The sequence below is a fragment of the Oncorhynchus clarkii genome, chromosome 1 (assembly GCF_045791955.1).
Source record: "Oncorhynchus clarkii lewisi isolate Uvic-CL-2024 chromosome 1, UVic_Ocla_1.0, whole genome shotgun sequence".
Taxonomy (NCBI): Eukaryota; Metazoa; Chordata; class Actinopteri; order Salmoniformes; family Salmonidae; genus Oncorhynchus; species Oncorhynchus clarkii.
Genome location: NC_092147.1, coordinates 64,204,779 through 64,276,867, shown reverse-complemented (window position 1 = coordinate 64,276,867; position 72,089 = coordinate 64,204,779). Strand labels below are relative to the sequence as shown.

At 41.9% G+C, this 72,089-nt stretch overlaps 2 protein-coding genes, 1 long non-coding RNA gene and 1 other non-coding gene across 5 annotated transcripts; 2 read left to right on the top strand and 2 right to left on the bottom strand.

The window, feature by feature from the left end:
• Positions 1 to 12,456: 12,456 nt before the first annotated feature.
• On the bottom strand, positions 12,457 to 15,361 carry LOC139416849 (hydroxycarboxylic acid receptor 2-like). The gene is made up of 2 exons (XM_071165983.1): positions 15,231 to 15,361; positions 12,457 to 14,156 (listed from the first exon to the last, which is right to left on the bottom strand). The coding sequence occupies exon 2, from the start codon at positions 14,050 to 14,052 to the stop codon at positions 13,045 to 13,047; it is 1,008 nt and encodes a 335-aa protein (XP_071022084.1). The 5' UTR covers positions 14,053 to 14,156; positions 15,231 to 15,361; the 3' UTR covers positions 12,457 to 13,044.
• A 4,150-nt stretch (positions 15,362 to 19,511) lies between these two features.
• LOC139410447 (transmembrane protein 229B-like) lies at positions 19,512 to 32,560 on the top strand. 2 transcript variants are annotated; one of them, XR_011634507.1, is made up of 3 exons: positions 19,512 to 19,669; positions 28,912 to 31,123; positions 32,230 to 32,560. XR_011634507.1 is itself a non-coding variant. In XM_071155801.1 (2 exons), exons 1-2 carry the CDS (start codon positions 19,618 to 19,620, stop codon positions 29,394 to 29,396), a joined length of 537 nt encoding a protein of 178 aa, XP_071011902.1. In that variant the 5' UTR covers positions 19,512 to 19,617; the 3' UTR covers positions 29,397 to 32,212. The 2 variants fall into 2 exon arrangements, 1 of the variants encoding a protein (XP_071011902.1); XM_071155801.1 differs by lacking the exon at positions 32,230 to 32,560 and having other exon boundaries at positions 28,912 to 32,212.
• Positions 32,561 to 40,157: 7,597 nt separating this feature from the next.
• trnai-uau (transfer RNA isoleucine (anticodon UAU)) lies at positions 40,158 to 40,251 on the top strand. Its single transcript has 2 exons — positions 40,158 to 40,195; positions 40,216 to 40,251. It is a non-coding gene; the product is annotated as a tRNA-Ile (tRNA).
• Positions 40,252 to 48,276: 8,025 nt separating this feature from the next.
• On the bottom strand, positions 48,277 to 50,653 carry LOC139416848 (uncharacterized). The gene is made up of 3 exons (XR_011635136.1): positions 50,213 to 50,653; positions 49,677 to 49,745; positions 48,277 to 48,291 (listed from the first exon to the last, which is right to left on the bottom strand). It is a non-coding gene; the product is annotated as an uncharacterized lncRNA (long non-coding RNA).
• Positions 50,654 to 72,089: the final 21,436 nt, after the last annotated feature.

The following is a 72,089-nucleotide window of genomic DNA, read 5'->3' as shown; positions in this document are numbered from 1 at the left end:
AACGCATTTCCACTGCTTCAGAGTCCAATGGCGGCGAGCTTTACAACACTCCAGCCGACGCTTGGCATTTCGCATGGTGACCTTAGGCTTTTGTACGGCTGCTTGGCCATGGAAACCAATTTTATGAAGCTCCTGATGAACAGTTCTTGTGCTGACTTTGCTTCCAGAGGCAGTTTGAACTCGGCAGTGAGTGTTGCAACCAAATACAGACTCACGCTGAGCCAATGTCGCTCCTAGACGTTTCCACTTCACAATAACAGCACTTATAGTTGACCAGGGAAGCTGTAGCAGGGCAGACATTTGGCAAACTGAATTGTTGGAAAGGTAGCATTCTATGACGGGGCCACATTGATAGTCACTGAGCTCTTCAATAAGGCCATTCTACTGGCAATGTTTGTCTATGGAGATTGCATGGCTGTGTCCTCAATTTTATACACCTGTCAGCAACAGGTGTGGCTGAAATAGCCGAATCCACAAATTTGAAAGGGGGTCCACATACTTCGTATATCTGGTATCTAGATCTTTGGAACAGTCAACCTCAAAATTCCACAAAATTTGTTACGTTCCCAAGTTGTTCATTCATTCCCAAAGCCTGTGCATAGACAGGGGTGAAGAGGATCAAAGTCAATTAAATAAAATTACGATGTTTAAATCCCGCTATAGATCATAAGGAAATACGTAGGAGTGAAATGATATCAAAATAACTTGTCTTTCATATGTCACACGTTGTCACGCCTTGACCTTAGTTATCTTTGTTTTCTTTATTATTTGTGTTAGGTCAGGGTGTGACAAGGGTGCTTTGTTTAGTTTTTGTATTGTCTAGGGTTTTTTGTATGTCTAGGGGTTTATATGTCTATGGTTGCCTAGATCGGTTCTCAATCAGAGGCAGCTGTTTTTCGTTGTCTCTGATTGGGGACCACATTTAGGTAGGCAATATTCATTGGGTATTTTGTGGGTTATTGTCTATGTATAGTTAGTTGCCTGTGCCAGCACTCATTGTGCATAGCGTCACGTTCGTTTTGTTGTTTTGCATAGTTTGTTTAGTGTTCTTCGTTTATTAAAAGAAGGAATGTATTCTCATCACGCTGCGCCTTGGTCTCCTCCTTACGACGAGCGTGACCCATGTTTGCCAAAGGGGGTTACTGTGGTTTGTATACGACGTGTTAATCTCATGTTATTAACCCACCCCTTGGTGTGTAAGTGAGCCCAAATCATGTTAGGTTGCCTCTGATTACCTGAACGGATGCACATGCTTCGCTGCTCTTATAATGAGAGATGGACGGATTGCAGTCCTCTGACCGAGCGAGTGAAGCGAGACGGTGGGTGGTGGTTGGAAGAGCGTGCCTGTTTGAACTGGAAAAGTGTTGCGGTAGCTTTTGATGAAGAAGAACATCAAGACGAAGCAGCTGCTTTATAAGTGGGATGCACTGTTGAGTGCTACATCCTGATGGGTCCGTGCTGACCATACGGAGATTGTGACAGCCGGTTAAATGGCATCCCTTGAGAAGGCAAGAACAAGATGTATGTCAGGAGAAGTGCAGTATTATCATAAGGGGACATATATTTGGACTATAGAGGAGGAATGGAGGGGGAAAAGAGAGGCAGAGGAGGTCTAAGAGAGAGGGAGGAAGAGGGTGAGCTTAAGTCGGTTAAAAATCGCGGGAAAAGGGGAGAGGAATGGTAGAAAGTGTAAGCTGAGTGAGATGAAGACAGGAGGAGAAATGGAAGTGTATGAGGGCAAAGTATCGGCATGTGTGATGAAGTTCTCGAGCCAGAGGCTTGTACCGAGGGGCAGGATAAAGATGCGTCTGTGACAGTAGGTAGGAGTGATGTTTTTGGAAAAGGTGAACTCTTGCCTTTTGGCTGATCCATTTGTGGTTTCAGGGTGGGTGAAAACAGAGTTGGGTGCAGTGGAATCGGGGAGGGTAACCAGAAGTGGTCTTGTAATAATTGTTTGTGTTTCTGCTGGTCAGAGGGAGAAGGCACTCCGCGTTTAACAAATTGGGGCAAGAAATGTGAATTGTCTTGCTCTCAAGAAAAGGGCGCCATTGAAAGGAGTGATTACTGGGGTCGCGATAAATGTAGAAGTTGAGCAACTGGAGGGGAAGATTCCTGGGATGTGTGATGCTCATTGTTCGGTGCGACGCAGATAGGGTGGCGTGAGTGGTGAAACAAGAGTTGTTGTCTGCTCTTTTGAGTTCTGATGTTTGGGAATGGTGTAAAAGAACCAGTGACAAAACAAACACAGATGAGAAGTAGACTAATAGAAACAGATGGAAAGAAGCAGATTGTGCCACGTTTACTCTACATGTCGCAACACCATACTCACTTGGGGTTTGACAGGGCCCATTGATTCCTGGGCCTCTGGTGAGCTTGTCCAGATCTCGAGTGTTTGCTTAAGTGTGGAAGAGATACGTAATTAATGAAAAAGCCAAGAATTGCTGTGGTAGCCTACCTGTAGCAGGTGGTAGAATTTGTGTGTGCGTGTTCATTGACTAGCGGAGTGAGTGAGCACTGGAGTAAGTGTGGGTTTTAGACATAGTTATTTGTTTATTTGTTGCGCCTTTTGTGGCACCCTTACTGTTTTTGATTTGGTTTAGTCCTTGGGCATATTGTAAAAAATATATTATTTTTTCTGGCGATTTAATAGACTGAATTATTCAGGATTCAGACACTATACTGTTACCAGTTTTCTGTCTTTCATTTCTTATAAGAAGGTTGTGAGTGGCCTTGAAGCGAGCCCTGGAACGATCGCCACACCCATTCCTCAAATGCGCTACTGCTAATCTGTTTTTTGGTTGAAATCTGATTAAATAACTGACCAGTTATCTAAATGCTACTTAATTAATAGAAACACATCTATATAAACATGTGCATAGTGTTTGTGGGCGGTGCACCCATTGCATATAAAACATGTGAACCATTACAACTATTAATATTGGAGTAATGTTCTTTTTCAGCAGGGTTTGCATGATTGAGTTGAGGACACTTGGCAAACAGCTGGCAGAGCTCACCAAAGCAGGGTCAGGGTCTTGTGGCATTTTGTACCCAGTCAACACACTGGGCTCCGGCCTATTCCGTTTGAGACCCTGGGGATTTGGCCTGGACTGTGACTCAGGGTGGGCTTCATGCAGGCCGAGCTCTTCCCAAATCCGGCAGAATCATAATACTATGGGCTCCGGCTAATGGTACTCGGGCCGAGTCCACTTCAGCTTATCCGGGCCGATGAACTTTTTCAGGAGTAGGGACATTTTGAGGTTTTCATTCGGCAGGTGATGAAATGGCAATTTCTTTTAACAAATAAATATGATATATTTCACCTCCAAGTCAATGAATTTGCTAGTTCATTAAAAGCTCAAATTTGTGATAGTCTCTGTGGTCCTATAGCTATCAGATATGGTCCCTAATTTAGAGAATATTCAATGCTATAAATGCTTGTTTTCACTACAGGCTATGGCAGTGTGTTTTTCGTAGTTTTGTCCACCCAATTGAAAAGTGCACATTCATTTTCATAACATTCATTCTAGGCTACCAGCATGTTAGATAAACATGCACAATAATACAGGATACCCTTACAAAATGCAGTAAAACTGCAGTATAATGGTTTAATTAATGATATCTGGATTGCTTGCACTGTTGGCTTCTAATGGCAATCCTTTGTCTGTTAGCGAATTGCAATGCTAATTGTGCTGCAAATTTCCTTCTGTTCCACTAAATACTGTTTTGATGTTATATTATCACTAAATGTATCAAGTAACACAGGTCTGTCATTTATTTCAATATCCTACTACAATCCACCAATTTTATCGCATTTATTTACATAAATAAATAGTACAATTATTGCACCTCAATTTGACCCTGAAAATATGACACTTGTTCCTTAAAGCCTTTAAGCAATTAACATAATGCATGCAGTAATTATATTTACATTTCAGTAGCTAAATAAGGAGGTAGAGTTGTTGCTCTCATTTGTGACTTCTGTAACCGTAAAAGCCTTGGTTTCATGCATGTTAACATTAGAAGCCTACTCCCTAAGCTTGCTTTATTCACTGCTTTAGCACATTCTGCCAACCCGAATGTCTTAGCTGTGTCTGAATCCTGGCTTCTACTTCTAAAAATTCACCTTTCCAGAAACAAGTCTCTCACCGTTGCTGCTTGCTATAGACCAGCCTCTGCCTCCAGCTGTGCTCTGGACACCATATGTGAATTGATAGCCCCCATCTATCATCTGAGCTCGTGCTGCTAGGTGACCTAAACTGGGACATGCTTAACATCCTGGCCATCCTACAATCAAAGCTTGATGCCCTCAATCTCACACAAATTATCAATGAACCTACCAGGTACAACCCCAAAGCCGTAAACACGGGCACCTTCATTGATATCATTCTAACTAACACGCCCTCCAAATACACCTCTGCTGTTTTCAACCAAGATCTCAGCGATCACTGCCTCATTGACTGCATCTGTAATGGGTCTGCGGTCAAACGACCACCCCTCATCACTGTCAAACGCTCCCTAAAACACTTCAGCGAACAGGCCTTTCTAATTGACCTGGCCGGGGTATCCTGGAATGACATTGACATCATCCCGTCAATAGAGGATGCCTGGTAATTCTTTAAAAGTGCCTTCCTCACCATCTTAAATAAGCATGCTCCATTCAAAAAAAATTGAACCAGGAATACAGTGCCTTGCGAAAGTATTCGGCCCCCTTGAACTTTGTGACCTTTTGCCACATTTCAGGCTTCAAACATAAAGATATAAAACTGTATTTTTTTGTGAAGAATCAGCAACAAGTGGGACACAATCATGAAGTGGAACGACATTTATTGGATATTTCAAACTTTTTTAACAAATCAAAAACTGAAAAATTGGGCGTGCAAAATTATTCAGCCCCTTTACTTTCAGTGCAGCAAACTCTCTCCAGAAGTTCAGTGAGGATCTCTGAATGATCCAATGTTGACCTAAATGACTAATGATGATAAATACAATCCACCTGTGTGTAATCAAGTCTCCGTATAAATGCACCTGCACTGTGATAGTCTCAGAGGTCCGTTAAAAGCGCAGAGAGCATCATGAAGAACAAGGTTAGCTGCTATCTGAGCAGCTAACCGATCGCTGCAGCTGTACATAGTCTATTGGTAAATAGCCCACCCATTTTCACCTACCTCATCCCCATACTGTTTTTATTTATTTATTTTTCTGCTCTTTTGCACACCAATATCTCTACCTGTACATAACCATCTGATCATTTATCACTCCAGTGTTAATCTGCATAATTGTAATTATTTGCCTACCTTCTCATGCCTTTTGCACACAATGTATATATAGACTCCCCTTTTTTCCACTGTGTTATTGACTTGTTAATTGTTTACTCCATGTGTAACTCTGTGTTGTCTGTTCACACTGCTATGCCTTATCTTGGCCAGGTCGCAGTTGCAAATGAGAACTTGTTCTCAACTAGCCTACCTGGTTAAATAAAGGTGAAATAAAAAAATAAAAAATAAATAAAAAAGGAACACACCAGGCAGGTCCGAGATACTGTTGTGAAGAAGTTTAAAGCCGGATTTGGATACAAAAAGATTTCCCAAGCTTTAAACATCCCAAGGAGCACTGTGCAAGCGATAATATTGAAATGGAAGGAGTATCAGACCACTGCAAATCTACCAAGACCTGGCCGTCCCTCTAAACTTTCAGCTCATACAAGGAGAAGACTGATCAGAGGTGCAGCCAAGAGGCCCATGATCACTCTGGATGAACTGCAGAGATCTACAGCTGAGGTGGGAGACTCTGTCCATAGGACAACAATCAGTCGTATATTGCACAAATCTGGCCTTTATGGAAGAGTGGCAAGAAGAAAGCCATTTCTTAAAGATATCCATAAAAAGTGTTGTTTAAAGTTTGCCACAAGCCACCTGGGAGACACACCAAACATGTGGAAGAAGGTGCTCTGGTCAGATGAAACCAAAATTGAACTTTTTGGCAACAATGCAAAATGTTATGTTTGGCGTAAAAGCAACACAGCTCATCACCCTGAACACACCCATCCCCACTGTCAAACATGGTGGTGGCAGCATCATGGTTTGGGCCTGCTTTTCTTCAGCAGGGACAGGGAAGATGGTTAAAATTGATGGGAAGATGGATGGAGCCAAATACAGGACCATTCTGGAAGAACCTGATGTAGTCTGCAAAAGACCTGAGACTGGGACGGAGATTTGTCTTCCAACAAGACAATGATCCAAAACATAAAGCAAAATCTACAATGGAATGGTTCAAAAATAAACATATCCAGGTGTTAGAATGGTCAAGTCAAAGTCCAGACCTGAATCCAATCGAGAATCTGTGGAAAGAACTGAAAACTGCTTTTGACAAATGCTCTCCATCCAACCTCACTGAGCTCGAGCTGTTTTGCAAGGAGGAATGGGAAAAAATTTCAGTCTCTCGATGTGCAAAACTGATAGAGACATACCCCAAGCGACTTACAGCTGTAATCGCAGCAAAAGGTGGCGCTACAAAGTATTAACTTAAGGGGGCTGAATAATTTTGCACGCCCAATTTTTCAGTTTTGGATTTGTTAAAAAAGTTTGAAATATCCAATAAATGTCGTTCCACTTCATGATTGTGTCCCACTTGTTGTTGATTCTTCACAAAAAAATACAGTTTTATATCTTTATGTTTGAAGCTTGAAATGTGGCAAAAGGTCGCAAAGTTCAAGGGGGCCGAATACTTTCGCAAGGCACTGTAGATATAGCCCTTGGTTCACTCCAGACCTGTCTGCCCTTGACCAGCACAAAAACATCCTGTGGCGTTCTGCATTAGCATCAAATAGCCCCCGTGATATGCAACTTTTCAGGGAAGTTAGGAACCAATATACACAGGCAGTTAGGAAAGCTAAGGCTAGCTTTTTCAAACAGAAATTTGCATTCTGTAGTACAAACTCCAAAATGTTCTGGGACACTGTAAAGTCCATGGAGAATAAGAGCACCTCCTCCCAGCTGCCCACTGCACTGAGGCTAGGAAACACTGTCACCACCGATAAATAATTGAGAATTTCAAAAAGCATTTTTCTACGGCTGGCCATGCTTTCCACCTGGCTTCCCCTACCCCGGTCAACAGCCCTGCGCTCCCCACAGCAACTCGCCCAAACCTCCCCCACTTCTCCTTCACCCAAATCCAGATAGCTGAAAGAGCTGCAAAATCTGGACCCCTACAAATCAGCCGGGCTAGACAATCTGGACCCTGTCTTTCTAAAATGATCTGCCGAAATTGTTGCAACCCCTATTACTAGCCTGTTCAACCTCTCTTTCATATCGTCTGAGATTCCCATAGATTGGAAAGCTGCCGCGGTCATCCCCCTCTTCAAAGGGGGAGACACTCTAGACCCTAACTGCTACAGACCATTATCTATTCTACCCTGCCTTTCTAAGGTCTTGAAAGCCAAGTTAACAAACAGATTACCGACCATTTCAAATCTCACCATACCTTCTCCGCTATGCAATCTGGTTTCAGAGCTGGTCATGGGTGTATCTCAGCCACACTCAAGGTCCTAAACGATATCATAACCGACATCGATAAGAGACATTACTGTGCAGCCGTTTTCATCGACCTGGCTAAGGATTTCGACTCTGTCAATCACAACATTCTCAATGGCAGACTCAACAGCCTTGGTTTCTCAAATGATTGCCACGCTTGGTTCACCAACTACTTCTCCGATAGAGTTCAGTATGTCAAATCAGAGGGCCTGTTGTCCGGACCTCTGGCAGTCTCTATGGAGGTGCCACAAGGTTCAATTCACGGGCCGAATCTCTTCTCTGCATACATCAATGATGTCGCTCTTGCTGCTGGTGATTCTTTGATCCACCTCTACGCAGTTGACACCATTCTGTATATCTCTGGCCCTTCCTTGGACACTATGTTAAATAACCTCCAGATGAGCTTCAATGCCATACAACTCTCCTTCCGTGGCCTCCAACTGCTCTTAAATGCAAGTAAAACTAAATGCATGCTCTTCAACCGTTCGCTGCCTGCACCTGCCCGCCCGTCCAGCATCACTACTCTGGACGGTTCTGACTTAGAATATGTGGACAACTACAAATACCTAGGTGTCTGGTTAGACTGTAAACTCTCCTTCCAGACTCACATTAAACATCTCGAATCCAAAATTAAATCTAGAATCGGCTTCCGATTTCGCAACAAAGCATCTTTCACTCATGCTGCCAAACATACCCTCGTAAAACTGACCATCCTACCGATCCTCGACTTCGGCGATGTCATTTACAAAATAGCCTCCAACACTTTACTCAACAAATTGGATGCAGTCTATCACAGTGCCATCCATTTTGTCACCAAAGCCCCATATACTACACACCACTGCGACCTGTATGCTCTCGTTGGCTGGCCCTCGATTCATACTCGTCGCCAAACCCACTGGCTCCAGGTCATCTACAAGTCTCTGCTAGGTAAAGCCCCGCCTTATCTCAGCTCACTGGTCACCATAGCAGCATCCACCCGTATCACGCGCTCCAGCAAGTATATCTCACTGGTTACCCCCAAAGCCAATTCTTCCTTTGGCCACCTCTCCTTCCAGTTCTCTGCTGCTAATGACTGGAACAAACTGCAAAAATCTCTGAAGCTGGAGACTCTTACCTCCCTCACTAGCTTTAAGCACCAGCTGTCAGAGCAGCTCACAGATCACTGCACCTGTACATAACTCATCTGTAAATAGCCCATCCAACCTACCTCATCCCCATACTGTATGTATTTTTTCAAATCTTGCTCCTTTGCACCCCAGTGTCTCAACTTGCACACTCATCTTCTGCACACCCTACCATTCCAGTCTTTAAATTGCTATATTGCAATTATTTCGCCACCATTGACAATTTATTGCCTTAACTCTCTTATCCTACCTCATTTGCACATGATGTTTATAGATTTTTCTACTGTATTGTTGATTGTATGTTTGTTTATTCCATGTGTAACTATGTGTTGTTGTATGTGGCGAACTGCTTTGCTTTATCTTGGCCAGGTCGCAGTTGCAAATGAGAACTTGTTCTCAACTAGCCTACCTGGTTAAATAAAGGTGAAATAAAAAAAGGTAGGCATATCAGTTCCAGCTAAAGCGATTAAATATGTTTTGTTTCACTACCCCGTACAGTAGGTGGCGGCAGTAAACCAATAGATGTAGTCTGCCATAAAACCTTACAGAAGAAGAAGTTCCTGCTAAAACTTGAATTGGAATTTGTGCCTCATGCACAGCTATAGATCTCTGCCCTCAGGCAGCCTGCTCAAGAGCATCTGGCAACATTCCATATGAAAGTTGTATGGGATTATAATGACACCCAGCAGTTTCAATTTAGCTAGCTATCTAGCTAATGTTAATGGCAATCATATAAACTATCAATCAGATTGTTAACTAGCAAATACAGTGGGGCAAAAAAGTATTTAGTCAGCCACCAATTGTGCAAGTTCTCCCACTTAAAAAGATGAGAGGCCTGAAATTTTCATCATAGGTACACTTCAACTATGACAGACAAAATGAGAAGAAAAAATCCAGAAAATCACATTGTAGGATTTTTTATGAATTTATTTGCAAATTATGGTGGAAAATAAGTATTTGGTCACCTACAAACAAGCAAGATTTCTGGCTCTCACAGACCTGTAACTTCTTCTTTAAGAGGCTCCTCTGTCCTCCACTCGTTACTTGTATTAATGGCACCTGTTTGAACTTGTAATCAGTATAAAAGACACCTGTCCACAACCTCAAACAGTCACACTCCAAACTCCACTATGGCCAAGACCAAAGAGCTGTCAAAGGACACCAGAAACAAAATTGTAGACCTGCACCAGGCTGGGAAGACTGAATCTGCAATAGGTAAGCAGCTTGGTTTGAAGAAATCAACTGTGGGAGCAATTATTAGGAAATGGAAGACATACAAGACCACTGATAATCTCCCTCGATCTGGGGCACCACGCAAGATCTCACCCCGTGGGGTCAAAATGATCACAAGAACGGTGAGCAGAACCACACGGGGGGACCTAGTGAATGGCCTGCAGAGAGCTGGGACCAAAGTAACAAAGCCTACCATCAGTAACACACTATGCCGCCAGGGACTCAAATCCTGCAGTGCCAGACGTGTCCAGGCCCGTCTGAAGTTTGCTAGAGAGCATTTGGATGATCCAAAAGAAGATTGGGAGAATGTCATATGGTCAGATGAAACCAAAATAGAACTTTTTGGTAAAAACTCAACTCGTCGTGTTTGGAGGACAAAGAATGCTGAGTTGCATCCAAAGAACACCATATCTAATGTGAAGCATGGGGGTGGAAACATCATGCTTTGGGGCTGTTTTTCTGCAAAGGGACCAGGACGACTGATCCGTGTAAAGGAAAGAATGAATGGGGCCATGTATCGTGAGATTTTGAGTGAAAACCTCCTTTAATCAGCAAGGTCATTGAAGATGAAACGTGGCTGGGTCTTTTAGCATGACAATGATCCCAAACACACCGCCCAGGCAACGAAGGAGTGGCTTCGTAAGAAGCATTTCAAGGTCCTGGAGTGGCCTAGGCAGTCTCCAGATCTCAACCACATAGAAAATCTTTACAGGGAGTTGAAAGTCTGTGTTGCCCAGCAACAGCCACAAAACATCACTGTTCTAGAGGAGATCTGCATGGAGGAATGGGCCAAAATACCAGCAACAGTGTGTGAAAACCTTGTGAAGACTTACAGAAAATGTTTGACCTCTGTCATTGCCAACAAAGGGTATATAACAAAGTATTGAGATGTTATTGACCAAATACTTATTTTCCACCATAATTTGCAAATAAATTCATTAAAAATCGTACAATGTGATTTTCTGGATTTTTTTTCTCATTTTGTCTGTGTCACGAACCGGCTCAAAGCCCGTAACAAAAGGGAGACAACGTGGAGATAAGGAGTTACAAAATATATATTTATTAACTAAAGCAACTAAGGAAAATATACAATGGTGTGTGTAATCAGTAGTGTAAGTGAGTGTTTTGCATGCATGAATGTGATAATGCAGGGTTTTGAAAGATGCTAAAGCAAACAACCAAGAAACACAACAAAAAAAAACTATCAAAGTGTCTGCATGGAGAGAGTCTCCTCCATGAATGTGGAAGAGGTCTTTTTATCCTGGGACACACCTGGCCCAGGTGTTTCCCATGTAGCTGACGACCCTCCCAACTCCGCCCACCGGCATCCTAATAAGGAAACAAGAACAAAGACAGAATATGGCAGACAGAGTGGGAGGGTCGTCACATCTGTCACAGTTGAAGTATACCTATGATGGAAATTACAGGCCTCTCTCATCTTTTTAAGTGGGAGAACCAACACAATTGGTGGCTGACTAAATACTTGTTTGTCCCACTGTATATAGCAATCAAAGATAATATTTCAAAAATCTCTCAAATGAATACTAAACAACCATTCAAACTGCGTTAGCTCGGATTTACAATATAAAATATAAATATAAAGACTGGTATTTCACTTACCAGTCTAAAGTAGCTTCCCCTCCTTTAGCTGTTGTCTAAACTATATTCACTGAGTCAGTGACACTTTCCCGGTAGATTTCTGTTAGAATATCATCCAAAATCTGTATACCTGGACTTTGATTTAGCTTTTCCAGAATTAGTAGCCATTTATGTTCAAAACGGGTTTCACACAACGGGTTCCCACCTACTCACGTAAAGCACAGGTCATTGGCTATCTAGCTAGCTTGGTTTCAAAACGATCGTTTGGACAAAGATACAGTCAATCAAGTGAACACCGCCATGTCATTTGGCGCGCAATGACGCATCATATTTTCCTGGCTAAAATGGGCTTTCCAGTGGATATACTAAATGCAGAATGATATAGCAAAGGCTGGTTACTTTTTAGAGTGTCTGAGGAATAAATACAAACGTAATTTGACTGGTTGAAACACCGTTTAGCATTCGATTTGCACAGATTTTTCTTTGCAAGTTCAACTTGTGGAAATACAAAATTCGTACATACTAAATGGACGTTTTTAGGATATGAAAAAGGATTTTTATCAAACCACACTACATTTTTATCTCTGGGTCCCTTAGGATGACAAATCAGAGCAAGATTTCAGAATGTAATTAAATGATTTACCTTCAGACGTGTATGTATCAAACCTGTCACTGTGATACAAGTGTTTTGTTGTGCACTCAAACAATAGCATGTTATTTTTGCGATGTACTAGCTACTGTAAATTGGACAATGCAATTACATTAACCAGAATTGAAGCATTATGCCCATATAAGACACTTCTATGTACCAAATTTGTGTTTTTGTTTAAAACAATATTTTAGTCACATTATGCATATTGAGCAACAACTGTCCAGTTGAGGGGACACCGATCCATAGCAACATTATTATACATCTGAACTTATTTAGGCTTGCCACAACAAAGGGGTTGAATACTTATTGACTCAAGACATTTCAGCGTTGCGTTTTTTTATTCATTTGTACAAAAAGAATAACAAAAATAAAACAATCCCAGTGACATAAAAAATGTAAATTGCTTTAACACAAAATGTGGAAAAAGTCAAGTGGTGGGAAGGCATTGTATAGCATAATAAGCAACTAATTCTAAAACACTGATAAATATTAAAATGTAATCAATTAAAAATTGCATGACCCTCCCCTGGACTTGATTTAGAAAATACTAAATCCTCCTCGACTGAAATAGAAAGCATGTCCCTCCCCCATTCTCCTCCTGGTCCCCATTCTGTACATTTTGAAACATCCCTTAACACTGCATCTGGTTAAAATGGTGTATTTGATAGACATGACTAAATCAAGACAAAAACATGTCACTCTACATCATTCGGTTATAAAAAATAACCATTCAGTAGAATGAAGGCTTTCTTTTTCCTGTCTTTTGTTTCACATACATATACACACATACACACGTACTCAGTCCTTTCAAGTATGTATCCCACATAGCTACAGAATCGGATCGGATCCTCGAGCTGACAAGGTCAAAATCTGCCGTTCTGCCTCTGAACAAGGCAGGCCTCGCTCTTCACCCATCGCTGGTCATGCTTCCCCGTCGACTCAGCCTCATCTCAACCAGGCCCAGCTTATTGATGGAGCTCTTGAGAGAGTTTCGGAACATGGAACTGGAAAAACAGTAGATGACTGGGTCCAGAGCACTGTTAAGGTAGGTAAATCCAATGGACAGGCTAAAGAGTTGCGCAGCCATGTTGTAAGACACACAGTCCCTGGGTCTGACCTTCTTGATATAGATCGTACTCAGGCCTGTGGCGATGCCGGGAAAGAAACACAGCACAAACACAGCCACGATCAGCCCAACCACCCGGATGGCCCGCCGAACCTTCTGCTCCTTGTCCAGTTGCCGTTGGCGTAAGATGCAGGCAATCCTGGCTGAGCAAAAGAGCAAGAGCAGCAGGGGCAGGAAGAACTCTCCGACGAACACCATGTTGTGTATCTCGATTGCCAGGGGAGTCACAGTGTAGGAGCTGAAGCTGCGACACAGGGACATGTTGCCATCCTGCCTGAGGAGGTTGGTGGTCAGCAGGGGGAGCCGCAGGGAGATCACCACTGCCCAGATGCCCCCCGCCACCCATCCTGCCTGGGTAGATGTCATGTGGTTGACACGGTGGTGTGGGTGGACCACCTTGAAGTAGCGGTCGAAGGCCACGGTAGTCATGAACGCGATGCTGGCCGAGCGGTTGACAGCGAGCATGAAGAGGTTGATCCGGCACCAGGCTTCGCCAAACACCCAGTGTTCCCCACGGAACAGGTTGTCAATGCGGAAGGGCAGGCAGATGAGCAGTAGGAAGTCAGCCAGGACCAAGTTAAAGAGGAACAGGGTGTTGGCCCTCCAAGTCTTCAGACGGCAGGTGAAGATCCACAGGGCCATTACGTTGCCTGGCAAGCCCACTAGGAGCTCTATAATCAGGACAGGAGGCAGTATGTCGGCCACCAGATTCTGAGTGGCCAGGCAGTGGAAGGGCTGGTTCAGTCTTCCGGTAGAGTTACTGTGCACTACTGTTGCTTCATCAACCATCGTTAGATTGAGTATGTTTTTGCTTCCAGGAAACCTCAGATGTTGGTGTTTTTCACATAATCTGCCTCTTCTTCTTCCTCTTTTCAAAGCATCTCAGAGGATATCTGCACAAACAAGGCAAATGTGAGAAAATAACGTCAAATTTGCCAGGGTTATTTATTCAAGACAGATGAAGAGCTGTTTTCTACAAATAGTCTGTTCATATGCCTACCTCTTTGTAAATAAAAAGGAAGCTTATTGGAGGTTCGTCTATTACAGGGCTTGGGAAAGAGCTCAGCAAAACCGCTTTCAGTCAGGCTGTGTGTGTGTTCCTTCGACCTCATGGCTTGGTTTTTGCTCTGACATGCACTGTCAACAGTGAGACCTTTATATAGACAGGCGTGTGCCTTTCTAAATCATGTCCAATCAATTTACCACAGGTGGACTCCAATCAAGTTGCAAAAATAAAATTAAACTGGATGCACCTGAGGTCAATTTCAAGTCTCATAGCAATACTTATGAATATTTCTGTAAAATTTGGGAATAAACTGTAATAAAACTATATATTTTCTATGCTCAAAATTGACTCCTCCCTCAGTGCATGTTCAATGAAAATGCTTGCCATGTTCGTCTTACACAATTGATGAGAAACATGAAACAAATATGATTTTTTTTCAAAACGACATAAACACACACACACATATATATATATATATATATATATATATACATATATATATATATATATATATATAGTGGAGTTTGGAGTGTGACTGTTTGAGGTTGTGGACAGGTGTTTTTTATACTGATAACAAGTTCAAACAGGTGCCATTAATACAGGTAACAAGTGGAGGACAGAGGAGCCTCTTAAAGAAGTTGTTACAGGTCTGTGAGAGCCAGAAATCTTGCTTGTTTGTAGGTGACCAAATACTTATTTTCCACCATAATTTGCAAATAAATTCATTAAAAATCCTACAATGTGATTTTCTGGATTTTTTTCATTTTGTCTGTCATAGTTGAAGTGTACCTATGCTGAAAATTACAGGCCGCTCTCGTATTTTTAAGTGGGAGAACTTGCACAATTGGTGGCTGACTAAATACTTTTTTGCCCCACTGTATGTATATATATATATATATATATATATATATATATATATATATATATATATAAGATAACTTTTCGCATATTCACTACTCACCAGTTGAGTGTTTGGGGTCAATGACTGCATTTGGGGTTGAAGAGCAGTTTAGAATCCTGTAGGTGACTTTGAATGTCCTCAACAGATCTCCTCTCTTGTGTGTTTCCACTGTTCAGGATTTTCTGTTGTTTTTTTTAGAGAGGCGTCTTGACATACACTTTAAGACTGACTTCCTCTGAGGGCTGGCCAGAGCCAACATGACATCACACGTTTGATCTCTGAGCTAATTCAGGGAGTTTGCAATCACAACCAAACCCTAATTTGAGTGTCATCTGGTTCAGCCATGTCTGCATATTCAGTGCCTTCAGAAAGTATTCACACCCCTTGACTTATTCCACATTTTGTTGTTTTACAGTCTGAATTCAAAATGGATTCAATCAATTTGTTTTCTCACCCATCTACACACACTACCCCATAATGGAAAAGGGAAAACAGCTTTGTCAAAATGTTTGCTAATTTATTACAATTAAACAGAAATACCTTATTTACATAACTATTAACACCCCTTTGCTATGACACTCCAAATTGAGCTCAGGTGCGTCCATTTTCCTTTGATCATCCTTGAGATGTCACTCCAACTTGATTGGAGTCCACCTGTGGCCAACTAAATTGTTTGGACATGATTTAAAAAGAAACACACCTGTCTATATAAGTCCCACAGTTGACATCACGTGTCAGAGCAGAAACTATACCATGAAGTCCAAGGAATTGTCCGTAGATCTCAGAGATAGGATTGTGATGAGGCGTATATCTGGGGAAGGGTATAAAACCATTTCTAGAGTGTTGAAAGATTCAAAAAGCACAGAGGTCTTGAAAAGATATGGAACTACCTAGACTCTGCCTAGAGCTTACCATCCTATCAAATTGAACAACCGAGCAAGAAGGACATTGGTCAAGGAAGTGACCAAGAACCCAATTACCACTCTGACAGAACTACAGAGTTCCTTGGCTGAGATGGGAGAACCTGCCAGAAGGACAGCAGTCTCAACAGCACCTCACCAATCTGGGCTTTATGGGAGTGTGGCCAGACGGAGGCCACTCCTGAGAAAATGGCACATGACAGCATGCCTGGAATTTGCAAAAAGGCACGTGAAAGACTGAGAGCATAAGGTAAATGAGTATGTGGTCTGAGACAACAATTGAACTCTTTGGCCTGAAAGCAAAGCATTATGTCTGAAGAAAACCAGGCATCACCTGTCTAATACCATCCCTACCGTAAAGCATGGTGTTTGCAGCATCATGCTATGGGGATGCTTTTCAGCGGCAGGGACTGGGAGACTGGTAAGGATAGTGGGAACAATGAATACAGGCAAATAAAGGCAAATCATTGATGAGAACCTGTATCAACGTGCAAATGACCTCAGACTAGGGTGAAGACCCCAAGCATACAGTCAAATCAATGCTGGAATGGCTTCAGTCCAAGAATGTGAAAGTCCTTGAGTGGCCCAGCCAAAGCCCAGACTTGAATCCCATTGAAAGTCTGTGGAAACACTTGAAGATTGCTGTTCACCACCACTCCCCATCTAACTTAACAGCGCTTGAGAAAATCTGCAAGGACGAATGGGAGAAAATCCCCAAATCCAGATGTGCAAAGCTGATACTGACACACCCAAGACCACTCAACGCTGTAATCGGCACCGAAGGTCCTTCTACAAAGTATTGCCTTAGCGCCTATTTTTCTAAGTGTGTATCTAGAACAATCCTTTATTTAGATGTCACCATAGGAGAACCGTTTTTAGTTCCAAGTAGAACCTTTTTGGTTCTAGGTAGAACCGTTTTGAGTTCCATGTACAACCCTTTACACAGAGGGTTTTACATGAAAGCCAAAATAGTTTACCTGGAACCAAAAAGGGTTCTACATGAAACCAAAAATGTTTCTCCTCTGGGTACAGCTGAATAACATTTTGGAACCCTTTTTTCTACAAGTGCGGTGGAGTGAATACTTTGGTAAATGAGATGTCTGTATTTACTTTTCAATACATTTGCAAACATTTCTAAAAACGTGTTTTCACTTTGTCATTATTGTGTGTAGATGGGTGAGGAGAAAATATTTCATCAAGTTTTGAATTCAGGCTGTAACACAAAATGTGTAATAAGTCAAGGGGTATGAATACTTTCTGAAGGCACCGTACTTCTGTATGACTGGGGTTCTTTGCTCAATCTGAGGTATCATTGTGGTTATTTTAACATGCAACTGCTTGTTCACAGCGATAGGGGATTTTGGTCAAAATACCAGTGAGTCAAGATATAGACGTGTTATGAGGAATAAGAGAAGGTTAAATGTGCTGTCCTCATGAGAACAAAAACCAGGCATACAAATGGGGGGGAAGACATTTTCCTGAAGCATACAGTTCCACTAATACCCATGAGTCATGACATATGAGCAACATATACTGTATCAACCCAGAAGCTCCTTTTCAACCTAATTCCCCCTGGATCCCGCTATACTGTAGTCTATTAACCAGTCCATGGATTGCACCTGGCTGAGAACAGTGATTAAGCTCGTAGCAGCGATAGAGGACTACTTCAATTTTTCAAGAATGAGTTTGGGTGTCTTAAAGGAGCATTCTGGGATTGCTACATCCGTTTTAAGACTTTTAAATGAATGATATATAGCCATTGATTCTTGAAGAAAAAAAAAGAAAATAAGAAAAATTGTCTGCTCTATGAATAATGTTTATAGCATCAACGTCATAATATAACCATATACATCTCAAGGTAAAAAATCCCCTAGTATGTGACAACAGACGGTGTTACTCTGAACAAAGTCCATAGGAAATGATTTAGAAATGTTCAGATGACAGCACTATCTGTCAGCGATGTCTCAAGTCCTCTGTTGTCAGTCATTTTGAGGTTGCCGGTCTCACTAGCTCTATTTCACAGAGCACAGAACAGAAGTAGCACATATTGCAAAAAATAAATAGGGGCACACAACCGCACCCACTGACTTTCACACTTTCAAAACAACACTTCTCCATGCACAAATACTCTGCAATACATTAGTGTATCTGTGTTGATAGGCAGATGTTAACCCTATGGTGGTGCCACTTTTACGGCCTCTGTTTGTTTTGTGTGCGGTGTAATAAAGTAGGAAAATAAGAGACCAGAGTCCAGTTTGCACACGCACACGCACGCACACACACACACACACACACACACACACACACACACACACACACACACACACACACACACACACACACAGCAGCAGGCAGCAAACACTGTGGGAGGCCTAGGAGGTGGACAACACTCACAGTGTGGGAGTCAATTACCACTAAGTCATTCCCCTCTGTCTGTGAATGACTGTAAAAGTAGTTGAATCGTAATGTTTTGAGAGCCTTTCGAGGGGAAGCGATGTGGTTTGTGAAAAGGACTTGTGCTAGATAACCTATGACATTTCTGGCACAGAACTGAAAGATATTATGCAAACTGTCTCGAAAGTGTACTTCCATTAGCTTTTTAAAACTCACAAATGTAAATTGTTAGATATTGGACAGATCAGCGTTGTATCAATATCTTGGTCACTGTGTAAACAGAGTACAGTGTACTACACTCTTAGAAAAAAGGGTTCCAAAAGGGTTCTTCAGCCGTCCCCATAGGAGAACCCTTTTGGGTTCCAGGTAGAACCCTCTGTGGAAAAGGGTTCTACATGGAACTCAAAAGGGTTCTTCAAAGGCTTATCCTATGGGGACAGCCAACAAACACTTTTAGGTTCTAGAAGATAGCACCTTTTTTTGCTAAGAGTGTCGGCCCTACTTGCATGTTAGACATCCCACATTAACACATACCCACAATTCTCCCATCCCATGTAAATGTACACATCACACATTAAACCAGCCTGGGAGGCAGACAATGGTGATCCTCTCTGTAATTCCAGAGGACCTAGATGTAATATCAGGGCTAGCCCATCCTTATCAATGTCCCATAAGGTCATGTCCCTCACTCCCTTCGCCTGTCCTCAACTGATAAGCCTCACGCAGCCTGCTCTGAGACAGTAGAGAAAGTACCCCTAAAGCCTTAGTAAAGTTTACTTTGGCGACAGTGACACGCAGGCACACACACACACACACACACACACACACACACACACACACACACACACACACACACACACACACACACACACACACACGCACACACACACACACTGTTTGTCACTGATGGCCCAGGTGAGTGGTAAACCTGGTTGGCTCTCCTCCCCACCGCCTCCGCACTCCACCCTGACCTTAGACTGGAGAAGAGATGTCGCTCTGTACCTCTGATAGCATGGACTGGCTTAATGTTTAGCCTAGGGTCTAAACACACACACACACACATAGACATAAAGAGGCAGACCGGGAAGCAGTATAAAAGGCAACGTAACCACAGAGACATACACGGCTCAGGGATGGAATCAGGAACACTACATGTAAGGAGGGTACTAGGCGGTAAAACTTTGGGTGAGTCATTGAGTCATTTTTTGGGGAGTTGGTTTTATAGGATTGCATTTTTATCACAAATAATTTCAGATAACAATCATGACTATCAGCTAATCAATTTGTTACAGTGGACCTACAGCCATAAATGTTTCTATGCTGAAATAAAAACGTGTTCAGTTCTTTCCTAAGCTGAGTCTTTTACAGTAACAGCCTGATCCATAACAATCACAGATAAAGTCAATTGTTTGTCTGTTAAATTGAGAAAAATAGACTCTATAGACCATAATAATGCTGACATAGTATAAGCACATTTCTTAAACTTTGCATGGAATACCATAGAGACTTTTTAATAGGAAAGCATGTAGTGAAATCGTCTGTGTTTCCCCCGTGAGTCAATAGAAGACAAAGGTTATTGACTTGCACCCCCCTCCCCAACGTCAAAAATATTTTCACATGACACTCCCCTTGTACTGTAAAAAAAATAAAAAATGCAACCAAGGTAAAAACAGTTTCAAGTTGGATATTCAACGGATATTCGCTCTTTCAAACCTCAATAGCTTTCAAACTATTTGAGCCACAGACTCCAAATAATTGTCATGATGTTGGAAAAATTGCGCACAACATTGCACAGGTCTTATTTTCACGATTTGGACATTAATTTGCTTTCCAAAGCTAATAAACATGTGGGAATGTGAGCAGCATTTTGAATTCCTAATTGAATTAGGAAGTACAAACTTTGTTTACATTTGAATTTCAATAGCTCCTTGGTCATGTGACCTACTGACTTCAAACAAGGTTCAGAATGTCCACTCAGTGGGCCTACACATTGCACATCCTTTAGTTTGTCCATTTCAATCTCACATGATTTTACATGAATTTTGAAACTTTCGAATTTCAATAGCTCCTTGGTCATGTGACCTAGTGACTTCAAACAAGGTGCAGAATGTACACCGACTACCCTCCTATATTGCACACTTCTTGGTTGTATACTGTAAAATCATGCGGTGTAACGTACATTTTTCATAGTTTTAAATTGCAATAGCTTCTTGGTCATGTCAATTACACACCTAAGAAGCATACAGTGGATATACATCCATATTGCATAACCTCTAGTCATGTATCGTCTATATTGTTGTACATTAATATTAGTTTGACAATTAGGGGGTTCAGTTCAGTGTTGTGTTTACCCTTTTCTTTAATATTTATTTATAATAACTGGTAGTACTTATTTTCCCAGTTTTTTTTTATTTTGCCACAGTATTTAACAGGGGTACACAATAGGAGAGAGACAGATAATATCTCCTCGGTTAATATCAACCATAAAGGAAAAGGTCAAAGTACGAGAGTCATGCTATTAATTGTCCAAAGCAGGGATGGAGAGTGAGCTAGTGAGGTAGGCTGCAGTGGGTTTGCTGGTCAATACATATACTGAACATGTAACCACAGTAATGGTGGTCAGTAAACCAACGAATAAAAAATGTATATTGACAAATTAAACAGAAATTGTAGACCTTTAATCTTTTCCAACATGTCAACAGAGACTTTACTTCAATTAAGTACGAAACATGTCACCGTGTTAACTTTCTCTGTATCCCTGGTTGATGTACATTTCAGAGCCTCTTCAGTGTGGATGGGGTATAACATACATTTTCAACAACAAAGACAGCACTTCCAGTTTGTGTTCTTTACTCTGTTGAACTCTTTTGTCTTCATTCCTAGGCACAGCACATGGAACCACCGTTGGCGGGCAAAACATTCAACCTAAAACAAAACAAAGCGTAACACGTTATAAATAATATCAAATATCAATGCAGTATGACGTATTAGCCATCCATTGTGTTCTATCATAAATTGTCTTACATGTTACTAACCCAGGCAGTCTTTGGGCCACATCCAGGTTCTTTATCAGTGGCACACATGAAGCAGTTGTTGAACTCTGAAATCATAGGCATGACCTGAACATATGGCTGTCCCACACAACAACATCAAAATATACATAACATAAAAAAAATATTTACATTTACTTTGAATTAAATGTCATTACATACCAGACATTTTTAGTATAACCTCAAGCCATTTTTATCCGCAGTTGCTCCATGTGTTTTTGAAGGTTCTATATCAATTTGGGAGGGGATGTTGGGGAAGTTCTGTGCAACTTCCTTGGTCATCTACACCAAAAAATTAAATTGAGTTTTTGACCTAATTGTCACATAACAGCAATAATATCCATTATTGAAAATATAACTCTCAACCCTGCATTATAAAGACCCCACAGCTGAAGGTGTCCTGCTGCATGGTGGGAGTTATTTCCCCTCCTTTCCACTTTGTCCACCCAGTCGTCTTTTCCATGGCAGGATCTTCTCATTTTGAGGTGTTCTCTTTTTCATTTAAACATAACGGGATTCTGATTAATATAGGCATATTAATACACAGGCCAAAAAATGTATGCTGTTTTCATTATCACTGTAATTTAGTAGAGGTATATATTCCTTTATGCCCCATTCTACACACAGCCTAAATTATAGGCCCTGAACCATTTACAGGACAATAATAAAAGTAGCATATAGGATCCAACCCTATCACAGAGTGAATAAATGTAGAGCGTTTGTAGACTTTAAGGAAACATTTTTTAAGGGACAGTTTCATCAGTACGTGCTTAAAGAAAGTCATATCACAAAGATCACAAATGACAGTGCCCACCAAGTCTATGACAATAGAGAATGAATTGTAAGCACCAAAGTGTGTTAAAGTGTGTTTGTCAAAATAATATCTGAAAATGTCAGTTTTTGAACATAATACCTATATTTGCAATAACAATTTATGATATATACAGATGAGGAATATTCCATGTACCAACATGAAATGTAGGACGGACATAAGACATTCCCACATACAGTATACACGTACATAGAGGCATTTTTCAGCTATGATTTTACCACTCAGAATCCAGAATGGATTTGACAATGGGGCCATCACAGGACGTAATACACCCTTACAACAATCTACTTTTTGGTCTTCTTGACTTCTTATCTGGTAAACTGCTACTGTGTGTACAGAAAAGAGCCCCAATTAGGGGTTAGTGTACTCCAGTTAAAAAGGTCTGGTTTAGATTAAAAACTATTGCCCTGTGTCCCCGTTCATAGGGGCATGAGAGACTAGTCAGTGGTAGAATTGAGTTGGCACTTTATTGGCCCAAACATCCACAGACCCACAAGGTTGAGGTTACTCATGGACAGTAATTAGTATATATATTTTTTTGCATTAATGCATTGTGTCTTCTAACTGTCCAAGAATAGGATACAAAGCAATAGAAAACATTTGTTCCCATAAATACAATGGAGGATGTCTCTCCTCATACCTCTGGCACTTGAGTCAGACTGCCAGACTGTGTAAAAACTTAATGATTCGGCCAGCAACGGAGATCCCATTGACTAAGCACCACAGAGAACAATCAGGAGAGAATACACAGGTCAAGGGTGCCAATTGAAAGTCAAGGGGTGTGTCTGTGCCTTTTGGATTACTCTCTCTTTACAGAGAACCCCTGTGGTTCAAGTCTGCTCTGCGCATGTCTGAAAGTGACAGAGCCAGCAGCCAAGACAGTTTTTCACAGTATGTCATAAAAAATGAGGGCCATAAATATTAAAGTGTACGTCATCAGAAACATTCAGCTCCATTTCCAGATAACTACATAATGATATTACATGTCCTTATACTTGGTTAGGTGCACATCTAATGTTCTTCTATGTTCATCCTTCATACTGTGTGAATTATTTTTTTACACAATATGTTTAGAATTGTGATTTAAAAAATGCTTATTGTCACGTTATGACGAGTATTTCTTTACCTCACCCACAAGCATTTGTGTGGCTGCAGAGTTTTAAACTCTTGAATGATGGAGGAGGAAAGAGGGTATTTTTGTCTGTAGACCTCACGACAGCAACCACCACCTCGCAATTGTTTCTTCGCCACAGAGCTGTGACCTGCAATATGCAAATGAAACACATTTAGAAGAGTTATTGTCCTCTTAAACATGAACCGAAAACAAACGATCACAATCCTTTAACATTTGAAAAAAAAAAGAACATTGTCACTTCGTGATTGTTTGTCATCTTTCCTGTCCTGTAGAGTCTCTCTGCCTCACCTTCTGTCCCTCTGTCTCTGGAGTAAGGATCTAGATGGTGTTAACTGAACTTCTGGCCACCATCAATATTTCCCTTTCCATTGTCATCTTTATTTGCCAGTTTCATGACACGCTCTGTTTCCAACGTGTTGTTAATAACTCCATCATTTTGTTGTCGTTGTATGTTTTCTGTAATGACATTAAAAGTTGAATTCATCACTATGGCGATACCTTTCCGTCACTCAGAAATAGAAGAAAGCGATCAAAATTGAAGTTGATCACTTCACAGGAAAAAAACAGTAGTTTCAACGTGTAGTTGTGGTGCGCATGTTATACGTTTTGGTGATACACAAAAATATATATGAATCTATTTTCCCAGTTAGAAATAGTAGGCCATGCATCAAATAACTATTTTCATCAGAAAAAACGAACGCTCAAATGCACTATAGTATTTTGTAAGTTGTCTGCAGGTGGCTTGTTGGGAATGCACTCAAAATATCAAGTCTTTATCAGGTTATGTAAACTGCGTGCTAATACTCACAGTATAAGGATTTGTGTTAATGTAAAGTATATGAAAGTGATGCTATGAAAATTATTATTTCACGTTATCAAGCTCACTTTGACTGACAAATCCCTGCCTATTACTGTGAATATAAAGAGTATATGTTTTTCATGAGGCCTACCTGTGCCCCTTCCTTTAAGCACCTCTGTTCGAACACCTCTCCTGTCCTTGATCCATTCCACATACAGCCATTTGCGGATCTTTTCAGTGTCCATGTGAACGATAGTTATTGCGAGGCTGGAACATTTGTTAACTTCCCCCAAAAATGTTGAACACCCATGTAAAATGAAGGCCTGCAAAGCTTACAGATTTAAGTCTAATAGCATGAGATGAAAGTAGACAAACATCAGGGTGTACAATGTGTAGGCCCACTGAGAGTACATCCGAACCTTGTTTGAAGTCATTAGGTCACATGACCAAGGAAATATTGAAATTTAAAATGTAGAAATATTCATATAAAATCATGTGAGATGAAAATGGACAAACTAAAGGGTGTGCAATATAGAAGGGTAGTCAGTGGACATTCTGAAACTTGTTTGAAGTCCGTAGGTCACATGACCAAGGAGCTATTGAAATTAAAAAATGTAAATAAATAATTTAAAATAGTGCGAGATGTAAAAAAAAAAATGTTTTAAGTGTGTGCGATGTGTGTCTATGCCATCGGGTTAGCTACAACCAGTTTTGAAAGCTTTAGGTGTAATGGTTAAAGGGCTATTGAAATGTGAAATTATTAATTTGTCACCATGTTGACGGTCCCTAACTGCTGTTGGTGGTCGTAAGGAAAACTACAGGCAAATATCCGTTGAATATCCAACCTGAAACTGTCTTTACCTCAGTAAAAATGCACACCCTCCCCCTTATACTTATAGAATTAACCCAAAACAATGTTTACGACCACAAATAACAATAACTGTAGCGACCCTGTGTTTTTAAACGTGGATATCATCTTCGCCACTTCACCATGCTTTTATGGCACAGTCGATACCATGCAGGGCTACGGGCCAGAAGGTTGAGGGTTCGCAGACCACCACGGACAAGTTAACTCTCCCTACCTGTTTCATTACACTATGATCAGAGCCGGCTGCAGACAATGATCAGCTAGGTAGGAATCCGATTTACAAAATGTTGTTGCAATATTTATAATGACATAAAACATATGCAATTAATTTTCCACCAACAGGTTTCTGTGCCAAATGCACCACAGAACCAATAAGCCAAGCATATCGACTTTGGACGCTTCAACATCATGGCTTGCGTTTTCAACACCACAATCAAATAGACTTGTCAATCTCAACAAACAGAATATACGGGTCTACATCCCTCCCTACCTTGTAGGCCTACCCAGTATCGAAGGCGTGGCTTGACAATCTCTGAATGTCATTACACTTTTTGGTGTTTTGTAACAGATGTCTCTTTCCATTGAATTAGCCTAATCAGATTAGAACATTGTGATTGTTTGTGTTTGTGTCACACATGAAAGGTAATACAATTAAAAAGTGAAATGACAAATACAGACTATATTAAAGCGTAAGTTTGTAGAGAGGAAGCAGAGCAATTTAAGCTTACCTTTTTTAGACTTCACACAGCCTGGAGGTTTGTTGGGTCATTGTCCTGTTGAAAAACAACTGATAGTCCCACTGAGCGCAAACCAGATGGGATGGCGTATTGCTGCAGAATGCTGTGGTAGCCATGCTGGTTAAGTGTGCCTTGAATTCTAAATAAATCACAGACAATGTCACCAGCAAAGCACCCCCACACCATAACACCTCCTCCTCCATGCTTCATGTGTGAACCACACATGTGGAGATCATCCGTTCACCCACTCTCCGTCTCACAATGACATGGTGGTTGGAACCAAAAATCAAACATTTGGACTCATCAGACCAAAGGACAGATTTCCACTGATTTCCACCATTTCTCGTGTTTCTTGGCCCAATCAAGTCTCTTCTTCTTATTGGTGTCCTTTAGTAGTGGTTTCTTTGCAACAATTCGACCATCAAGGCCTGATTCACACATACTCCTCTGAACAGTTGATTTTAAGATGTGTCTGTTACTTGAACTCTGTGAAGCATTTATTTGGGCTGCAATTTCTGGTAACTTTAATGAACTTATCCTTTGCAGCAGAGGTAACTGGGTCTTCCTTTCCAGTGGAGGTCCTCATGAGAGCCAGTTTCATCAAAGTGCATGATGGTTTTTGCGACTGCACGTTCCAAGTTCTTGAAATTTTCCGGATTGAGTGACCTTCATGTCTTAAAGTAATGATGGACTGTCATTTCTCTTTGCTTATTTGAGCTGTTTTTTTTATTTTTACCAAATATATACCACCCCTACCTTGTCACAACACAACTGATTGGCTCAAACGCCATTAAGAAGGAAATAAAGTCCACTAATTAACTTTTAACAAGGCACACCTGTTTATTGAAATGAATTCCAGGTGACTACCACATGAAGCTGGTTGAGAGAATGCCAAAAGTGTGCAAAGCTGTCATCGAGGCAAAGGGTGGCTACTTTGAAGAATCTGAGATATAAAATATATTTTAAATTTGTTTGACGCTTTTTTTTTTACTACATGTTTCCACGTGTTATTTCATAGTTTTCGCTATTCATAGTCTTCTCTATTATTATACAATGTAGAAAATAGTTCCAATAAAGAATGAGTAGGTGTGTCCAACCTTTTGACTGGTACTGTATGTGGCCAAATTATTATAGGACGACTTGGGAGAATGATGGTCCACAAAATACAGCAGACTGGCCTGCTACTGTGCCTTTCTAGACCTTATAAACCGTCGAGAGCAGACCCACAACTGATCCAAATGGAAGGCAATTATTCAAATCACAGGGCTTTTGCACAGTGGTTCAAATGACATTATCATTGCAGTTTACAGCCTTGGTGCAGCTTTGAATGATTTTACAGTTAAGCCTATTGCAGATGTGGACAAACGATCCACCTACTACTATTGTCACTATGCATGGTGGATAGAGGGCAGGATAGACAGACCTGTAGACCATATTGACCTGTGGTGAAGTTAGCTCCCGGAAAAGCATAGTGCATAAGGGAAGTAACAAAAACATGTTTACATAGGGGAGGCGCATGAAAGCAGATGAGGAAATTTGTCTAAGATGGACTCAATGAGATAGTAAAACCTGTAAAGGGGGAATGCAAACCAGGGAAGAAACATTCTCTTCAACATTTACACTCATCACAGCATCTTCAGTGAGAAAGTTCATTAAAATAGCTTCCCTTATCTCAGTAGCCCACCACATGGCTGGGTTTGCAGGATCACTCATGGGTGGAGCTACAGTAGTAAGCATATATCTATTATGTATAACTATATCATTTTAGTGGTAGAATATTTGTAGAGTGTATCCTTAAAACCATTTAGTAAAAGGCTAACTTTACTGGGTGTAAGGGTTACACACAAGTTGATGCTGTAACTAGTGGGAATGACTGTGTTTCTCGATCTGACAACTGGGGTTTTGTGTATTTGCCTGGTGAACCTGCTGTCAAAATGACATTTCTAATATTGCATTACTAAATAGTTATCATACTGTAGGTATCACAGAGCTGTAACTGAACATGGAGACATACAGAGTGAACCATCTCAAACCATTCCATTTGGACATGCTAAGACATCATGAAGACAACAGATGATGAAGAAACATAAATGTGACAGAGAATAGTAGAGTTGTCTCCTGATATGCACTGGCATGGGTCTATGACTATGTGCATTTAACCAGAGCATGCAGATATGTGGAGCAAGTATTTTGTGAGACTGTTAAACTGCTCTGTGTTGCATAATACTGTAACTGTATCACGGAACCCAAACCTGCTGTGCGTGTGTGACATCCTGCGCTATCGTGCATACATTTATTTTGTCCCTCTACACCAAACGCGATCACGAGACGCAGGTTAAAATAGCAAAACAAACTCTGAACCAATGACATTAATTTGGGGACAAGTCGAAAAGCATTAAACATGTATGGCAATTTAGCTAGTTAGCTTGCACTTGCTAGCTTTCTGTTTAGCTAGCTTGCTGTTGCTAGCTAATTTGTCCTGGGATATAAACATTGAGTTGTTATTTTACCTGAAATGCACAAGGTCCTCTACTCCGACAATTAATCCACACATAAAACGGCCAACCGAATCGTTTCTAGTCATCTCTCCTCCTTCCAGGCTTTTTCATCTTTGAACTTATATGGTGATCGGCAAAACAGTCCGTCTTTCAATCATCCACGTGGGTATAACCAATGAGGAGATGGCACGTGGGTACCTGCTTCTATAAACCATTAAGGAGGTGGGAGAGGTAGGACTTTCAGCGTGATCTTCGTCAGAAATAGAAAGGAATTCTATTTTAGCCCTTGGCAACGCAGACACTCGTTGGCGCCCGCGAGCAGTGTGGGTGCAATAATTGAATAATACGGATTTCTAAATGTATTTTGCGACGCTCGCGCATGCGACGTGTCCAGTCTGGTCAGCATGTAACTCTGTGCACTCATCACTCGTAATCGACTGTACTGTCTGGACAGGTGAGAAATACTTCATAGCGTGCGACAAGTCTTGATATTCTCTTCCTGTGACAGAGGCTGGTGATGACGAGGAGGCCCCACCAGAGCCACCAGAGCGGGTGACCCATCGTCCCCTGTCCCCTCTGGGCCGCCTCTATGTCTACGCTCTGCACGGCTGCCTGTGTGAGGTGGGCTTCACCGCTGTATGGGACTGGTGGGAGACCAAGGACAGGAGGCTGGCAGGACACACCAGCCTTTGGGCCCTCCCCATGTATGCCTTGGCCATCTTCCTCATAGAGGGCCTGCGTGGCAGGCTGTTGGCCCAGCGCTGCCCCCTGCTGCTACGCATGCTGGTCTACACCCTGTTCATCTACCTGTGGGAGTTTAGCTGGGGCGTGGTGCTGAGGTTTCTAGGAGCCTGTCCATGGGACTACTCTGGGTTTAGCTATAACCTGGCAGGGCTGGTGACTCTTGAGTACGCCCTGCCCTGGGCCCTGGCCTCACTAATAGCAGAGCAGCATGTCATCAGAAAAACTCTGAGAGTACGACTGGCTAAATGATGACTCTCTGTAGAGGATTACCAAGTCATACAGTCTCACCTACATGCTATTATATACACAGCATACTTAAGCAATAAGTCCCGAGGGGGTGTGGTATATGGCCGTTCTTAGGCATAACACAATGTGGAGTGCCTGGAAACAGCCCTTATCATAAACCCCCGAGGTGACTTATTGCTATTATAAACTGGTTAACAATGTAATTAGAGCATTAAAAATACATGTTTTGTCATAGCCGTGGTACACAGTCTGAAATACCACAGCTGTCAGCCAATCAGCATTCAGGACCTGAACCACCCAATTTATAAATGGAAACACACCATGTAATTGACAGTGTCCTCACAAACCCTTAAGTCCATCGTTTTCAGTAAGCATGGTAATAAACTGTCAACACGGTAATACAGGCAAGCATTTTTACTGAGAGAGCACTAGTCGGTTGCCATGGCAGTGAATAACAAGTGCACTATCAAGCATCAAATGAGGCAAGCTGGAACATGACAGAATGTATCAGTCATCTGCTCTGTGGGCAGTACACTGTGCTGGGAAGAGAATCTACTGTAGGGCCACTGTCACAAACCCACACACCACATTCAGTTGAACAACCTAAGTACTGTTCAAACATCCTAAAGGATCAAAGGCTTCATATTAAAAAAAGGTTTTAATTAGTAGGCCCGTCAAATATCTCGACTAACGTTCAGTGAATTGCTGATTTCTATTTTGTTCTGCTATCTTACATACATCAGGTTTGGACTACAGAGAAATACAATGAGTTATTCTGAACTGTGGGTTTAACTTGGTTAAATGGATGTTGTTCAAATTAATCTAATGGAGCATTGCATCAATGGAAGATCAAAGTTATGCTTCAGTGTGTGGTTTACATGAAGGGAAGTATTACAGGAAGTGCGTGTGAACTTCCTCATTCAACCATCCTGACTGCTGGGAAGTGCTAACGAAACCATTTGGTGTGTTAACAAATAAGAGATCACATACCATATTTGTATTTATTTATGAACACTTGTACAAATTGTACAAATGTACAATTCAGTTTGAATACATTTCAACACTGATTCAGGTGTTCATGAAATGGTTTCATTCCGAAAGCATGAAAATATATTGTTGTTGATAAGTTTATTTGTCAAGATGTTCTATTACAGTTTGTTTGACTTCCTGTTTTACTCAATACTTACCCAAATCTTATCTTTGAGTTCATTACAGAGTGTTAATCTTTAACGTCATTTATGACTCAGGGTTACAATCACGCTCTCTGCAGCAAAAGAACATGCAATCTCTTTCGCTGACCCTCCTTTTTCCTTGTGCGTCGCAGCAGAGAGCGTGCTCGTCAGAGGTCATGCACGTCTCCTTCCTGGGTTTTGAGTGACAAACAGGCAAATTCTCCCCTCCACTGGTACCGCAAGCACCGGAATCATACAAAAACAGAAATTCAAACAGATTCCTCTAGCAAACCACAAAATAATAGCATCTACTGTATGAGTGACGACCTCTTTCTTCTTGTGTTACTTGAATACAACATTCTTTCTCTAAAGCCATTATTTATTGGGGCAATTCACAAACATCCACTCTATCTTCCGTTTCCTTTTCTTATTACCACACTCATCATCCCACTCACTGGCTATGTCCCGGAATGAGTAGGCTGTCTCCTGTGGACTGAGGGAACTCTTGGCCATCCAGAGTCACATGGGGAGGGATCCCTCCTGGGAGAGGAAGAGAAGGTGAGGACGAAAGTGCCAATAGACAGAAGGAAGCAGAGCGAGTGAAATGAAAAGAGAGAAATACCACACGTTTAAATAAATAGTGAAGGCATGATGACGTGACAGAAATGCAAATTCTCGAATGGATTAGTGACACTGTACCTGCTGCCATAACCAGACATCAGTTCCTTGTTTACAAACCTCTGTCTGCCCGGGGCCACACAGCATGGTCTGTCACAGAGTAGTAGAAGTAACATTAGCACCACCATCCTCATCTTTACACTCACTAGTCTGATAAACCAGACCTATAGCTCACTTTCCTCCTACTACACTAGTGAGCAACTTACTGTAACTTTCAATATTAGCAAGTCATGAGTTTGAATCAAGTGGGGAGCTCAGTCTGGACTGGTTGTTGGTCGCTTTGAAAGGTTTCAATGAATGTAAAAGGTCAACAAATAGCTAAGTCATCATTCCAGATATTCCAGGGTCACCGCCGTCTCAAACTGGGCCCCGAACATGTAGATGGGGTGTCAGCTGGCCAGGGAGGGACGCTGTTTTTCCACTCAGTCTCTGAAGTGGAAGGGGGTCATCACATGCAAGGTGTTCTGAGGCTGTCTGAAGTCTAGACAGACAGAAAATGATAGCACATTGGCCAACAGGGTTCTCGTGTCGTGGGACACACTTGCACAGCAAAATATCCACAAACCAGATGTAAAACCACACAAAAAATAAAAGTAGTGTGCAACACCTACTGAAGACCACCTTTCTCCCATTGTCACTTTGTGAGAGGGGGAGTCACCTGGGTTTAACTTGCCTGTTCTGTGCTGCTCCGACGCAAAAAAAACTGAGGACCACAGCATCCGCTGAGTATTCCCTGCCGAGCACTAATGTTCACAAAAAAAGTGTTCTGTTTAATGCCGGACTAAACTCAATGACATGCGTCTCACTTTTGAATCACTGGCACCAGCTGGGTCCTCAGGTTTTCACAGTAAAACCCTCTCAAAATGTCTGTAGTGTCATCCACACATTACCTGAAACCACAGAGGCATGATTTCTTTCTCTATCTGTCTTTCTTTCTCTCTCTCTCTCTTTCTTTCTCTCTCTCTTTCTCTCTCTCTCTCTCGTAGGGGGGTCAAGGGGATGTGAGGTGTGAGATGTGTGTAAGAAGAAGGCATGGTGGATGGTGGTACCTTAAACAGTCTGTCTTTGAATGAAGCCTCCTTCTCTCCAACACCAGCCCCACAGTGTTATCCAGTCTCTGGGGGGAGTGGGGGATCCGAGCTGGGAGCAGAATTGTCTGAGGACCAGATATGGACACAGGAGGACATGGGGTGTGTGTGACACAAACACAAACCTAAAAAATCTGCAGTTTTTATGGCACTATCACTTATGTTAAACAGTGGACTTGGCGAGATAAGCTTTGAATAACTGTTGAATAAAAAACACAGATACATCATGCGGAGGATGTCTTAGGCTTCACATCACATTCAAGTGTTCACTGAATGTGCTTCTACTGACCTCCAGTGGCTAGATTGTGTTCTTGAAAATACTTTGTAAATACACTGAGTACACAAAGCATTAGAAACACCTGCTCTTTCCATGACATAGACTGACCAGGTGAATCCAGTTGAAAGCTATGATCCCTTATTGATGTCACCTGTTAAATCCACTTCAATCAGTGTAGATGAAGGGGAGGAGACAGGTTAAAGAAGGATTTTTAAGCATTGAAACAGTTGAGACATGGATTGTGTATGTGTGCTATTCAGAAGGTGAATGGGCAAGACAAAAGATTTAAGTGCCTTTGAACGCGGTATGGTAGTAGGTGCCAGGCGCATCGGTTTGAGTGTGTCAAGAACTGCAACGCTGCTGGGTTTTTCACACTCAACAGTTTCCCGTGTGTATCAAGAATGGTTCATCACCCAAAGGACATCCAGCCAACTTGACACAACTATGGGAAGCATTGGGGTCAACAGCCAGCATCCCCGTGGAACGCTTTTGACACCTTGTAGTCCATACCCTGACGAATTGAGGCTGTTCTAAGTCAATATTAGGAAGATGTTCCTAATGTTTTGTACACTCATTGAATAAAGTCTTTACATAGCGCAAATAAGTCTTATATCACATACATAATATCTCTTAGTCATTTGAATGCCCATTGTCTGCAAGTGCTTGAGATATCATTCCTATGCAATGTCCCTATCTGAAAGTAAGCAACTGATGCAAGGACATTACCACGCTAGTTAGTTAGCAATCAGTCAAGCCACCGTAGTATCTTTCCTGGCCCACGTGCCTAACCTTCTCACATAAACTCAGTCAGAAGAGCATCACTCAATCCTTTGCCACAGTATTTGGTCAATGTCATAGGTGAATGCTGGCCTTTTCTCCTACCTCCTCCCCTTCCTCTATGTGTTAATCATTTCTGGTGTTGGGACCTCCAACAAGCATGATGTTCAGCTGACAAAAATGCCTAGAGGAGAAAGAAAATATGCAAGCATGCGCTTTGCTCACATTCATTACCTTTGTCAATCTTTACCAACATAGCGTGAACGATTCATATTTGACTATTAAAGATAGTCAGGGGGTAAGCAGAACTTATTTTACAGCTCAACATGATGATGGCATGGTCCCATTTTAAAATAACAACAGATGCTTCATGTAAATCTTATAGATGATTTGTGAAGCATCTATTGCTTATGAACACTTTATATGAAGACTTTATAAGTTATAGTTTGTTTAATCTAGTGACACCGGAGTGTGCATCTAAAACTGAAACTATAACGATGTCTATAAACGAAACTAGCCCAGGCTGCTACTCACGTGAGTTTGTTGCACACTGGTGGTAGAAAGGCCTTTACATTCTCTGCAATCCATTTGTCCACGTTCACAAGAAGTGGTTTCCCACTCATTATTGCAAAGTGATGTGAAAATTGGAACTGAAAAAATAACTCTTTGTGTATTGAATCACTTAGTTCTGTGTTTTTTTTTGGGGGGGGGGGGGGGGGGGGGGGGTTCAGAGAGACTGAGAGTCCAAAATACAGAAGTGGGATAACTAGGGTAGGAGTCCGGTGTGATCGGTGAAAGGTTGCTTACATTCCCACAATAAGAAAACTAGTGACAGTGGTGTGGGCAGTCATATAAAACCAAAGCGGAAACACTTGTCCGTAATGTGATGGAGTGAAGTGATGAGGGGACGAGGGCTGCACATGTTAATGAGTAGGAGGGAAGCAGGAATCACATTAAAATTAGCGCTGCAGTCTCTGCAGTCTCATAGAATGTTAAATTGACTGTACTCTATGTTTGAACCTGTTTTATTGGCTGAGTTCATCACCTTAAAATCCCCTTCTTTTACCACTTACCACAACATCAGCAAGACAAAGGAGCTGATCGTGGACTACAGGAAACAGAGGGCCGAGCACGCCCCCATTCACATCGACGGGGCTTTAGTGGACCGGGTTGAGAGTACCTCTGTGTCTACATCACTAAGGAATTAGCATGGTCCACACACACCAAAACAGTTGTGAAAAAGGTACGACAATGCCTCTTCCCCCTCAGGAGGCAGAAAAGATTTCGCATGGGCCCTCAGATACTCGAAAAGTTCTACAGCTGCACCATTGAGAGCATCTTGACTGGCTGCATCACCGCTTGGTATGGCAAATGCTTGGCATCCAACCGCAAGACGCTACAGAGGGTAGTGTGTACAGTCCAGTACATCACTGGAGCCAAGGTCCCTGCCATCCAGGACCTCTATACCAGGCGGTGTCAGAGGAAGGCCCTTATAATTGTCAAAGACTCCAGCCACCCATAGACTGTTCTCTCTGCTACTGCATGACATGCAGTACTGATGCCCCAAGTCTGGAACCAACAAGACTCTGAACAGCATCTTCCCCCAAGCCATAAGACTGCTAAATAGTTAAGCAAATAGTTACCAGGACTATCTGCATTGACCCCCTTTTGCACTAACTCTTTTGACTCCTCACATATGCTGCTGCTACTTCTCATTATCTATCCTGTTGCCTAGTCGCTTTACCCTTACCTATATGTACATATCTACCTCAATTACCTTGTCCCCCTGCACATCGACTCTGCACTGGTACCCTGTGTATATAGCCAATTTATCTTTACTCATTGTGTATTTATTTGTGTTATTTGCATTGTTGTGAATGGCCCTTAAGCATTACACTGTTAGTATAAGCCTGTTGTTTGTGAAGCATGTGACAAATACAAGATCAAATTATTTGATCTAAAAAAGGTGCATAGGACTTACTATTCTACTATCAGCTCTTACTGTCTGGGTCCAGATTGATGACACACAACCAGAGTGATGACATCAGAGGTCAGGGCTCTGTAAGATGAATAGGGCAACCCCCTCAGCCCACCCCCACTGTTAACTAAGAAATAAACAATATACCTGATTACTTCTCTTTTACTTTCTCATACACTAGCTAATTCCTGTATTCTAAAGAAAACTGACTCACTGGCTGTGTCCACGAATGATCAGACTCCTGTAGACAGGGGGAATCTTGGCTAGAGTCATAGAAGACCTCTCCTGAGGGAGGAGGAAAGGGTGAGAGGTAGAGAGAGAGAGAGAAAAATGTGAGCAAAGTAGCATTAACAGCTAAGTAGCTGAAAAATGGTGATCAAATCAAAGTTTGTTTGTCACGCGCACTGAATACAACAGATCACCTTACAGTGAAATGCTTACTTACAGGCTCTAACCAATAGTGGTAAAAAGGTAAGGTGAACAATATGTAGGTAAATAAATAAAATAACAGTAAAGAGACAGGCTATATACAGTAGCGAGGCTATAAAAGTGGTGAGGGTACATAGACACAGGTTAGTCAGTCTGATTGAGGTAGTATGTACATGTAGATATGGTTAAAGTGACTATGCATACAGTGCCTTGCGAAAGTATTCGGCCCCCTTGAACTTTGCGACCTTTTGCCACATTTCAGGCTTCAAACATAAAGATATAAAACTGTATTTTTTTGTGAAGAATCAACAACAAGTGGGACACAATCATGAAGTGGAACGACATTTATTGGATATTTCAAACTTTTTTAACAAATCAAAAACTGAAAAATTGGGCGTGCAAAATTATTCAGCCCCCTTAAGTTAATACTTTGAAGCGCCACCTTTTGCTGCGATTACAGCTGTAAGTCGCTTGGGGTATGTCTCTATCAGTTTTGCACATCGAGAGACTGACATTTTTTCCCATTCCTCCTTGCAAAACAGCTCGAGCTCAGTGAGGTTGGAAGGAGAGCATTTGTGAACAGCAGTTTTCAGTTCTTTCCACATATTCTCGATTGGATTCAGGTCTGGACTTTGACTTGGCCATTCTAACACCTGGATATGTTTATTTTTGAACCATTCCATTGTAGATTTTGCTTTATGTTTTGGATCATTGTCTTGTTGGAAGACAAATCTCCGTCCCAGTCTCAGGTCTTTTGCAGACTCTTCCAGAATGGTCCTGTATTTGGCTCCATCCATCTTCCCATCAATTTTAACCATCTTCCCTGTCCCTGCTGAAGAAAAGCAGGCCCAAACCATGATGCTGCCACCACCATGTTTGACAGTGGGGATGGTGTGTTCAGCTGTGTTGCTTTTACGCCAAACATAACGTTTTGCATTGTTGCCAAAAGTTCAATTTTGGTTTCATCTGACCAGAGCACCTTCTTCCACATGTTTGGTGTGTCTCCCAGGTGGCTTGTGGCAAACTTTAAACTACACTTTTTATGGATATCTTTAAGAAATGGCTTTCTTCTTGCCACTCTTCCATAAAGGCCAGATTTGTGCAATATACGACTGATTGTTGTCCTATGGACAGAGTCTCCCACCTCAGCTGTAGATCTCTGCAGTTCATCCAGAGTGATCATGGGCCTCTTGGCTGCATCTCTGATCAGTCTTCTCCTTGTATGAGCTGAAAGTTTAGAGGGACGGCCAGGTCTTGGTAGATTTGCAGTGGTCTGATACTCCTTCCATTTCAATATTATCGCTTGCACAGTGCTCCTTGGGATGTTTAAAGCTTGAGAAATCTTTTTGTATCCAAATCCGGCTTTAAACTTCTTCACAACAGTATCTCGGACCTGCCTGGTGTGTTCCTTGTTCTTCATGATGCTCTCTGCGCTTTTAACGGACCTCTGAGACTATCACAGTGCAGGTGCATTTATACGGAGACTTGATTACACACAGGTGGATTGTATTTATCATCATTAGTCATTTAGGTCAACATTGGATCATTCAGAGATCCTCACTGAACTTCTGGAGAGAGTTTGCTGCACTGAAAGTAAAGGGGCTGAATAATTTTGCACGCCCAATTTTTCATTTTTTGATTTGTTAAAAAAGTTTGAAATATCCAATAAATGTCGTTCCACTTCATGATTGTGTCCCACTTGTTGTTGATTCTTCACAAAAAAATACAGTTTTATATCTTTATGTTTGAAGCCTGAAATGTGGCAAAAGGTCGCAAAGTTCAAGGGGGCCGAATACTTTCGCAAGGCACTGTATATGATGAACAGAGAGTAGCAGTAGCATAAAAGAGGGGTTGTCAGGTGGTGGGTGGGACACAATGCAGATCGGGTCATTCATGCGTGGGGAAGACACATACCAGTTGCATATCCACAAATCAGTTTCTCTTCTCATCCCCTGTCTCTCGTGGCCAATAGAGAAGGGTCTGTCATGGGAAGAGTAGGGCAACATGACATCATCATCATCATCATCATCTTCACACTCTCTAATCAAGCCCCAGGTGGACTAAAGAGCAGTTTCTCACATTTTCCTTTCCCATCAATTTGTTAAGGATCGGCCCCTTTTTTCCAATTTTGGCCTAAAATAACATACCCGAATCTAACAGCCTGTAGCTCAGGCCCTGAAGTAAGGATATGCATTTTCTTGGTACCATTTGAACGGAAACACTTTGAAGTTTGTGGAAATGTGAAAGGAATGTAGGAGAATTTGACACATTAGATCTGGTAAAAGATAATACAAAGAAAAAAACAACCTGTTTTTGTATTTTTTTGTACCATCATCTTTCAAATGCAAGAGAAAGGCCATAATGTATTATTCCAGCCCAGATGCAATTTAGACATTGGCCACTAGATGGCAGCACTGTATGTGCAAAGTTTTAGACTGATCCAATGAACCATTGCATTTCTATTCACAATGATGTATCAAGACTGCCCAAATGTGCCTAATATGTTTATTAATAACTTTTCATGTTCAAAACTGTGCACTCTCCTCAAACAATAGCATGGCATTATTTCACTGTAATAGCTACTGTAAATTGGACAGTGCAGTTAGAATAACAAGAATTTAATCTTTCTGACAATATCAGATGCGTCTATGTTCTGGGAAATGTTCTTGTTATTTACAACCTCATGCTAATCGCATTAGCCTATGTTAGCTCAACCGTCCCACCAATCCTGAAGAAGTTAATGAGCTCCATCTCTCCACACTACATCCCCTCTCCGTCGATATCCTGGAGCTTGGCAGGAGCCACAGTCTGCTGGGAGCTCAGTCTAGACATGCATTTGTGAAATAAGATTAGTTCTTGCTAATCTGCCTCCTTGGAGATGAAGGTCATGTGACAGATTTATCTCCCAAGCATATGTTAAAGAAGGCTGCTACATATGCTACATTTCCATCCCTCTCTCCCTCCATCTATCCATCCATCCAGATACAAGACAGATGATTGCTTAAGTTAGTGGATAGATGATAATGATCTGAATTCATGTTGTCAAGTATGGTTGTTGACATGTTGAATTGTGATCCTCCAATAAACTATCCCTACCATACATGTCAAGACTAGCAGTGTTTTTCATTCAGTTTACAATGTTAACATAACCATACCACAATAAAACAATGTACTCTTTTTCGAAAATAGATTATTATACACAAGCAAAACTGCATCATGTTATAGAGGGTAGCCTGAAGAGAAAGAACACGTTTAGTCAACATAGCTTCGGGAAGTAGTTTGGGGGTGGGGGTGCTGCAGGACGAACACAGGACTAGTGCACTACTTTTGTGAAAAAAGGTTAACTAAATGTATTTGAGTGTTTACCAGCATGTGTAACTTCAGTCTGATAATTATCTGTGCAAAACAGTTAATACTTGTGGAATATATAAATACTTGCTTGATATTTATTTTCCAGTTTCTTGAAATACTTTGCAAATGCAACTTATTTCTATCAGTTGTTTTACAATTTAGTAGACGCCCTTATCCAAAGCAACTTACAGTAGTGAGGGCATGCATTTCATACTGGTCCCCCATGGGAATTGAACCCACAAGCCTAGAGTTAAAAGTATCATTCTCTACTACCAACTGATCCACATCATCACATCACAAACCAGTTGATGTGTCAATGTAGTCAATCAAGTACTGTATTGTGCATTGTCTTTATGGTGATCGAAAGTCCACAGAGACAGGGCAACAACTCTTACAATTCCAACGGTTGAATCCTGCAATATACTGTTTTATACACCTACCTTTTTTGCCAAAACAGCAATGCTGACATTGTTCCTTAATTTAAGGTTAGGGCTAGAATTAAGGTTAGCAGTGTTGTTAAATTAGGGTTACGGTTAGGAACACTGTAGAACTATGTGGGGTTTAGCCATAACTTTGTGGCTGTGGTAACTAGTCAGGACCCTGTAGCAGCCACGATTTCACAGAAATTAGCAACTTGTTATGAAATTAATATTCATACTACAACCACACAATATTATATCACTTTCCAGATTAGCTGTCAAATACACACGGCCAATATAGGAAAATACAATTTAGTCACAATAGACTCGACAACGGATAGCTCTTCAGGCGAACTAACGTTAGCAAGCTAGTTAGCGATGTTCAAACAACGCAAACGACTGATTCGGCAAATCAGTAATTTATTAAAGCTTAGTCGGGTCTTGATCGGTTTCTATGGGTGTTGCTGTATGGTTCTGGTTGTGTTGTAACACATAACAGACAATTTAATTACCGATAAATAAATCATTAAAAAAAGAGAAGATAGCATCCGGTTTAGACTGTTCATAATCTCTATTGCTGAGCCGTAGAAGTGGAGCTCCAGTGGCGCAATCGGTTAGCGCGCGGTACTTATATGACAGTACATTGTAGAGCTATGCCGAGGTTGTGAGTTCGAGCCTCACCTGGAGCAGTATTTTTACTGCTTACTGAACTTGAGATAACGTAGAATACGTGAACCAGCCGCTCAGTGACCAACTGTCAGTGACTGACAATTAAGCAGTGTAGACAAAGACGATATCAGGTAGGGACTTTCTTCTCTAACATATTGTTAGACACAAATATAAAAATTTAGGTAGAGTAGCCTAGATATTACTTGTTAGATATTGCTGCACTGTGGGAACTAGAAGCACATGCATTTCGCTACACTCGCAGTAACATCTGCAAACCACGTGTATGTGACCCATACAATTTGATTTGATTCGATTTAATCACGATTTGTCATGTTTTAGCGACATGCTATTTCTTAGCTACATGTTATCATTAACAGATATTCCTGCTGTTTTATGAAGACATACAACAAAATAGCTATCATCCACACTCCCATCGCGGGGGCCAGTCGTGTATTGCCATAACGGACATTTTGGTGACCTTATTTTACTTTTTCTGCTGCTTTTGAGATACGGTTCGATCCCACCTTGGGACACTACTTGATTGAGTATATAAATACAAAACAATCATACTATTGATCACTCTATTATCTATTATTATTCTAATATGTATTCATTATAGAATTGTCAGTATTTATGATAAACCTTTAAACTGCACTCTTCCTCTCCTCCCTGGCTGTCTATTTTTCAGCTCCAGATGACAAACCTACACTGTCCAAGGGTTGCAGGTCTGCCAACTTCCTTCTGGTCACACATTGTATTCAGAGAAATATCCAATAAACAAAGACATTGCTTTAAGAACAATCCAAAATGTATTTTTGATACTGTCTCAAAGCTAACTAAAAAGCAGCATTCCCCAAGAGAGGATGGCTTTCACTTCAGCAGTAATAAATTCATGAACTTCTTTGAGGAAAAGATCATGATTATTAGAAAGCAAATTACGGTCTCCTCTTTAAATCTGCATATTCCTTCAAAGCTCAGTTGTCCTGAGTCTGCACAACTCTGCCAGGACCTAGGATCAAGAGAGACACTCAAGTGTTTTAGTACTATATCTCTTGACACAATGATGAAAATAATCATGGCTTCAAGCTGCATACTGGACCCTATTCCAACTACACTACTGAAAGAGCTGCTTCCTGTGCTTGGCCCTCCTATGTTGAACATAATAAATGTCTCTCTATGTGTACCAAACTCACTAAAAGTGGCAGTAATAAAGCCTCTCTTGAAAAAGCCAAACCTTGACCCAGAAAATATAAAAAAACTATCGGCCTAAATCGAATCTTCCATTCCTCTCAAAAATTTTAGAAAAGCTGTTGCGCAGCAACTCACTGCCTTCCTGAAGACAAACAATGTATTAAAAATGCTTCAGTCTGGTTTTAGACCCCATCATAGCACTGAGACTGCACTTGTGAAGGTGGTAAATTACCTTTTAATGGCGTCAGACCGAGGCTCTGCATCTGTCCTCGTGCTCCTAGACCTTAGTGCTGCTTTTGATACCATTGATCACCACATTCTTTTGGAGAGATTGGAAACCCAAATTGGTCTACACGGACCAGTTCTGGCCTGGTTTAGATCTTATTTGTCGGAAAGATTTCAGTTTGTCTCTGTGAATGGTTTGTCTTCCATTTTAGGACCACTATTGTTTTCACTATATATTTTACCTCTTGGGGATGTCATTCGAAAACATAATGTCAACTTTCACTGCTATGTGGATGACACACAGCTGTACATTTCAATGAAACAAGGTGAAGCCCCAAAATTGCCCTCGCTAGAAGCCTGTGTTACAGACATAAGGAAGTGGATGGCTGCAAACCTTCTACTTTTAAACTCTGAGAAAACAGAGATGCTTGTTCTAGGTCCCAAGAAACAAAGAGATCTTCTGTTGAATCTTACAATTAATCTTGATGATTGTACAGTCGTCTCAAATAAAACTGTGAAGGACCTCGGCGTTACTCTGGACCCTGATCTCTCTTTTGACTAACATATCAAGACTGTTTCAAGGACAGCTTTTTTCCATCTACGTAACATTGCAAAAATCAGAAACTTTCTGTCCAAAAATGATGCAGAAAAATTATTCCATTATTTTGTTACTTCTAGGTTAGACTACTGCAATGTTCTACTTTCCGGCTACCCGGATAAAGCACTAAATAAACTTCAGTTAGTGCTAAATACGGCTGCTAGAATCCTGACTAGAACCAAAAAATTTGATCATATACTGGCTTCCTGTTAAGGCAAGGGTTAATTTCAAGGTTTTACTGCTAACCTACAAAGCATTACATGGGCTTGCTCCTACCTATCTTTCTGATTTGGTCCTGCCATACATACCTACACGTACGCTACGGTCAAAAGACGCAGGCCTCCTAATTGTCCCTAGAATTTCTAAGCAAACAGCTGGAGGCAGGGCTTTCTCCTGTAGAGCTCCATTTTTATGGAATGGTCTGCCTACCCATGTGAGAGACGCAGACTCGGTCTCAACCTTTAAGTCTTTACTGAAGACTCATCTCTTCAGTGGGTCATATGATTGAGTATAGTCTGGCCCAAGAGTGCGAAGGTGAACGAAAAGGCTCTGGAGCAACGAACCGCCCTTGCTGTCTGCCTGGCCAGTTCCCCTCTTTCCCCTGGGATTCTCTGCCTCTAACCCTATTACAGGAGCTGAGTCACTGGCTTACTGGTGCTCTTTCATGCCGTCCCTAGGAGGGGTGCGTCACTTGAGTGGGTTGAGTCACTGACGTGATCTTCCTGTCTGGGTTGGCGCCACCCCCTTGGGTTGTGCCGTGGCGGAGATCTTTGTGGGCTGTACTCGGCCTTGTCTCAGGATGGTAAGTTGGTGGTTGAAGATATCCCTCTAGTGGTGTGGGGGCTGTGCTTTGGCAAAGTGGGTGGGGTAATATCCTTCCTGTTTGGCCCTGTCCGGGGGTATCATCGGATGGGGCCACAGTGTCTCCTGACCCCTCCTGTCTAAGCCTCCAGTATTTATGCTGCAGTAGTTTGTGTCGGGGGGGCTAGGGTCAGTTTGTTATATCTGGAGTACTTCTATCTTATCCGGTGTCCTGTGTGAATTTTAAGTATGCTCTCTCTAATTCTCTCTTTCTTTCTCTCTCTCGGAGGACCTGAGCCCTAGGACCATGTGTCAGGACTACCTGGCATGATGACTCCTTGCTGTCCCCCGTCCACCTGGCCGTGCTGCTGCTCCAGTTTCAACTGTTCTGCCTGCGGCTATGGAATCCTGACCTGTTCACCGGACGTGCTACCTGTCCCAGACCTGCTGTTTTCAACTCTCTAGAGACAGCAGGAGTGGTAGAGATACTCTTAATGATCGGCTATGAAAAGCCAACTGACATTTACTCCTGAGGTACTGACTTGCTGCACCCTCGACAACTACTGTGATTATTATTATTTGACCATGCTGGTCATTTATGAACATTTTAACATCTTGGCCATGTTCTGTTATAATCTCTACCCGGCGCAGCCAGAAGAGGACTGGCCACCCCTCATAGCCTGGTTCCTCTCTAGGTTTCTTCCTAGGTTTTGGCCTTTCTAGGGAGTTTTTCCTAGCCACCGTGCTTCTACACCTGCATTGTTTGCTGTTTGGGGTTTTAGGCTGGGTTTCTGTATAGCACTTTGAGATATCAGCTGATGTACAAAGGGCTATATAAATAAATTAGATTTAATTTAACTGAATGTAGTTTATTGCAGCTTTTTCCTCAAATAAAATGTAGCATACATAAAATAAACAAGTTATTACAATTTATTTACATTGGGTCTAATGTGTGTGAGAGGGAGACATGTTTTTCAACTCAGAAAAAAGCACACAGAATTCCCCCAAACTGTAAACATTAAGCCATAGCCTTTTACAAAATTATCAATCACACTTTGATTTGATAGATATTTAGAGTAATTATGTAGATATTGACAATGGATATGAAGGAGTAGATCTCTCCAATCCTAAAATAAAATGGACCAAACATTAAATGAACAGGTTTGAACAAATTGAACAATGAACAAATTACAACTTATTTACATTGTGTATAATGTGTTTGAGTGCATGTTGTTTTATTTTTCCTTGTCAGCCACCCATCTCTGCTTTGTCAGTCTTGCTAGGCCCCGTGTGTATGCACTTCTGGGTGAGGCTGTCAGGCAGTGGTGGAGTACATGGCAGATCTGAAAGAGAGATGCACAAAGTGACAGTAAGTATACAGCTCAACAACATGTCTGTGTGTACATCTGTTGGTGTGGGTGAGCATATGCAATATAATTCTGAATAACCTGTATTCATCTGGGTATCGTAAAAAAATAGTTTCTTCCTTAACGGCCAGTGTAGTAGGACCTGGTGCAGCCGGTAAATTAAATACCACAGCAGAGGACTGCTGTGACTGCAGCTGAACTGCTGGGGGTGGCAGATCTAAAAGAGACAGGCACAATTTTCTTCACTGAAAATACAGTGCCTTGCAAATGTATTCATCCCCCTTGGCGTTTTTTCTATTTTGTTGCATTACAACCTGTAATTTTAATGGACTTTATTTGGATTTCATGTAATGGACATACACAAAATAGTCCAAATTGGTGAAGTGAAATGAAAAAAATAAACTTGTTTAAAAATATATATATTTTTTAAATGGTAAAGTGGCACATGCATATGTATTCACCCCCTTTGCTGTGAAGCCCCTAAATAAGATCTGGTGCAACCAATTACCTTCAGAAGTCACATAATTAGTTAGATTGCACACAGGTGGACTTTATTTAAGTGTCACATGATCTCAGTATATACAGTGCCTTGCGAAAGTATTCGGCCCCCTTGAACTTTGCGACCTTTTGCCACATTTCAGGCTTCAAACATAAAGATATAAAACTGTATTTTTTTTAATGAAAAATCAACAACAAGTGGGACACAATCATGAAATGGAACGACATTTATTGGATATTTCAAACTTTTTAAACAAATCAAAAACTGAAAAATTGGGCGTGCAAAATTATTCAGCCCCCTTAAGTTAATACTTTGTAGCGCCACCTTTTGCTGCGATTACAGCTGTAAGTCGCTTGGGGTATGTCTCTATCAGTTTTGCACATCGAGAGACTGAAATTTTTTCCCATTCCTCCTTGCAAAACAGCTCGAGCTCAGTGAGGTTGGATGGAGAGCATTTGTGAACAGCAGTTTTCAGTTCTTTCCACAGATTCTCGATTGGATTCAGGTCTGGACTTTGACTTGGCCATTCTAACACCTGGATATGTTTATTTTTGAACCATTCCATTGTAGATTTTGCTTTATGTTTTGGATCATTGTCTTGTTGGAAGACAAATCTCCGTCCCAGTCTCAGGTCTTTTGCAGACTCTTCCAGAATGGTCCTGTATTTGGCTCCATCCATCTTCCCATCAATTTTAACCATCTTCCCTGTCCCTGCTGAAGAAAAGCAGGCCCAAACCATGATGCTGCCACCACCATGTTTGACAGTGGGGATGGTGTGTTCAGGCTGATGAGCTGTGTTGCTTTTACGCCAAACATAACGTCTTGCATTGTTGCCAAAAAGTTCAATTTTGGTTTCATCTGACCAGAGCACCTTCTTCCACATGTTTGGTGTGTCTCCCAGGTGGCTTGTGGCAAACTTTAAACAACACTTTTTATGGATATCTTTAAGAAATGGCTTTCTTCTTGCCACTCTTCCATAAAGGCCAGATTTGTGCAATATACGACTGATTGTTGTCCTATGGACAGAGTCTCCCACCTCAGCTGTAGATCTCTGCAGTTCATCCAGAGTGATCATGGGCCTCTTGGCTGCATCTCTGATCAGTCTTCTCCTTGTATGAGCTGAAAGTTTAGAGGGACGGCCAGGTCTTGGTAGATTTGCAGTGGTCTGATACTCCTTCCATTTCAATATTATCGCTTGCACAGTGCTCCTTGGGATGTTTAAAGCTTGAGAAATCTTTTTGTATCCAAATCCGGCTTTAAACTTCTTCACAACAGTATCTCGGACCTGCCTGGTGTGTTCCTTGTTCTTCATGATGCTCTCTGCGCTTTTAACGGACCTCTGAGACTATCACAGTGCAGGTGCATTTATACGGAGACTTGATTACACACAGGTGGATTGTATTTATCATCATTAGTCATTTAAGTCAACATTGGATCATTCAGAGATCCTCACTGAACTTCTGGAGAGAGTTTGCTGCACTGAAAGTAAAGGGGCTGAATAATTTTGCACGCCCAATTTTTCATTTTTTGATTTGTTAAAAAAGTTTGAAATATCCAATAAATGTCGTTCCACTTCATGATTGTGTCCCACTTGTTGTTGATTCTTCACAAAAAAATACAGTTTTATATCTTTATGTTTGAAGCCTGAAATGTGGCAAAAGGTCGCAAAGTTCAAGGGGGCCGAATACTTTCGCAAGGCACTGTATATATATAAACACCTGTTCCGAAAGGCCCCAGAGTCTGCAACACCACTAAGCAAGGGACACCATGAAGACCAAGGAGCTCTCCAAACAGGTCAGGGACAAAGTTGTGGAGAAGTACAGATCAGGGTTGGGTTATAAATAAATACCTGGAACTTTGAACATCCCACTGAGCACCATTAAAAAAATCCCACTGAGCATCCATTACAAAAAAAATGTAAAGAATATGGCACCAACACAAACCTGCCAAGAGAGGGCCGCCCACCAAAACTGACGGACCAGGAAAGGAGGGCATTAATCAGAGAGGCAACAAAGAGACCAAAGATAACCCCGAAGGAGCTGCAAAGCTCCACAGTGGAGATTGGAGTATCTGTCCATAGGACCACTTTAAGCCGTACACTCCACAGAGCTGGGTTTTATGGAAGAGTGGCCAGAAAAACACCATTGCTTAAAGAAAAAAAATATGCAAACACATTTGGTGTTCACCAAAAGAAATATGGGAGACTCCCCAAACATATGGAAGAAGATACTCTGGTCAGATGAGACTAAAATTGAGATTTTTGGCCATCAATGAAAATGCTGTCTGGCGCAAACCCAACACCTCTCATTACCCCGAGAACACCATCCCCACAGTGAAGCATGGTGGTGGCAGCATCATGCTGTGGGGATGTTTTTTTAATTTTTTAAATTTTTTAATTTTTTTTTTGTTCTGCAGGGACTGAGAAACTGGTCAGAATTGAAAGAATGATGGATGGCGCTAAATACAGGGAAATTCTTGGGGGAAACCTGTTTCAGTCTTCCAGAGATTTGAGACTGGGACAGAGGTTCACCTTACAGCAGGACTATGACCCTAAGCATACTGCTAAAGCAACACTCAAGTGGTTTAAGGGGAAACATTTAAATGTCTTGGAATGTCCTATTCAAAGCCCAGACCTCAATCCAATTGAGAATCTGTGGTATGACTTAAAGAATACTTTCGCAAGCCACTGTAATCATGCACTCATTCAATCTATTTAGTTGTAAAGGCCTAGATTCAATCAGAAACTAAATAATGAGGATTTCTGTCAGCCTAGTCGAGATGTAGATTACATCTCAAATTGCAATGTTCTAACTTGTAAACAAGGCTGCATGAGATTTCTGTTAATGCAATGTCCGCTTTAGGTATAATGACAGGAGCCGCTTGTGAATTTGACAGCTCTAACACAGTTCCACATCAGACACCGCCAAAACAACCGCTATGTGGATGTCGGCTAATTCGGATCTGATTGAATAGAGCACCAAGTGAGGGACAGTGTGCATGGGTGTATGCATGTATGTGATAATTACCTGTATCACCTGTCGTGGCCGGTGTAGCAGATGCAGGGGCAGACGACTGCAGCTGTGAAGACTGTGGTTGAGCTAATAGGGGTGTCAGATCTCAAAGAGGAACCATTTTTTAAGTTAAAATTATACAACAAAACAGAGTGAGTGAATGTATATACGTGTATTTGATAATTACCTGGACCACATCACACTGCTTCAGGTCTACAAGCCTCTGGAAGTTCCAGCGTGCCAAAGAGGGTTACCTGTCAACCACTCCAGGTCTGGCCCAGCTTGGTTGAAAGAGGGTTACCTGTCACCCACTCCAGGTCTGGCCCATCTTGGTGGAAAGAGGGTTACCTGTCACCCACCGAGCAGGTCTGAAAAATGGGCACAATATAATTTTAATGACAAAACCCTTGACTACACACTAACCTAAACAGAACAGACTATGGGAGGTGCACAGTAGTACACAGAGCCATGACTACATGGAACTCTATTCCACATCAAGTAACTCATGCAAGCAGCAAAATTAGATTTAAAAAATAGGTGGAACAAAAAAACACCTTATGGAACAGCGGGGACTGTGAAGAGACCCATGCATACACACGATAAGATACGCAACGTACACACACGTAGACAAGGATTTTGTGTTGTAGATATCTGGTAGTAGAGTAGTGGCCTGAGGGCACACACTTAATGTATTGTAATGTTTTTCAAATTATATAACTGCCTTAATTTTGCTGGACCCGAAGAAGAGTAACCGCTGTCTTGGCAGCAGCTAATGGGGATCCATAATAAATACAATACAACAAATTAAGTTTGTGTGTGTGTGTGTGTGTCTGGCAACCCACGCAGCAGACTTCATTTTCCCTACTGCTCATTGTACTTGCCCATGCAATCTGATGTGTGTGTGTATGTTCTGTGTTATTATGACTTAGAAGTATCAACCTGACTACATCCTTGTCGTAGGCCAATCAGTGATTAGCTTGGGAAAATTTCCTATCAACCGTGTACAGTAAAAAGGATCTGGATTGACAAGTATGCTAAATCATGTGAAGTTACAAACCTCTAGGGCTTAGTCTACACTCAATTTAAATAAAGGATGCAAGACATGAGCTCTAGGACCATGGCCTCAGGACTACCTGGCCTGACGACTCCTGGCTGTCCCTGTCTCCAGTCCACCTAGTCGTGCTGCTCATCCAGTCTCTGCTGTTTCTGTCTGCAGCTATGGAACCCTGACCTGCTCAAGGCACTAACTTGTCCCAGACCCGCTGTTTAATCCTGTCTCTCTCTACTGGACCTACTGTCTCAACATCTAAATGCTCAGCTATGAAGAGCCAACTGGCATTTACTCCTGAGGTGCTGAACTATTGCACCCTCTATAACCCTCTATTATTTGACACTGCTGGTCATCTATGAACGTTTAAACATCTTGAAGAATAATCTGGCTAAATAGCTGGACTCTTTTATAATCTCCACCAGCACAGCCAGAAGAGGACTGGCAACCCTTCAGAGCCTGGTTTCTTCCTAGGTTCCTGCCTTTCTGGGGAGTTTTTCCTAGCCACTGTGCTTCTACGTCTGCATTGCTTGCTCTTTGGGGTTTAGGCTGGGTATCTGTATAAGCACGTTTTGACTACTACTGATGTAAAATGGGGTTTAATAAAATACATTTGATAGATTGCTTGTATATGCTTCTATTCATGTCAGTAAATCTAAATGTGACATTGAGTTGTCTTATATTTCCTCAAAATTGAAGTTGTACCTTAAGCTAGCACTTTTTCCTGGTCTTTCCTGCTGGGGACAGGGGGCTTCAGGTTTGGGAATGGAGGGCCTAGAGAATTGGAATATTAACAATAATTAGTGTCCGCATGTATGAATGAACTTAAACATGGGTTCGCTGTGTATCTGAACCGATTGAGAATTGCTGATCATATACTGTATATGTCTATTTTCTTTAGAAAATCTGCCACCAAACCACACAATTCTATCCCGCTAGAGTGCACACAACCATTATGTTTTTATTTTTGACCTGGTAAAATAGGCTAACAACGACGCTAGCACACTACACCCCATATCAACCAACTAGTTGTAACAAGGCTATATTATACTATAACGTTGCTGTAGCCAACTACATTACATTATTATCCACCTAGCTAGCTAGTGATAGCTTAGCTAGCTCCAAAGAAACAACAAATGAATGACATCAGGCTTTTTAACAAAATATCTATCTAGCTTGTATGATTGCATGTAAAACAACTTTACAGATGATTACAAAGCTTGAAAGCAAAGTTGACTTACCAGTATGCTGCTCTCTCGAGAACTAGAGTGAGGCATCCAGATATGAGGTTAGCTAGCGCCGTTAGCATTAGCCAGCATATTAGGTATGAAAGTATCTATCCAGCAACAATGTCGAGGTCAAAAACGAAATAAACTATGTTAAGCCATGCTGACTTCGTAAGATAAATAATCATCAGGCTGAACGTACATTTATGTGACTAACTAGCTAACTTTAGCTTGCCAGCTCAGTGACCGGTGATGCACCTACTCCTGTTTACAGAGTTACCAGTTATCTTGTAGCACACCTCAATGTGTAGGCCTAGCAATTTTCTAGTTATTCTGTTTTTGTGACACTATTTGGTGGGAGGACTTTGCTAAGGCCTAATATAAAGTGCAAATATATTATTCGTTTTTAGCTGTAAATGTAAGAAGTGTGTTTCTGACCCGCACAGTATTTCATCAACTGAGCTGAAGTTGTTCCCTCTCATTATCTATATATAGGAGGCAGCATGAAGGAATTTCTACACAAATCTATTGGGCTGTAATAAGACTTGCTGTTTAACTTCACTAAAGGGGATGGTATTTGATAATTAACTGCATTTGAACTTGAACAAGGTGAGAGTGACTGTAGTTGAGGTAATTTACCAGTATTACATTAGAATGGTGTATTTAGTATACTTCTCTGGCCAGCCTGCAATGTACTGTATCAAGTTCCACTCGGGGGCGCTGTTGTCCATGCTATAAGTTGAGCGTAACATCGCTAGTTAAATACATCAATTAGGCTTGGTGGCTGGTCGTGACTGGCCACGCCTCTCTTTCGTTGAACGATTTAGACACATTTGATTGATGCATCATTCGCAACCTTTCTGTTGACATGAATACAGTTTCTTTTAAATGTCAGAATGTTGATTTATACTGATTTGACTGTGTGCACATGTTTGAGAATGCTCCCTGAACTTGATCAGAATGTTTTCCTATACTGATTCAATGTTGAATACATCCTACTGTATACATTACACTATAGAAAACATGGTCAAATGTGCATGTTGCGGGGAAGAACGTGTAAAACAAATGGATGTTAGGGGAATGTGAAAAAGCTGATAAGAAAACTCTTTAGCTGTTATTTAGGTAGCACCTAATTCATTTAGACAACAGTGTGTGAGTGGATGGATCCATTGTGAAGAAAAGTAACACATGATAGAGGAGAGAGATTTTACAGTAGAGAAAACTGAGCACTGAGCAGAGAGAGCTTTGGCAGCTGGCCTCCCCCTCCACTCCGCTCAACTCCCCTCTCCCCCTCCTCCTCTTCCCGACCCCAATACACACATTCAGGATTTGACATCATCTCAAATTAAATTACTCCAAGTTTCATATAATTGACTCTTACACAGAAAGAACACAGCTGATTTAAAAAAAAAACATTCGGTGTCGAGGGATTTAACCTTTTGTCCATTTAGTGCCCTCCCAGGAACACTTGAACGTTAAATGCAATTAGCATGAGATCAGTGGAAACAAGGTCACAGCAGGTGATGAACTTGTCCCTCTTGTACTGCAAAAATGAAAAGTCTTCTCCCCACCAGTACCCTCAAGACTCTCACAAGCTCTGTAGCTGTATGGAGGAGTTTTTCAATTTAACATCAGGCCCGAGGACCCCAGCAAAAATCTGCATTTTTTTCACTGCTTATATTTAGCATCCCATTTAAGTATTTTACTTTCAGGAAAACCAGGCCAACAAGTACAACACCAAACAATTTCACATAAACTCTTGCATTCATGAGTTTTATTGACAAATGTCAACAACAACAAAAATAAGGTCCACCAAGCAAAAACCTGATAACAATTAATTTAGGAGAATAGAAATGGTTTGCTAGGTAGGAAATTAATATCCAACTAGTCAGTGACAACTGTGTGGAGTTTGAAGTTTGTGACAGCAACTATGTCAGTTTATTACAGTATTATAGGCACTATGTCCTGGGATTTCCAATGACCTTCTATGTAGAATAATCTCTTACCTTCTAACTACTCTGAGCATCATAGAGCAAGACAGATCACATGTACGTGTTTGTGAGAGTCTCAGCTTTTCATAGCTGGGTCATAATATAGCACAAACCATTTGGGACTCTACAGACGTTTTTGTGAGAAGACACATGCTAGGTGCGCATAAACCATGCCGCTGCTAAAAACTCAGGTTCTAAAACGGTTCCCAAATTTGGGGGATTTGAGAAATAAGTGTACACTAGAACGCTCTGTGATCCTCCTCTTTTACTAACAGTGGCCGTCAAAACTGCTTTCAAATGTGTTTCCCGCGACTGCATTAAGAATGTTGTAGGCTACAATGCATGCATGTTTCTCTTCCCGTGTGGCACTCGAAATGAATATCATTTTCTTGCCTACAGTAGAATGCGAAAAGCTGACCAAATGAATAGTTAAACGATTCTACTATGGGGTTGTCTAATTTTGCTGTTGCTTACTTGTGTTGTTGGGTGAGGAAAATGAACAACAATTTTTCATGAGAAAATTCAAATTTTGTATTACCAAAGGAAATGGGTCTCAGCTCCGTCTGGCTCTCATTTGGATCATATGTGCCAGGTCCCGGACCCAGCGGGACCCGGCCCAATTTAATACCTGGTTATCGAGGTCATTTCCTTAGTAGGTGACGAGGTCAGCATGTGGGAGAAGTTGGAGCTCAGGGATGATAGACAAGTTTCCTACTAGTAGGCTAATTACCAGTTGGAGGGTGTTGAAGTGGATTTTTCCCAGTCATATGTAGTAAACACTACCTTCCCACTTGATTATGAATGCAGGGTAACCCCATTAAGACACATGTTCTTGTACTGTACTCTGGGAGTCGTAGGCCGATCTTCTACTCTCTGCCCATATAGGCCTTCTCCTAAATCACACACACAGCACCATATCTCCATTTGTGGAGACAGTGTATTGTATGAAAGCTTGTCGGTTAAGCATAGACAGGTTTTGATGGAGACATGCCAAACACACCATCATAACCACAACACACTTGTTTGTCTATCCAAACATTTCCAGGAATGTTTTTTTTTTTTCTCAGATTGTTCTTTTTTTCTCTCATCACTCCACGCTCAACTCAAATGTGCCCTTGGGTAAATTAATCCTGAGTTTCTTCTCTGACATATTTTGTGTGGATTGTGTTGGCTGAGTGATGAACAGGACTGTAGTGAAACACTGAATGTGTGTTTGTGTTGTTCATGTAGTTGCTTGTGTGCACATCTTTTGTGACACAGGTATGTGTTCCAGTGAAATGGCACGCATCGTTTTCCCTTTCCAGTTTTATCATGTTGGAACAGTACTTGTTGGATGGTGTTCTGTCACATTGATTTCACAAGGTCTCCATATATCAAAGCTTAATCCCCTTCCTCAGTCTGACGACTAAATGAGGCAAGATGTAGGCCTAGCAGCATATGTACGGGTTTGGTTCGTCATCATATCGGTATAGAATTTTATTGTACGAAGTTAATCTATGTTTTAAGAGCGACCTTGCTAAAATAGCAGCATATAACGTTTTATACAAAGACACATTTACAACAAACAGAAAGCACAGTTGGAAAACAGACATTTACCACTGGATCAGGCATGATGCTTTGGAGAGGTGTGGTGCATCTAGGGGGTCAAACAGAAGCTCTATCTTTTTTTCGGTGAAAAAAGACCTGTGAAAGGGTGAGATAGTGGTGAGACTCGGGAATTAACAGCAGGTGAAGGGTTTTTGAGCGTGGTGGTGGGGGCCTGTTCCTTTATCTCCTCCTTCATCTGCCCTGGGGTGGCCGGACTGTCATTCATTGGAAAATAAATCCCTTTCTCCGCTCTGACTCATCTTTCACCCCAACAACACGGAGAATACTATAGTGAGGTAACATATTCATGGGCAGGGCTCTAAAGTGCGACCATTTTTATCACATATGCTAATAATTATTTTGCTGTGCGACTTGGAATTTGGGAGCACCAGTGCGCCTAGTAAAATAATCTGCCAGAATAATTAGGCTTCGCTGTAGGGGAGAGTGAGGTAAATTGAGACATTTGTTTACATTCAGAAATACAGTATTCTTTCTAACAAAGTTATCTACATACAGTACCTTCAGAAAGTATTCATACCCCTTGACTTACTCCACATTTTGTGTTATAGCTTAAATTCAGAACGATGAAAAATATTTTTTTCTCTCACTCATCTACACACAATACCCCATAATGACAGCGTTTCTAGAAATTCTTGCAAACCTATTGAAAATGAAAAACAGAAATATCAAATTTACATGAGTATTCAATACTTTGTAGAACTACCTTTGACGGTGGTTACAGCTTTGAGTCGTATGTCTGTATCAGCTTTGCACATCTGGATTTGGGGATTTTCTCCTATTCTTCCTTGGAGATTTTCTCAAGCTCTGTTACGTTAGATGGTAGCAGCGGTGAACAACAATCTTCAAGTTTTTCCACAGATGTTCAATGGGACTCAAGTTTGGGCTTTGGCTGGGCCACTCAAGGACTTTCACATTATTGTTCTAAAGCCATTAAAGCATTGCTTTGGATGTATGCTTGGGTTCATTGTCCTGTTGGAACGTAAATCTTTGCCCCAGTCTAAGGTCGTTTGCACTCTGAAGCAGGTTCTCATCAAGGATTTTCCTGTATTTGGCTCCATGTCTCCATTCATTGTTCCCTCTATTCTTACCAGTCTCCCAGTCACTGCCACTCCCCATAGCATGATGCTGCCACCACAATTCTTCACAGTAGGGATGGTGTTAGATGGATGGTGAGCTGTGCCTGATTTTCTGCAGACATAACGCTTTGCATTCAGGCCAAATAGTAAAATATTTGTCTCATCAGACCATAGAATCTTTTGCCTTATGATATCAGAGTCTTCCACGTACCTTTTTGCAAACTCCAGGCATGCTGTCATGTGCTTTTTTCTTCTTCTCAGAAATGGCTTCTGTCTTGCCACTCTCCTATAAAGCCCAGATTGGTGAAATGTTGTAGAGACTGTTGTCCTTCTGGCAGGTTCTCACTTCTCAGCCAAGGAACGATGTAATTCTGTGGTGGTTGGGTGGTCATTGGGCTCTTGGTTACCTCCCTGACCAAGGTCCTTCTTGCCCAGTTGCTCAGTTTGGTCAGACAGCCAGCTCTGGTCTGGGTAGTTCCATATTTTGAGACCACTGCGCTCTTGGAAACTTTCAACACTCTAGAAACTGTTTTATACCCTTTTATACCCCAGATATATGCCTCATCCCAATTCTATCTTGGAGATCTATGGACAGTTCCTTGTACTTCATGGTATAGTTTCTGCTCTGACACGTTCTGTCAACTGTGGGACTTATATAGACAGGCATGTTTCTTTTTAAATCATGTCCAAACAATTTAGTTGGCCACAGGTGGACTCCAATCAAGTTGGAGTGACATCTCAAGGATGATCAAAGGAAAATGGACGCACCTGAGCTCAATTTGGAGTGTCATAACAAAGGGGTGTTAATACTTATGTAAATTAGATATTTATGCATTTAATTTTCAATACATCTGCAAAAATCTGTAAAAACATATTTTCACTTTGTCATTATAGTGTATTGTGTGTAGATGGGTGAGAAAAAGGCTACATTTGTGTAGCAATTGTGCACGGGTGTTCGCCCTGTGCACGCCTAAATACAAGCTTTGAACAACTGCTTTTTGGGGGTCACAGGTCAAAAAGTTTGAGAACCACTGAGCTAGCAAACAGATTTCTGATGTGCTGTACATCTATAGGATCAGTCATGTTACTTCATTAACTAGTTAAAGAGCTTCTCCAGTACTTTTATATGCTTTTTAGACAGTAGTTCTGAAAGGAGGGCTCATGAGCCAAAAGTGGTCCCTGAAAATGGCACACTACGTCACATATGTGCAGATATGTGCCCCACATCATTGCTTTCTCTCTCGCTCTGCTGAGTGTGAATCTTGCTAGCTGTCACTCAAATGGCAAGGGGCTGAAGCTCATTAGCTCAAACTCAAATTGCTAGGGAGGCTGGCCACGTGGGGGAAAATGTAGGTAAAATGGCGCAGCACAACTTCCAGAGAAACAGTCACTGTTAAACTAGGGATTTCGGGGCGAATTGAGGTAAAACAGTAATTCTGCTCATAGATTATGCATCTATCAACTACACATTGAGACATCCAGCCCAAAAATACTTACTAGTCGCCAAAGTTCTGTAGCATGTCTCTACCAACCTGGTAACTTTGGGGCAGCAGGGTAGCCTAGTGGTTAGAGCGTTGGACTAGTAACCGGAAGATTGCAAGTTCAAATCTCTGAGCTGACAAGGTACAAAAGGGATAGCTTCTTCAGGAGATCAAGGATCATAGCAATGAATGAATGACAGATTTGCACATCATCGTTCTTAAAGAGACAGTTCAATGTAATGCATCTCAATGGACGGGTTAGCTGACAACGTCACGAAAACTATGCACACTCTTCAATGTGTTGTTTTGATTCTAGATAGCTAGCAACAATGTCAAGAAGCTGCCATGTTGGAATTGTAGATAGATCATTTCAACCATACTGAACAAAAATAGAAACTCAGCATGCAACAATTTCAACAATTTTACGGAGTTACAGTTCATATAAGGGAATCAGTGATTTGAAATAAATTCATTAGGCCCTAATCTATGGATTTCACATGACTGGGCAGGGGCGCAGCCATGGGTGGGCCTGGGAGGACATAGGCCCACCCACTGGGGTGCCAATCAGAATGAGTTTTTCCCCACAAAGGGCTTTATTACAGACAGAAACACTCCTCAATTTCATCAGCTGTCCGGGTGGCTGGTTTCCGACAATCCCACAGGGGAAGAAGCCGGATGTGGAGGTGCTGGCATGGTTACACGTGGTCTGCGGTTCATTGTCCCCAGCACAAGGTGCACCTGTGTAATGTTCATGCTGTTTAATCAGCTTCTTGATATGCCACACCTGTCAGGTGGTGGATTATCTCAGCAAAGGAGAAATGCTCACTAAAAGGGATGTAAACAAATTTCTGCATAACATTTGAGAGAAATAAGCATTTGTGCGTATGGAAAAGTTTGTGGTCATACGCACATCCTTAAAAAAATAGGTGCTGGGCTAATAAAGAATACTAGTCTAGACAAGAAGGCCCGCACACTGTTTAAAGCTCCCAATTCACTGCTTTATTGACAACATTTCAATATTTTATTTCAGCTCATGAAACATGGGACCAACACCTTGCATGTTGCGTTTATATTTTTGTTCAGTGTAGTTTTATCCTGTTTTTGATGCCATGTCTTGTTTTGAGGTGTTTTGACTAATGTCACGTCTATGCTAATATGGCAAAATTTTGCTAGCTAGCTTACCAACAACTATAACAATTCTATTTGAGAGACAAAATGTGCTCATTGTGCAAATGTATTTACGTTTTCAATAAACACCGGAAACAAACTATAATTGACATTTTGTCAACTATCTAAGTCCACCCTGTCTGTTTTGCCCCATAGCTGCACACACGGCGGTTTTGTTGCTAAACAACCAACCTGTCTATTGGAAACCTAATATTCCACAAATGACTTTGTAATTTCAATGACAGGTGTTTGTATCAACATTTTAGCTTTTATAGTAAACAAATGTCTTTACAGGGTTACATATTAGTTTCTAGGGCACAACAAGTAGGCCCAATAAAGGCTGTATCTCAATCAAGTAAAACATATTTCCTGGTGCTCCTAACGTTTATGTGGTGCTCCTAACGTTTATGTGGTGCTCCTAACGTTTATGTGGTGCTCCTAACGTTTATGTGGTGCTCCTAACGTTTATGTGGTGCTCCTAACTTTTTTTTAGGAACATTTTACTTAACTTCGAGCCCTGGTCATGGGGAAGTCTATGCTGTATGACAGAACGGTCAATGTGAGTAGCAATGTAGTGAAGCTTTGCACAAAGAGGAAGTCCTATAAGGATTTAGTTGTAGATAAAGTTACTGGAAAACCTTTAGTTGTGGCTGTTTAGTTGTCACGATCACTCCTTTATTCAAAGATGGATGGTGGTTAAAATATTAATTTCCCAATTTGATCTGAGCCCACACTGGATTCAAAACAGCTATTTTCACCATGCATAGTATTTTTTTCTAAGCGCAGTGAACTAGCTGTATAAAATGGATGTGGGAAATGCATCTTCTCTAGAAAACAGAACCAGTATCACATATTTTACAGTCAAATGAAACAAAACCCTTCACCATACAATGTCTGTCAGTTCCCCTAATTGTCGAGAGAAGATGTTCCGCAACTCCGTGGGACATAATCCAGGTGTTTCAATGTTTTTGGAAGGCCTCTTGCAACTATACGCCAAAAATCGTTAGATCTCTGTCCCTTCGTGATTAATGACAGAACTATGTGTCATGAGCTATAATTCACGTGTCTTTGGTTAGCGCTGAGTGCTAGCCGTCTGGGAGCAGTGACAGCTCATATAGCCCTGCTGTTATGTATAGCGGCCCGTGGGGCTATACTCATTATGTGTCAAGGTATAATTATTGTGATTTCTTTCCCACAGAGCCCTGTCAGGTTGGTGATGAGGCTTCTGTCAGAGCACCAAGGGGAAGTTCTCACACCCTTGTTTCACCTGTCTTTGTGATTGTCTCCACCTCCTTCCAGGTGTCGCCCATCTCCATCATTATCCCCTGTGTATTTATACCTGTGTTCTCTTGTCTGTTGCCAGTTCATTTTGTTTCTTCAAGCCTACCAGCGTTTTTGTTCTCAGCGACTGTTATTCCCAGTCTCACTTTTCTCGCCCTCATGGTTTTGACCCTTGCCTGTCTTGACTCTGAGCCCGCCTTCCTGACCACTCTGCCTGCCCCCGAGCCTGCCTGCCAACCTGTACCTTTGCCCCACCTCTGGATTGTTGACCTCTGCCTACCCTGAGCCTGAGCCTGCCTGCCGTCCGGTACCTTTGCCCCACCTCTGGTTTACTGACCCCTACCTACCTATTGCCTGCCCCTGTTGGAATATTAAACCATTGTCAATTTGACGTGTCTGCATCTGGATCTTACCTTGATTCCTGACAGAAATAATACATTTGGAATCAAGTTGCAACCAAAAAAGTGTTACTCAAATCAAAATATTTTTTATATTTGAGATTCTAGCCACCCTTTGCCTTGATGACAGCTTTGCACACTCTTGGCATTCTCTCAACCAGCTTCATGCGGTAGTCACCTGGAATGCATTTCTATTAACAGGTGTGCCTTGTTGAAAGTTAATTTGTGGAATTTCTTTCCTTCTTATTACAATTGAACCAATCAGTTGTGTTGTGACAAGGTAGGGGTGGTATACAGAAGATAACCCTATTTGGTAAAAGACCAAGTCCATATTATGTCAAGAACAGCTCAAATAAGCAAAGAGAAATGACAGTCCATCATTACTTCAAGACATGAAGGTCAGTAAATACGGAACATTTCAAGAACTTAAAACATTTCTTCAAGCGCACTAGCAAAAATCATCAAGCGCTTTGATGAAACTGTCTCTCATGAGGACCGCCACAGGAAGACCCAGAGTTACCTCTGCTACAGAGGATAAGTTCATTAGAGTTAACTGCACCTCAGATTAAAGCCCAAATAAATGCTTCACAGAGTTCAAGCAACAGACACATCTCAACATCAACTGTTCAGAGGAGACTGCGTGAATCAGGCCTTCATGGTTGAATTGCTGCAAAGAAACCACTACTAAAGGACACCAATAATAAGAAGAGACTTGCTTGGGCCTAGAAACATGAGCAATGGACATTTGACTGGTGGAAATCTGTCCTGTGGTCTGATGAGTCCAAATTTGAGATTTTTGGTTCCAACCGCCATATCATTGTGAGACGCAGAGTGGGTAAATGGATGATCTCCACATGTGTGGTTCCCACCTGAAGCATGAAGGAGGAGGTGTGATGGTGTGGGGGTGCTTCGCATAGAATTCAAGGCACACTTAACCAGCATGGCTACCACAGCATTCTGCAGCGATACGCCATCCCACCTGGTTTGCGATCAGAGGCTATAATTTGTTTTTCAACAGGACCATGACCCAACACACCTCCAGGCTGTATAAGGGCTATATGACCAAGAAGGAGAGTGATGGAGTGTAGCATCAGTTGACCTGTTCTCCACAATCACCCAACCTCAACCCAATTGAGATGGTTATGTAACGGCAGATCTCCTCTTCGTCTGAAGAGGAGTAAGGATCGGACCAAGATGCAGCGTGGTAAGTGTCCATAACTTTAATCAAAGAAAGCACTGAACACTGAATACAAAAATAACAAAAGAAACGTGAAGAAACGAAACCGAAACAGTACCGTGTGGCGAACAAACACTGACACGGAACAAACACCCGCAAACCAACAGTGAAACCCAGGCTACCTAAGTATGATTCTCAATCAGAGACAACTAACGACACCTGCCTCTGATTGAGAACCATACGAGGCCGAAACAGAAACCAAACATAGAAAAACAAACAGACTGCCCACCCCAACTCACGCGCTGACCATACTAAATAAAGACAAAACAAAGGAAATAAAGGTCAGAACGTGACAGGTTAGGGATGAGTTGAACCGCAGAGTGAAGGAAAAGCAGCCAACAAGTGCTCAGCATATGTGGGAACTCCTTCAAGACTGTTGGAAAAGCATTCCTCATGAAGCTGGTTGAGAGAATGCAAAGAGTGTGCACAGCTGTCATCAAGGCAAAGGGTGGCTACTTCGAAGAATCTCAAAAAGCCATTTTTTGGTTACTATATGATTCCATATGTGTTTTTTCATAGTTTTGATGTCTTCACTATTATTCTACAATGTAGAAAATAGTTTTTTTTAAATAAAGAAAAACGCTTGAATGAGATGGTATGTCCAAACGTTTGACTGGTACTGTATATGTTTATTTTCTTTTGAAAATCTGCCACAAAACCAAACAATAAAAATAAAAAAATCAAGGGAGACCTGTCAAACAGGGCAGAGCACTCAAGTAAAAGGCAAATCCATAACATCAGCTATGGTATGGATAAAGACAATGCGACACCACCACAGCTGCATGAATGTGTTGTCTCTCTATAATGTTGGCTAATTCAACAATTTCCAGACCCAACGAATAACAGAACAGTATGACTTTTGCTGTATTGTAGCCTACTTTACTGTATTGTAGCATACTCTACATTTAATAATGTTGTACTGTACCAACCAACTTGCCGACTAGTAGTGACAAGGCTGTATTGTTGTCATTCACTAATGCTGTAATGGCACTGTAGCCTACTGTACACCACTGGAACGAACTGCAAAAATCTCTGAAGCTGGAGACTCTTACCTCCCTCACTAGCTTCAAGCACCAGCTGTCAGAGCAGCTCACAGATCACTGCACCTGTACATAGCTCATCCGTAAATAGCCCATCCAATCTACCTCATCCCCTTACTGTATTTGCACCGCAGTATCTCAACTTGCACATGCATCTTCTGCACATCCTACCATTCCAGTGTTTAATTGCTATATTGTAATTACTTTGCCACCACGGCCTATTTATTGCCTTACCTCTCTTATCCTACCTCATTTGCACATGCTGTATATAGATTTTTCTACTGTATTATTGATTGTATGTTTGTTTTTCCATGTGTAACTCTGTGTTGTTGTATGTGTCGAACTGTTGCTTTATCTTGGCCAGGTTGCAGTTGCAGTTCTCAACTAGCCTACCTGGTTAAATAAATGTGAAATAAAATAAATTAAATAAAATTAACCACCTAGATAGCTAGTGATAGCTTAGCTAGCTAGCTACAAATAAACAACCAATGACATACACAGGCTTTTTAACCAAACATCTAGGTAGTATGAGTACATGTAAAACAACTTTAAAAATTATTACAAAATTTGAAAGCAAAGTTGACTTATCGGTCTGCTGTTCTTGGGAACTACTAGATGGAGGCATCCACATAGGAGGTTAGCTAGCTAGCGCCTTGGCTTAGGAAGCTAACAGCACTAAAGTTAGCATGTTAGCAATCAAACTATCCATAAAAAATGTTGAGGTCAAAAACAAAATAAATTATGTTAAGCCATGATGATATAGTAAGATAAGTCCAATCGGTCTGAAATAATTAACAGACTGAACGTACATTTATGTGACTAGGTAACTTCAGCTTGCTAGCAAAGTGACTGCTGCTGGTGGAAGAAATGTCACGTCTTCCTTTTAATAATTTTTGCGCAGTTAATATCCCCTCTTCCTGTTTACAGTGTTATAGGCAGAGTTGCAAAGAAAAAGCCATATCTCAGACTAGCCAATACAAAGAAAAGATTAAGATGGAAAAAAGGACAGAGGAACTCTGCTAAGAAGGCCAGCATCCCAGAGTCGCCTCTTCACTGTTGACGTTGAGACTGGTGTTTTGCGGGTACTATTTAATGAAGCTGCCAGATGAGGACTTGTGAGGCATCTGTTTCTCAAATTAGACACTCTAATGTACTTGTCCTCTTGCTCAGTTGTGCACCGGGGTCTCCCACTCCTCTTTCTATTATGGTTAGAGACAGTTTGCGCTGTTCTGTGAATGGGAGTAGTACACAGCGTTGTACGAGATCTTCAGTTTCTTTGCAATTTCTCCCCTTGAATAGCCTTCATTTCTCAGAACAAGAATAGACTGATGAGTTTCAGAAGAAAGTGTTTTGTTTCTGGCCATTTTGAGCTTGTAATCGAAGTCACGAATGCTGATGCTCCAGATACTCAACTAGTCTAAAGAAGGCCAGTTGTATTGCTTCTTTAATCAGAGCAACAGTTTTCAGCTGTGCTAACATAATTGCAAAAGGTTTTTCTAATGATCAATTAGCCTTTTAAAATGGTAAACTTGGATTAGCTATCACAACGTGGACATTGGAACACAGGGGTGATGGTTGCTGATAATTGTCCTCTGTACGCCTATGTAGATATTCCATAAAATATCATCCGTTTCCAGCTGCAATAGTAATTTACAACATTAATAATGTCTACACTGTATTTCTGATCAAATTGATGCTATTTTAATGAACAACAAATAGGTTTTTCTTTCAAAACCATTTACATTTCTAAGTGACTCCAACTTGTGAACGGTAGTGTATATATATATATTATTATGAATTATGAAATTATGAAAAATATTAACATTCCACCTGTGAGGTCACTAGAGGGCGATTTGGCCATTTGACTGCAGGAAAGGGCTACAACAATATAATAATATTACCATCAAGTATCATCATCAAGAATTCTCACAGCTGGGCCTCCCGGGTGGCGCAGTGGTTAAGGGCGCTGTACTGCAGCGCCAGCTGCGCCACCAGAGACTCTGGGTTTGCGCCCAGACTCTATCGTAACCGGCCGCGACTGGGAGGTCCGTGGGGCGATGCACAATTGGCCTAGCGTCGTCTGGGTTAAGGAGGGTTTGGTCGGTAGGGAAATCCTTGTCTCATTGCGCACCAGCGACTCCTGTGGCGGGCTGGGCGCAGTGCACGCTAACCAAGGTTGCCAGGTGCACAGTGTTTCCTCCGACACATTGGTGCGGCTGGCTTCCGGGTTGGATGGCGCTGTGTTAAGAAGCAGTGTGGCTTGGTTGGGTTGTGTATCGGAGGACGCATGACTTTCAACCTTCGTCTCTCCCAAGCCCGTATGGGAGTTGTAGCGATGAGACAAGATAGTAGCTACTAAAAATAAAAATAAAAATAAAATGGATATCACGAAATTGGGGAGAAAAAGGGGTAAAATAAAAAAAAGATTTCTCACAGCTTGCTAAAGCATTGTGAACTGAGCTGGCAAAGAGTTCTGAGTAGTGCTGAGCAATTGTTTCTTCTGTTTTTTTTGTGAGCTACAGTGAAGGCATATATTGATGTTTTCAGGACCTTTTCAAAGGTCCAAAATCAAAGTATATTTCTGGTGATTAGTCTGAGCTAGATATCTACAATTTTGCTGCGAAACTTTCGCTCCCCCGTAATCCTCCAATTGCAGCTCTATACATAACTCTCTGCGGCAGTGCTGTTGCTATGCTTACTACTGGCTTTTAGTGGCCCAAATTTCCAGGCCATTTATCAATAAAAGATTGTTTTGGAATGCTGTCTGGCCAGTGAGTTTTAACTGGACTGCAGACCACATCCTCTGGCAGAGGCTGCCCATCCAGATACATGCCATGAATAATGGGTTGCTCATTGGAAGTAGCTGCTTGTGATTTATGTGCGTGCGGGGTCTCTGGCAGAGGATGTGTGTGTCCTGATGCAAGTCCAGGATCCCCCAGAGCATTTTTCTCCTGCTTTCCCGGAGTGTGTTGCTGTCAGCGCCCCTAGATGGACCCGAGCTCATCTGAGCGAGGCCCCTGTTAAATTGTGTTAATACCTGGACGGCAGGGTGACAGTCGGAACTACCTCACACACACACACACACACACACACACACACACACACACACACACACACACACACACACACACACACACACACACACACACACACAAAGGCACACATACACACACACACACATAGACATAAAGTATACTCATACCACACACACGCACACAGATGAGCTTGTATAAACACACACACTCACAGACATTTGCGCATGCACACACACAAACACACACACACACATAAACAACACACACATACACACACTTGAGTTTGATTTTGAACATCTGTTTTGTCCACAAACAGACTCCCTCTGGTCAGTATGAGTTGTGGGCTTGTGGCTTTAGTCTTTTTGTTTGGTGTTTGTATCTTTGTTACTATGACAAACTTCATTAACATCACTATGACTTGTGCAGGTGTATTTCGTAAATGTATCAAACGGTTTAAGGGATAGTGCGATATTTTGGCAATTAAGCCATGCATACCATTTTTATGTCTCTGCGTGCAGTTTGAAAGAAGTTGAAGGTAGCGCTATTGGAAGTTACCAGCACAGCTTGCATTATCCCTTTAGTATGGTATCAATTTATTATAATGTACACACTGTGTGTCCACAATGAAGTGAACCAGATTGGGATGGCCTCATAGAATAGGCTACAGTGGTTGATGGCCTTGGCGATGATTCGGAGAATATACAGTATCCAGTGTCTGTGTGTGTTGGGGGGGGGGGGGGGGTAGTAGAAAGCAAACAGACTGGTACGGGTAGAAAGGTTGGCAGATCTTTCGGCACCCAGGCTGTCGCTCCCCATGGGCACATCAAGGCCGGTATGGCGGCTGGGCCAGGGGCTGCTGACACCGCCGCCAGATTCAAAGAGATCCTCCAGTAAGATCCTGGCAGAGCAGGGCCGGCCTAGCACAGGGAACAACGCTTCCCATTCAGAGCTGGGCCTGGGAAAACACAGGGTTAAAGCCTTGCACGGATTCCCCCTGCTCCCTGGGCTCTCAGGCAAGTGGACTTACAGGTGCTGCACACCCATCTCCTCCTTTCCTCTCCCTCCTCCTCTCCTCCTCTCCTCCTCAGGGATTCATTCAGAGTTGGCAGGGCTGGTGGCTTAGTGCTGTTGCTTTTTCAATTGACTGCGTCTTGTAATAGCCAGAGCATTGCTGTAACATTGTTATTCCATTGGCTGGTATAGAGGAACTGCTGCACCCGACTAGACCTGCCCCCCCCCCTGCTGTTTTCAACCAAGATCTCAGCGATCACTGCCTCATTGCCTGCATCCGTAATGGGTCAGCGGTCAAACGACCTCCACTCATCACTGTCAAATGATCCCTGAAACCCTTCAGCGAGCAGGCCTTTCTAATCAACCTGGCCGGGGTATACTGGAAAGATATTGATCTCATCCCATCAGTAGAGGATGCCTGGTTATTTTAAAAAAATGCCTTCCTCACCATCTTAAATAAGCATGCCCCATTCAAGAAATTTAGAACCAAGAACAGATATAGCCCTAGGTTCTCTCCAGACCTGACTGCCCCTAACCAACACAAAAACATCCTATAACGTTCTGCATTGGCATCGAACAGCCCCCGTGATATGCAACTTCTCAGGGAAGCTAGAAACCAATATACACAGGCAGTTTGTAACGGCTGTTGGAAGGAGAGGACCAAGATGCAGCGTGGTAAGTGTCCATGTTAGATTTATTTGATAAGCTGAACACTGAAACACAAAGTAAACAAAAGAACACCCAAACCAGTCCTGTCTGGTAGAGACACAGAGACAGAAAACAACTACCCACAACTCAAGTGGGAAAAACAAGCTGCCTAAGTATGGTTCTCAATCAAAGACAACGATTGCCAGCTGCCTCTGATTGGGAACCATAACAGGCCAAACACATAAATGGAAAACATAGAACACAAAACATAGAATGCCCACCCCAACTCACACCCTGACCAAACTAAAACAGAGACATAAAAAAGGAACTAAGGTCAGGACGTGACACAGCTAGAAAATCCAAGGCTAGCTTTTTCAAGCAGAAATTTACTTCCTGCAACACAAACTCAAAAAAGTTCTGGAACACTGTAAGGTCGATGGAGAATAAGAACACCTCCCAGCTGCCCACTTCACTGAAGATAGGAAACACTGTCACCACCGATAAATCCACTATAATTGAGAATTTCAATAAGCATTTCTCTACGGCTGGCCATGCTTTCCACCAGGCTACCCCTACCCCGGTTAACAGCACTGCACCCCCCACAGCATTTCGCCCAAGCATTCCCAATTTCTCCTTCTCCCAAATCCAGTCAGCTGATGTTCTGAAAGAGCTGCAAAATCTGGACCCCTACAAATCAGCCAGGGTAGACAATCTGGACCCTTTCTTTCCAAAATGTATCTGCCAAAATAGTTGCCACAACCTATTACTAGCCTGTTCAACCTCTCTTTCGTTTCGCCACTCTTGACCCAAACTGCTACAGACCTATATCTATCCTACTCTGCCTTTCTAAGGTCTTCGAAAGCCAAGTCAACAAACAAATTACCGACCATTTCGAATCCCACCATACCTTCTCCGCTATGCAATCTGGTTTCAGAGCTGGTCATGGGTGCACCTCAGCCACGCTCAAGGTCCTAAACGATATTTTAACCGCCATCGATAAGAAACAATACTGTGCAGCCGTATTCATTGACCTGGCCAAGGCTTTCGACTCTGTCAATCACCACATCCTCATCGGCAGACTCGATAGCCTTGGTTTCTCAAATAATTGCATCACCTGGTTCACCAACTACTTCTCTGGTAGAGTTCAGTGTGTCAAATCGGAGGGTATGTTGTCCGAGCCTCTGGCAGTCTCTATGGGGGTGCCACAGGGTTCAATTCTTGGACCGACTCTCTTCTCTGTATACATCAATGATGTCGCTCTTGCTGCTGAAGAGTCTCTGATCCACCTCTACGCAGACGACACCATTCTGTATACTTCTGGCCCTTCTTTGGACACTGTGTTAACAACCCACCAGGTGAGCATCAATGCCATTCAACACTCCTTCCTTGGCCTCCAATTGCTCTTAAATACAAGTTAAACTCAATGCATGCTTTTCAACCGATCGCTGCCTGCACCTGCCCGCCTGTCCAACATCACTACTCTGGACGGCTCTGACTTAGAATACGTGGACAACTACAAATACCTAGGTGTCTGGTTAGACTGTGAACTCTCCTTCCAGACCCACATCAAACATCTCCAATCCAAAGTTAAATCTAGAACTGGCTTCCTATTTCGCAACAAAGTATCCTTCACTCATGCTGCCAAACATACCCTTGTAAAACTGACCATCTTACCGATCCTCGACTTCGGCGATGTCATTTACAAAATAGCCTCCAATACCCTACTCAATAAATTGGATGCAGTCACAGTGCCATCCGTTTTGTCACCAAAGCCCCATATACTACCCACCACTGCGACCTGTATGCTCTCGTTGGCTGGCTCGTCGCCAAACCCACTGGCTCAAGGTCATCTACAAGACCCTGCTAGGTAAAGTTCCCCCTTATCTCAGCTCGCTGGTCACCATGGCAGCACCCACCTGTAGCACACGCTCCAGCAGGTATATCTCTCTGGTCACCCCCAAAACCAATTATTCCTTTGGCCGCCTATCCTTCCAGTTTCTGCTGCCAATGACTGGAATGAACTACAAAAATCTCTGAAACTGGAAACACTTATCTCCCTCACTAGCTTTAAGCACCAGCTGTCAGAGCAGCTCACAGATTACTGCACCTGTACATAGCCCATCTATAATTTAGCCCAAACTACCTTTCCCCCTACTCTATTTATTAATTTATTTTGCTCCTTTGCACCCCATTATTTCTATCTCTACCTAGCACATTCTTCCACTGCAAATCTACCATTCCAGTGTTTTACTTGCCTGTTTTACTTGCCATATTGTGTTTACTTCACCACCATGGCTTTTTTTTGCCTTTACCTCCCTTATTTCACCTCATTTGCTCACATTGTATATAGACTTATATTTCTACTGTATTATTGACTGTATGTTTGTTTTACTCCATGTGTAACTCTGTGTTGTTGTATGTGTCAAACTGCTTTGCTTTATCTTAGCCAGGTTGCAATTGTAAATGAGAACGTGTTCTCAACTTGCCTACCTGGTTAAGTAAAGGTGAAATAAAATAAAAAATGTATTTGACACAAAGTGATCGATGACAGGGAAACAGTTCTGGTTTGTCAATCTGCTGTCTGTCCCGCCTCTCGGTACCTGTGTTACTTTTGTGTGCTCTGATTGGCTACAATCATAATGTAAGTGGTAACTTTGAGTTGAAAGCCACTTAATTATTATTTTGTGGCACGTTCATTTATTTTCTTTGGCGTGTTTCATTGGCCTAATAGCCAGCTACGGAGTCGGGCGCATAGGCTATTTAAACCACTGTGCTTTGATTAACAACCTAACAGCAAGTGTTGACTAGTTTATAAAAGGTGCCAAACTGACGGAATAAAGTCAATCCCCTATATCCGTTTGCTATTCATAAATCCTACAACGTAGTTACAGTGTCTTCAGAAACTATTCAGACCCCTTGACTTTTGACACATTCTGTTACGCTGCAGCCTGGAAATGGATTCAATAAAAAAAAACACCCTCAGCAGTCTACACACAATGCCCCATCATGACAAAGTGAGAACACGTTTTTAGAATTGTTAGGAAATGTATTTAAAAAAATTGTTAATGAAATACCTTCTTTAAGTAAGTATTCAGACCCTTTGCTAAGAGACTCGAAATTGAGCTCAGCTGCATCCTGTTTCCATTGATCATCCTTGATGTTTCTACAACATGATTGCAGTCCACCTGTAGTAAATTAAATTAATTTTATATGATTTGGAAAGGCACACACCTGTCTATATATGGTCCCACAGTTGACAGGGCATGTCAGAACAAACACCAAGCAGTGAGGCTGAAGTAAATGTTGTAGAGCTCTGAGACAGGATTGTGTCGAGGGAAATCTGGGGAAGGGTACCAAAACATTTTGGCAGCATTGAAGGTCCTTAAGAATACACTGGCCTCCATCATCCTTAAATGGAAGACGTTTGGAACCACCAAGAATCTTCCTAGAGCTGGCCACCCAGCCAAACTGAGCAATCGGGGGAGAAGGGCCTTGGTCAGGGAGGTGACCAAGATCCCGATGGTCACTGACAGAGCTCTAGGGTCTCCTCTGTGGAGAACCTTCCAGAAGGACAACCATCTCTGCAACACTCCACCAATCAGGCCTTTATGATATACTGGCCAGACGGAAGACACTCCTCAGTAAAAGGCACATGACAGCCCGCTTGGAGTTTGCCAAAAGGCACATAAAGACTCTCAGATCATGAGAAACAAGATTCTCTTGTCTGATGAAACGAAGTTTGAGCTCTTTGGCCTGAATGCCAAACGTCACGTCTGGAAAAAAATCTGGCACCATCCCTACAGTGAAGCACGGCGGTGGAAGCATCATGCTGTGGGGATGTTTTTCAGTGACAGGGACTAGGAGACTAGTCAGGATCGAGGCAAAGATGAACGGAGCAAAGTACAGAGAGATCCTTGATGAAAAGCTGCTCCAGAGTGCTCAGGACCTCAGACTGGGGTGAAGGTTCATCTTCCAAAAAGACAACGACCCTAAGCACACAGCCTAGACAACGCAGGAGTGGCTTCAGGACAAGTCTCTGAACTACCTTGAGTGGCCCAGCCAGAGCCCGGACTTGAACCCAATCGAACATCTCTGTAGAGACCTGAAAATAGTTGTGCAGCAATGCTCCCCATCCAACCTGACAGGGCTTTAGAGGATCTTCAGAGAAGAATGAGAGAAACTACCCAAATACAGGTGTGCCAAGCTTGTATCGTCATACCCAAGAAGATTCAAGTCTGTAATCTCTGCCAAAGGTGTTCCAAAAAGTAATGAGTAAAGGGTCTAAAAACTTACAGTATGTAAATGTCATATTTCAGGTTATTATTTTTAATAAATTTGCAAAAATGTCTAAAACAGTTTTTGCTTTGTCATTATGGGTGATTGTGTTTAGGTTGAGGGAAAAACTTTTTAATCCTTTTTAGAATAAGGCTGTCATGTAGCAAAATGTGGAAAGAAAAGTCAAGGAATGCACTGTCTATGTCCATGGTATCACATCAAGAAAAGTAATCCAAAGATCTTGTTTTACATTTTTAGGATTCGAAGCCAATGTCTAGACAAGCCAGTGACCACTAAAGTGTTGCCTAAATGTCATGATAGGCCTACTGATTTGATTAAAGTGTTGACAATAGAGCAGTCAAAAGCTGCTTTCTGTGTAGCAAAGCCCATGTTTAACACCTGCAACATTCTTCAATCATACCTGGTCTATTCACAATCTGGCGAGGGGTTTGACATTTGTGGCATTTTTTAAAGACATTTTCCTGCAAATCAATATTGTTTCTCAACAGGAAATCCATGTTTTACTTGACAGGACAAAACCTATGTTACAATGATGCTTGTATGAACTCGAACCCAGTCACAGAGAAACACAGCAAGCAGTAAGGGTAAATCCAGATCTTCACTTAAAAGTCTTGACAGAAACAAGGTAACCGCACAAGAGTGCACTAAACGAAAATAAGACCTAAGCAAGGATACAGGCCAACAGAGGAACCTAAATAGCCAGGCAACCAGCTGAACAGAGAGAGCAATCAAACCAAACGAACCCAATAAAAAACAATCAGGGTAACCTGGAAACTATAAACAAGATAAAGGTGTCCTCCCAAGGAACGGCTCCTGGGGTAACTGAATGGTGATGGAAGTCCCAAATGAGTCCTCAGGACCATAACCCTCCCAGTCCATGAGATGCTGAGTCTACACCAGAACTAATGACTGGAGAGGATGCGTCACACCATGTAGGCTGGCTGTCCTGCTATCATGCGAGGCGGAGGTGGAGGCCAAGTGCCCGAAACCAGAGGAATGAACATCACAGGCTTGAGTCTGGAGATGTGGAATGTGTGATGAATCATGGACCAGGGAAGACAAAGACGATAGGCCACTGGATTGATGCGCAATAGAAACTTGAATGGCACAACGTACAAGGGTGCCAAATTTCTAAATTCCACGCGAATTGGCAAATCCCTAGTAGAAAACCAGACCATCTGGCCTGGACGCAGGGGGGAGGACTCGAGCGGCGATGATGGTTGACCTGTTGTTGAACCCGAGCTGAGGACCTCAGGAGCGCTGAGCCTCTTCCAGATCTGGCGGCAACGAGAGATGAGATGGAAGACCCGTAATGAAATCTATGGAGATACAGTGCCTTGCGAAAGTATTCGGCCCCCTTGAACTTTGCGACCTTTTGCCACATTTCAGGCTTCAAACATAAAGATATAAAACTGTATTTTTTTGTGAAGAATCAACAACAAGTGGGACACAATCATGAAGTGGAATGACATTTATTGGATATTTCAAACTTTTTTAACAAATCAAAAACTGAAAAATTGGGCGTGCAAAATTATTCAGCCCCTTTACTTTCAGTGCAGCAAACTCTCTCCAGAAGTTCAGTGAGGATCTCTGAATGATCCAATGTTGACCTAAATGACTAAT

Coding starts and splice junctions, on each gene's coding strand:
- LOC139410447 (XM_071155801.1), top strand. CDS start 19,618: ATGGAATCAGGAACACTACATGTAAGGAGGGTACTAGGCGGTAAAACT. Junction 19,670..28,911: donor ACTAGGCGGTAAAACTTTGG/GTGAGTCATTGA, acceptor TTCCTGTGACAG/AGGCTGGTGATGACGAGGAG.
- LOC139416849 (XM_071165983.1), bottom strand. CDS start 14,052: ATGGTTGATGAAGCAACAGTAGTGCACAGTAACTCTACCGGAAGACTG.